Below are 72,089 nucleotides of genomic sequence, written 5' to 3'. Positions count from 1 at the left end.
CTCTTTCATCAAACCAAAGCTAGTCCTTTTCTTTTTTTAAATTTAATTTAATTTAATTTTTTTTTTCCCTCCAGGGTTATTGCTGGGCTCGGTGCCTGCACCATGAATCCACCGCTCCTGGAGGCCATTTTCCCCCCTTTTTGTTGCCCTAGTTGTTGCAGCCTCGTTGCGGTTATTATTGCCATTGTTGACGTTGCTTTGTTGTTGGATAGGACAGAGAGAAATGGAGAGAGGAGGGGAAGACAGAGAGAGAGGGGAGAGAAAGACAGACACCTGCAGACCTGCTTCACTGCCCGTGAAGCGACTCCCCTGCAGGTGGGGAGCCGGGGGCTCGAACCAGGATCCTTACGCCGGTCCCTGCGCTTTGCGCCACGTGCGCTTAACCCACTGCGACACCTCCTGACTCCCTAGCTACCCCTTTTCTAAGAACCTTTGAGTATTACTCCTCCCACCCCCAGACCATAGACACACTGAAATCTTCAGCAGTGAGTCTATGGCCAGACCACTCTGAATGCACCCACCCAGTTGGGTCTAAAGTCTTCAGCAACTAAGCCCAAATATAAACCTCATGCTTCTCCTCTTAACAAGTTGGTAGTGAGTTGTAGCTGCTCCACTTTCCCTTTATCCATCTACTATTGACCTAAACTAATCACTTAATTAGCCCAAACACAAAGTCTTTGGCAGTGTTAAATAACTCTAAAAACCTATGGGAGATGCTTAAGTGGTCCAGCTGGATTTAACTTGCAGTTCATTGCCTCTAGACTAACATGTGAAGTGTGGGGCCTGGAAACCAAGCTAGATCCTGCTTTGTACCAAGGTTAGCTGTGAGGATATCAGACCTCACATCCATCCTGCTGGGTTGAAAACATTGGGGGACTAGGGTTTTGTGACCAGTTTTAACAAGTCACCCCACTGAGACTGACTGAAGAGTTGTCTTGCAAGATTTTGTTTTTGTGGATTGACCTTGTGGCTGAGGGAAGGAAAAGAAAAAAAGGAGGGAAGAGAAAAAAAAAAAAAAAAGGAGGACCAAGAAAGAGACCTAGAAAAGTGATAATGAAGTGAGACTTAAGAAACCTGGGCAGGAAGTTAAATTCCTAACATGGAAGCTTTGACAAGCTGTGAGGTCTGGGGATGTATTTCAGACCCTTTCCTGGGACTAGCATGGGGAAGAGAGCTGCTTACCCCTATCTAGGGAGACTGAGCCAGATGTTCAGAGATGGCCAAACTGGTATTGAACAATAGTTCTTCTTAACTGGAGCCTGTCCAGGGCTTCACTAATCAGGCTTACAGTTACCTACAATCCACTCAGCCTGAAAACAGCACATACAATTCTTCTAGCGTTTGCCCTTCTTCCGTAGCCAGTCAACAGCATCAGGTTGAGCCTGATGTAAAGTATCGAGACCTCCTTTGAATCTGGAGAGGTGGCAGTCATTGACTATGTGGGTCATAGTCTGTCTGTAGCCGCAGGGGCAATTCGGGTCGTCTCTGGCTCCCCAGCGATGGAACATAGCAGCGCACCGGCCGTGGCCTGTTCGATAGTGATTGAGGAGGGCCCAATCATAACGTGCTAGGTCAAAGCCGGGTTGACGCTTGCAGGAGCCTGTGATGAGGTGTTTGTTCTTTACCTCAGCTGACTGCCAACTCTGTTTCCAAGAGACTGGAACAGAGAAGTTCAGTGTAGGCATAGGGGACCAGATTGGGTGACGAGACGTCAAGCGTTGGACAGGGTGGGCGAAGATATCCACGTATATTGGCAGGTCCGGTCGAGCGTAGATGTGGGAAATGAACTTAGATGATGCTGCATCCCGACGAATATCTGGCGGGGCAATGTTGCTAAGAACTGGCAGCCATGGAACCGGGGTGGAACGGATGGTTCCAGAAATTATCCTCATGGAGGAATATAATTTGGAATCGACCAAGTGGACATGGGGGCTACGGAACCATACTGGGGCACAGTATTCTGCAGTGGAATAGCATAATGCCAGAGATGATGATCGTAGTGTGGAAGTGCTCGCGCCCCATGAGGAGCTGGCCAGTCTTGCAATGATGTTATTCCTCGCGCCCACCTTTGCTGCAGTTTTTATGAGATGTTTGTGAAATGACAGAGTGCGATCGAGAATAATGCCAAGATAGACTGGCTGGGCTTCATGCCGGATTCTCGTACCACCAAGCTGCACATTAAGCTCACGCGAGGCCGAGGCATGGTGTAGATGGAAAACAGATGATACCGTTTTTGCAGTGCTAGGGATTAGTCACCATTTTTTACAGTAATCAGATATCAGAGACATGTCTTTCGTGAGTGTTTCCTCGAGGATGTCGAACTTGGATGCCTGAGTTGCACAGCAGATGTCATCGGCGTAGATGAACTTCCTTGAAGAAGTTTCTGGGAGGTCATTGAATGAGATATTTTGAGAGAAACCTTGACCATAACTTGTATGTTAGTATGCTGAGATTCCATTGGTTTGTATTGTTATTTTTAAGCTAGTCTCTTACTGTGCCTAATTAATAATTTAAACCTCCTCACAGGCACATGTCTATGTAAGTAGAAAACCATAGCATGGAAAGGATTTAGTGCTAAGCACTCAGTGTTAGACTGCTGCCAGTTGTCCTATAACATTCCTCCAAGAATTTCAAAAAGTTAAGAGAATGTGGGAGGCTTTTCCAGAGTAAAGGAAACTATAGAAAAAGAGATTGTGCTCAAAGGGCTCCCTCAGGATGGGAACACGAAACACTTAGTAGTACCCATTGAGTTGACAGCCTTCAACCTTAGTGGCCTAGATGTGGTTCCCTCAGTTAAATTTGATTTGGACACAGTAGGCCTGTTCTTCGGGCCATGTCTGTGGGGGAAAACAGGAGTGAACCACTGGGCACCTACTGTATACCCTCTTTCTACCTTCTGAGATGCAACTGGAAGAGTTGGGGGGAGGGCAAACTTTAGTACACAGACAGACTATCAACTTCAGGTTCCCTCTTTATAAAGGTAGGTTAATCAATTTTTCCAGGTATTTTTTTCTTAGCACTGTAGCACAGGCATCTAGAACATACAGCTCTTTGCACATGAGAGAGATGGAATAAATATTTGACAAAAGGAGACATGGATAAAGAACAGGGATAAGAAGAGTAAGGGGGCATTTGGTTTATTTATATTTATTTATTTGTTTGTTTATTTTTCCAAGAACACTGCTCAGCTTTGGTTTAGGGTAATTCTGGGGATTGTAGCTGGCTGGAACCTTTGATGCCCCAGGCATAAACCTTTTTGCATTCATAGTATTATGCTACCTCCCTGCTTTGGTTGATTTAATGAAGCATATCTAGAATAATGCTTTAAAAATGCCTAGTGCATGCCTGATGTGTAGATGTTTAGTAAGTAGTCTCTATGATGATGATAATGATGTTGAGGAATAAGCTAGTTATGGGAAAAAAATGAATTCAGAAAGAAATCTTGTGGGTGCCTAAAATTGGTCCTGGGTTCTTGCTGAAACTAGCCTAGTTTTCTCCAAGTGTCTTTTCTCTGAAATCCATGGTTTCTCTCCTTTCTAACTTTTCTTAAGAAACCTCCTCATTCTGACTACTGAATAGAGAGTCCCTGAATCTAGTGCACAGTAGGTGGCCAGAAATTTTCAGAACTGACACAAACTTTGTAGTTCTGACTATGTAGAGAGTATGTTGGTGACAGTGGTTCCAAATAGAACAGACTCATTTTTAATCTCTATAACTAAGTAATTACATGTTAATTATCTTACATTGTTTTATTTCTAGGATAGGTTATCATTAACCTTTTGGCTAGCACATTTGCCTTACAGTCATAGAAAGCAATTTTAGTAACAACCTTTCTGTGTGATATTAAGCTATAAAAGTGTCATTAGTGGTCTTCATTTACATGATTAAAAGGATGCTCTTATCTCAAGAATGTTTGGATGCTCCCTGCCTTCCCTTAACTTTCTCCTCTTCTTTCCCTTTGAATATCAGTACAGAGAACCAGCCTGCCAACTGAGTAAGACAGTTCAGGGGAAAAGCTAGATATGAATGTGTCAAATTTGCCAAGAACCCCTGTTTACTCCTCTTCTTTAAATGGTAAGAGTTTTGGAAATCAGAGCTGAATTTAAGTCCTAAATTCACTGTTAGTCTCCTCTGTGACTTTAAGTGACTACTTACCTTAATGATCCTAAATTTCCACATATATTATTGGGTGGTTGAAAAAGTCATAATGTATATTTGTTTCTCTGTGCAAAAATGCATCATGATTTTTCTGACAACCCAGCATATAGGGGTTTTATCAAGTGTTCAATAATGGTTCCTTTTCCTTCTTTCCCCAACATTTTGAGCAGGTTATGCCCCTACCAGTCTACCAGAGAAGTGGTTCTGTGTCCACTCTTTCGTTTGACATCTAGGTCATAGGGAAGAGTGGGTGGGAAAAGTTTCTACTGAATGAAACATGCATGCATTTCTTCCTTGATATCTGTAAGAACTGAGAAGGTTGAAGACATGTTGTGCTTAGAGTTTTTGCAACTCTGATGGAAACAATATCAGGACACATCCTTTCAAGTTCATTTCCAAAAAGTAGAGAATCAAATTTTTCTGCCCTTTGGGTTTGGATAGTAGGCATAGCCATATAGATAAGGAAAGAGCAGAGTAGGAAAAGTGAGTACATAGATATAAGCAGAATATTCCTTCAGAATATTGCCAGTTTAGAGTTACTGCTATGTTGTTTTTATATGACAGAAGTGAGCCCACCCCCAACCCCCATCCAGTTACTCTTTATTAGCCAGAAAACTAGAAAATCTATAGTTCTTGAGCAAAATAGTCTGATGACTATGTATAGCCAAGAGGAAATCAGACAGAAAAGGCTTACAGTAGGCCTGAGGAGGTAACAAAATTGTCATGCAAAAAGACTTTCATGTCTGAGGCTTTGAAGTTACCAGACTCATCCCCTAGAACCACCATAACCTAGAGCTGAGCAGGGCTTGGTTTAAAAAAAGAAAATGAAAAAGCTTACAATTAGTGTTCTTTTTTCTGACTGACATTGTCTACATTGCCTTTTGCATTTTCTTTAAAACAACCAAGGCCATTTTAAGTAAATGGAAGTAATTTATTTTTCTTCCTCACATTGGAAATAGTAAGCTTTGTTAGTTTTAAAAATTTCTATTGAAAAGTAAACACTCCTGTTTAGACTCATGAAGCTGGCAAGGAAAGAGCTCTGGGACAAGCCTTCCACACCCAGAACCCAGCCAGAGCAAAGCTACAGAGAAAGACTGAAATAACAAGATCATAGGCAGAGTGGCAGGGAATAAGGTCCTTATAGGCTTTTAACTGCATAGATGAAATGAAAGCAAACAAACTAGAGGCCAATTTGCAGCATGATTCAACTATTTCTTTATTGACTCTGTGCTTAGTCACTTCTCTGATTGAAAAGCAGTAAGTTAGATGTGGAATTAGCTGGAGGCAGAACCCAAGTATTATTAAGAAACCGAGGTCAATGTTACATCTGCATAGGGATAAGAAGAATTGTCATTTCAGGAATGTTCTCTGGGCTACAAATTTGTGAACTGGGAGCAAAGGCAGTGCTTCACATTTTGCTTCCTTGATAGTTTGCCTTCTGAGTAAGTCCTGTTCAGATCTCAGTGCTTCTGTCTTCAGCTGAGAAAGCACTCTAGACTGAACTAGGAAACCAGGGGGCTTCCCAAGCTCAAGAAGGCACTGTCGATCATTGTGAATGAATAGGCCTTCAGCAAAGACCTCAAAGAAATTGTGAGGTGTGATCCAGACAAACTCGGTTCGCTACCACATACTGGGAACATTCAAAGGCCAATGTCCTAAGCAGTGGATTGGATGCTGTTCTTCCTAAAGACATGTCCACTTCAAAATCCTAGAACCTGTGAATGCTGTGTACTTTTGGAAAAAAAGGGCTTTTGCTGATGTAATTAAGCTTAAGATGATGGCATCTTTGGGGTACCATCCTGGCTTATCTGAGGAGACCTTCACTCAGATGACAAGTGTTCTCGTGAGACAAGTACAGGGAAGGGGCACAGAAAGATGAGAAAGAATGTGACTTGGAAGGCAGAGGTTGGAATAATGCTGAGAGTCTTCATTGCCTTTGAAGTGAGTGGGGTGTTGTTGGAGTTTGGGATTTTGATCTCCAGACTGAGATATAGTAGGTTTCTGTTGTACTGAGCCTCTGGGTCCATGGACATTTGTTAATACTGAATTTAGGATTTTATTTTTTCCTCCAGGATTATCGCTGGGGCTCAGTGCTGGCACTATGAATCCACTGCTCCAGGTGGCCATTTTTTCCACTTTATTGGAAAGCATAGAGAGAAATTGAAACAAAAAGAGGTAGAGAGGGAGAAAGACAGACACCTGCAGACCTGCTTCACTGCTCATGAAGCAGACCCATTGCATGTGGGGAGCAGGACTTCAAACCCGGGTCCTTGTGAGGGTGCTTGTGCTTAGTACTATGTACACTTAACTGAGTGTACCACTCCTCCCACCCTCGGACATAAGAAATTAATCCACTCTATGTGGGGGTTGGTATGGAGGTCAAGGAGTAATCTATAAACCAAAAGAGAATCTCAAGGGGGCTTTTTTTCCTTGTGATTGTATTGGGGGGGTGTCAATGGTTTACAATACAACTATTGACAGATGGATACAGTTCACTGTATCATGATCAGTATCTATAAAACACTCTTACCTTCAACATTGGTCCTTTACCACCATCCTGCACCAGGACCTCAAAACCCCTAGTCTCCCAGCACCCTCCATGCTCAAGGAAGCTTTTTGTGGAAAACAACAATCCTGCGTCAGGTTCTTTGTAGCAATGCTATCTGCTACTGCTGTGTTTTATTTTTTTCTTCATAAACAATAATTCCTTCATTTATTAATACACCAGGGGAACAAAACAGTCAACTTCTCTCATCCTCCCTTGGAGAAATTGGCTATTATAGGAAGGGGTATGCTTCTGAAACCAATATTGACAGCTTTTATATTCTCTTTCCTCACATGCCTCCTGCTCAAATAGTCCTGTCTGGGGTATGTGATCATCCAATGACATGTTTATTAGGTTCCTGGATCTTATTTTACCATTTTAATTCTTTTCAGCTTTGTCTTTGTACCCATGCCAGGAGACTCTAACCAAGAGGCAGTTTATAGTTTTGTTATCTTACCTACCAAAATGGAAACACTAAATCTTAGCTCAGCCTTAACAAACCTTTAGTTTACAGGGAGCACAGCCATTCTAAGATATCAACTTCCTCATCTGTGCCTTTCAGAGGCCTCCAAATATCAATTTTTAAGTTAGCCAACACATGAGATAAATATTTTAACTACCATTTTATTTCCATCCACACCATGGGACAATTTAGAAAAGGTTCTATTCTAAGTGCGTAGCCAAGGAAGTGTGCAAGGGCTGTGGACGCCATTGTTTGAAGTTAGCCTGTCAGTCACTCTGATTGAAACATAACCCCAATGGCTTTCACAAGTGCAATAAAATGCTTTGCAAAAGGTTGCAGAATGGTAGGATGTAATAAAGTCCACTTAGTTTCATTACCTATGCCACAGAGTTTGAGAGAACGAGGCCCATTTCCTTATGCCTTGGGATTTGTCCAAGGTACTTTGCTGCCTAAAAATAACAGAATGTAAAAACAGACATTTAGTTGAAGTCAGTAGAATTTCTGAGGCCATGACAATAAAAAAAGTAAGATTGCTTACTGTTAATCTGTTTGATTACCATTAATACTTTCCCAAGAAGCTATACTTATGGGTAGATTACATGAGTAGGTGGGGTTCAGTGGTGCTGATGCCTGTATTTCCTGGGTCCCCATTTATATGTTGAGGCTTCTGCACAGAGACCATGTATAATCATTCTTGTGTGTTCTCAAGATTGTTTTTCCTTCTTTCTTTCCATATATATTTCCCTTCTTATAGCACTGCTTGGCTATGGTTTTTGGTGGTGCCAGAATTGAACCTGGGACTTCTGAAACTCCAGACATAAAAGTATTTTGCAAAATCCCTACGCTCTTAAGAAACTATTTTGTGGACACAGGACTAATACACACAAATGAAGCCAATTCAAACCTTTATTAAGTAAGATTAATTTCCCCAATAAGGTTCTTTATCAAAATGTTCTACTTTTGAAAAATACAGATTTCTTACATGTCCCTCACATTCTGATTTAGCAGATCTATAGAATAGTCCAGGATTCTACTTTTTTTTTTCCTCCAGGGTTATTGCTGGGGCTCAGTGCCTGTACTCTGAATCCACTGCTCCAGGAGGCCATTTTTCCATTTTGTTTCCCTTGTTGTTGTTGTTATTGGTTCAGTTGCTGTTGTTGAGGAAAGTCAAGAGAGGAGGGGAAAATAAAGGGAGAGAAAGACACACACTTGCAGACCTGTGAAGTGACCCCCCCCCCTGCAGGTGGAAAGCTGGGGACTCGAACTGGGATCTTTGCGCCAGTCCTTGTGCTTCATGCCGTGCGCGCTTATCTTACTGCACTACTGCCAGACCTCCCAAGGATTCTACTTTTTAATAACTCTGATGTAGCTTCTGGATTTGGAAAAGCACTCTAAAAAGATGTTATAGGCAAAGTCAGCTTTGCTCCAGAGTCATTCATTACCTTAAGGATTTAGGGTAGGCCTATATAGATTATTACTAAAAAAAAGAAAAAAATGAAAAATGATGGAGGACCCTTAGAACTCATTTGGTGAAAATATAAGAGAAAGAAAATCTAGGTCATAGCAATGCATTTCATAGCCCTGTCACCAACCTCTGCCTCATAGAGAACATGGTAGAGCTTTACTACAGGGGACTTAATTATTCATATCTGTGAAATGAGTGTGTGCAGGATGTATTCTTGGTGAAGGTTACTGGTTTGGAGGACATTAGAAAAAAAATAGCAGGAAAGAGAAAGCTATATAGGGAGGAGGGAAGGGAGGCATCTGAAAATATACCTGTTGTTACTTATGAGAAAAAGAAAACCTAGTCATTACTCCAGCACATACAATGCTGGGGATTAAATTCAGGACCTCATGCTTGAGAGTTTAATGCTTTACTCATGAAAGAGGAGGGTTTTATAGACCTAAATTACATCAAATCTGGAGAGGACTGAAAGGATGTCAGTAAGTATTGGGGGAAACAAACATGGGTGTGATATAAAAAGAGATTTCTAAGGAATATTATTTGAGAAACACACATGGATTGTCCATTTAGCGTTTTTCAAGATGTTATAGGGATTTTTAAAAATTATTTAGTTTTAGTAGAAGTTGAGAGGGAATGGGAAGAGAAAGAGAGCCACCTGAAACACAGCTCATGATGCACCTGTAGGTGGGGATTGGAGGTTTGAACTCCAGTACTTGCACCTGGTAATGTGCATGCTCTACTGGCTGTTCTACTGCCCAGCCCCTACATAAACATTTCTATTTCAGCCACTTGTAGCCTATATAAGACTGCGAGTGCAATGCTATGGGTATAAACTGGAGAAGCTCAAGGGAAAAGATTTAACTTCCAGCTGGTTGCAGTGTGAAGTTCAAGGGTAACTCTGAAATGTGACCCTTCAGCCACCTCCTTACTGAAGACACACAGATAAATGCTACAGTCCCAGTGACAGGGCAAACACTTGTAGGGAGCCTAGTACCCCATTTTTCCAATAAGCTCAGAACAGAGTTAAGGATCAAAGACTAGACAGGGCATGCCTTTAGAAGTATATCTTCTCTCTTGATTTCTCTCTGTCCTATCTAATGACAGCAACAACAATAATAATAATAATAACCACAACAATGATAAAACAACAAGGGCAACAAAAGGGGAAAAAATGGTCTCTAGGAGCAGTGGATTCATGGTACAGACACTGAGCCTTGGCAATAACCCTAGAGGCAAATAATAATAATAAATAAAAAAGTATATCTGGTCTCTTCCCGAATCTGGAACACAGAGTCCCAAATTACTCCTGATTTAGGTTTCACATTGCCCAGTTACACCAGCAACTGTATGGGGAGTGGGGTGGGACCACCAGTCATCCTGCCTTCCTGCAAGTCTGTCCCCAAGAGAAGGAGACCTAGATCATTCTTACATGACATGGGGATCATCCCTGTTATATCTGCACCACTCATCTTGTCTGAGGTTCAGGTCACCTCCTGCTCATTCATCATTGCCCCTGTCCTTGAACAGTTACTGACTTGGAGTCAGACACCTGTATAGGCTTGAAATGGATGTGCCTTTTCTTCTCTTCTGCCTGGCTGTCTAGAGCAGATTTATGTTCCCAGAGAAGTTCCCTTGGCTTTATTACCCATGTTTTGAACACTGTGGCCCTGTGTTATTCCCCACACCTGCCCTTCCTGACACCAGTCCTGCAATTTCTGAATCTCTGTGGAGGCCTCATTCCATGGCTGAGAAGACTTTCTGTCAGTCTATGTGTAATACTCAGCTTGGGCATCCAGACTGACTATCTTACTACTTAAGCCTCTGATTTCAGCAGTTTCTTTTCTCCAAAGCCAGAGTGAAACAGCATTTGTTTGTTTGTTTGTCTTTAATGTCATGAGTTTTATCACTAGAACTCAGTGCCTATACAGCAAGCCCCTACTCCCAGTGACTATATTTTTGCTTTCCTTTTTTTTTTTTCTTTTATAAAAACAGAAATTAAGAGGAGAAGACAGAAGGAGAGACAGCACTGATTCACTACTCATGAACCTTCCCTGCTGCAGGTGGGGACAGGGGGCTTGAATCTGTTTCCTTTTGCACGGTAATGTGTACATTTATTTTAGATGCACTATTACCTAGCCACCAGAATTTGCTTTTGGGGAGAAACAGTCTGAATCTAGCATCATCATTTACTACTATATCTCTGGGCAATGGAAAATGTATGTGGTTGGACTTTTGAAGATAATTGAGTGAAAGCACATATAGAACTTGCAGCAGGGAGTTAGGTGGTAGCGCAGTGGGTTAAGCGCATGTGGTGCGAAGCGCAGGGACCAGCATAAGGATCCTGGTTCGAGCCCCTGGCTCCCCACCTGCAGGGGAGTCACATTACAGGGGGTGAAGCAGGTCTGTAGGTGTCTATCTTTCTCTTCCGCTCTCTGTCTTCCCCTCCTCTCTCTATTTCTCTCTGTCCTATCTAACAATGATGACAACAATAATAACTACAACAACAATAAAAACAACAAGGGCAACAAAAGGGAAAATAAATAAAATTTAAAAAAAAGAACTTGCAGCAATGTGGAGCACATTCAAAAGACTCATTTCTGCTAGCCACTGTTATTGTGAGTATCATTATTTATATTTGCATTGCTGCTCAGGAACAAAACCAGCAGGCAATAGAGACTCCTGAGTGTGAGATCTCAGGGAAGAGCAGGAGAAATTCAGGCTCACTGCTGGAGGGGACACACCTGAATGTTTACCTCTCATTTTATGGGTGGATTTCATCTACTACACACCCCTTGCTTAGTTCTCTAGTCTCCATATCGCCATTTAGAGTGTGGGGTTGGCTATTTGGTTTGGGTATATCTGCCTAGGTGCAAAAGGGTGAGTGACTGTATCTTCCAGCACACTTGGGCAAGCACTTTGCACTGGCTGAGGCTGATCAGTGTTGGGTGAGAAGTTCAGAACATTTGAATCCTACATGTCTCAAGAACAACGAGTAGGAGGTCAGAATACCTTGAATTTGATTGAGTCTTGTGAACACTTTCTTCTCAAATGTTTGTATATGCCTGCTAAACATAATGACAGGCGAATTAAGTTAGACCTTCTTCCCCACAAGGCTACCCCTGAGACATAATGGAAGATTATGAGGCTCACTATCAGGGCTCTGTTTTATGGAATGGGAATAGAAGACAGAATAGAAACTACTTCACACATATGAGGCTGGGGTATGTGTATATGTTTTGATTTGTCTTCTCTAGAGGACACCTTTGAAATAAGATGGAAAATAAAAATGTGTGATGAAGGAAGTTTGAGTTCTTAGTAAGGCTTGCTTTGTGGTATGGGCTGTAATCACATCTACCTCTTTTAAGAAGCCTATGAAATATCAACTCCTTCCCCACACCATTCTAGAGACCCTGATCTAATGGGTCTGGAGGGCAGCTTGGGCTTCTAAAGGGTAGTTACTGGGTAAGGGTGAGGCATTCCCAGGCTGCCTCTTTCTTGACCAGATCCAAAGTCTTTATCCAGTAAAATGGCCCACATACCCCCACCCCCAAAACTATTTAGAGGATGGAGACAGGATTGAACTGCACACACTCAATTTCTGGCAAGGCCACCTGTTTTCTGCAGATCCACATACATAGGACAACTGCTGTCTACAGAGATAGGACTTACTGACCACAGAGTTGAAAAAAAATGACTACCTCCCTTTTATTTTTAATTCAAACCATGGCTGACATGGAAATGGTTTCTGAGTGAAGTAACCATAGTCCCCAACTAAACAGAATCTTGAAATAGAAATGAACACCTCCTCCTTTAAAAGGAACTTGCCATTTCTAGCAAGGTAATGGTATAGGCAGAACACCACAGAAAGTCATTCTGCTCACACCAAAAACAAGGTGAGCAATTTTCTCAGGGCAGGCACCCCTGAACTCTGCTTTTCACCTTTTTCTTAATAATCTGCTCTGAGAAATTGAAGCCCACAGACTGCTGGTGGCAATCTCTTATAGTGAGTGGGAGAAACTCCAGGATCAGAGAGGCACTTTGATCAGTATCTCTGAGGCAATGCAATTACACTTGCATCTAGAGATAGGGAAGGTTACCCCATGAGAAGACAGGCTCTACTGGGTTGTCAGAAAAGTCATGACATATTTTTTTTTGCCTAGAAAAACAGAAAAATATTCATGAATTTTCCAACAACCCAAATGGAAAACAGGACAACTTTTCAGCAAGGTTTCTAATTCAAAATTATTCCCATATGCTATGTCATAGACACATTGTTTTTCCTGTCCTGGGGTTTCACTACCCTGGGCCTGACTTTTTGGGAGGGTGGTGATGGAGGAAAAGACATCTCAGCTCTGAGGCATCTTCAGAGTGAGCACTAGGGGTCTCAAAGCTGGACTGTGTGCATGGCAAGCCAAACACCTTCCTCAGTGATCTATCTCACTAGACCTGTGCATGCTGATAAGTAACACAGCTTCCTGTGTGGAGAAAGTGCTCTGCATCTTTTGAAGCTGTGTCTTTATTGCAGTCCTCTGTAAATGTCACTTCAAGGGCACAAAAACTAGCTTTGGCCTCCAGTGGCCAGACCATCCTCATAAAGGGAGAAGCTGATCTCTGTGTCACCAGGCTGGGGCGCCTTGTAGAGGTGCTGTATAGAATGGCCATAGACTGGATCTCCTCAGTTTGTTCATGAAGGGAGAAGTCACCTGCTAAGAACAGCAAGCAACCAGTGCTTATAGCTGTGATTGAATTCAGGCAGCCCGGCAGGGTTCACTGCTCCCTGTTGCCCACCATGTGCTGGTGAATCACAGCATAGACTTTTGGGCCTTGGGGTTAGGAGTGTGCAGGCAAAACAGAGCAGCCTAGTCATGGACCATTCCCACTACTTGGAGGACATTTGGCAACCTTCCGGCTGAAGCCAGCAGGGCCTCTGCCTTCCCTGTGCCTCCACTTACAGTCAATTGCCTGCACATTGCCCAGCAAAGACTCTCCCTAAAAGGTTCAGTCCTGCTGCTGGAGCTTATGAAGAACAGGATTTATTTGTCTCTAAATCTTCAGCTGATATTACTTTTCCTGAGGATTCTGTTGAAATGAAAAAGGATTACTTTATATTTACTTGTGTCTTCTCTGAAAGAAACTAATTTTGAGAAAGCATAGTTCCTATGCTGTGAAACACTTTCCCTTCCTTCGTGCCCTCCAGAGGGGCGAGGGAAAGGTGAAGAGGCCCACCTGCTTTGTCTGACAGCTTCTTCTTATTCCTACCTCTGAGGGTGACCTTCCTTCACTCTACTTACACACCACCCCTTGCATAATAGAATTTCAGGGCCATGAGTGGAGCGGGCTACCTTCCATAATTAATGGCTCTGAGAGTTTGCTGAGTGTGTTATTTAATTAATGGGACTCATGTTTGGAGTGTGTACAACTCTGTAGCTGAATCAAAGGTGTGTTTGCTGAGGGATTATAGACAAATACTTAAAGATCGTCACATTGAGAGTTTGTCAGGTTTCAGCACATTTCACAGACCAATGGGATTATTATATAGCTTCTTCCTCACTATTATTTTTATTTTTGTTATTTTGTCATCAGGGGCTTGGTGACTACATAATACCACTATTCCCGGCAGCCAGTTTTTCCTTTTTACTTCTTTATTTTTAATAGAAGGTGACAGAGAAGGGCGGCAAGGGACCTGCAGCACTAATTCGCTGCTTGGAAAATTTCTCTGCAGGTAGGGACTAGAGATTTGAACTTGGGCATGGTGGTGTGTGCACTGTACCAGGTGAGCCACCATCTGACCTACTTCACCATTACTTACTTATTTATTTATTTTTATTTATTTATTCCCTTTTGTTGCCCTTGTTGTTTTATTGTTGTAGTTATTATTGTTGTTGTCGTTGTTGGATAGGACAGAGAGAAATGGAGAGAGGAGGGGAAGACAGAGAGGAGGAGAGAAAGATAGACACCTGCAGACCTGCTTCACCACTTGTGAAGCGACTCCCCTGCAGGTGGGGAGCAGGGGTTCGAACCGGGATCCTTATGCCGGTCCTTGTGCTTTACGCCACCTGCGCTTAACCCGCTGCGCTACAGCCCGACTCCCCACCATTACTTATTTATCTATCTAGTGTATATTTGAACTTCTTTTTTAAAAAAAGGCTTTATTTATTTTTTCATTTACATAAAGACAGGAAGAGCTATCACAGCACTGGATACAGGGCCTTGGCACCCCCCCTCCAACCCCAAGTAGGGATGGGAACTATTTCACTGGTCCTAAAAGCTACTGAAATTGATATAGCCCTTTTATTTTCGTCTTATATGGCATTTTGGATTATAATCCATACAGTCCTTAGGATAAAGATAAGTCTACCACACAGAGAAAGGTCTTTTGTCAAAGAATAAATTGAGGGGAACTAGGGCTATGTTCTTGAATATAAGCTGACGGTATAGTAATTGCCTACTTCAGTTACTGACAAAAAGGCTAACATAAATTTCACTCATGTTCTCCTTGGGGCCAAAAGATTGAGGGTAGACACATGAATAACAGGAAGTTGGGTGGTAGCGCAGTGGGTTAAGCACAGGTGGCGCAAAGCACAAGAACTAGCATAAGGATTCCGGTTTGAGCCCCTGGCTCCCCACCTGCAAGGGGGTCACTTCATAAGCGGTCAAGCAGGTCTGCAGGTGTCTATATTTCTCTCCCACTCTCTGTCTTATCCAACAATGACGACATCACAATAACAATAAATCAAGGGCAACAAAACAGAATAAATAAATATTAAGAAAAATTTTAAAAAGAAATATGAAAGGAAGCACACATGAAGGTTATGATATCAGATAGCATGTCCCACTGGCCTGCTTTTACTGTGGTCATCGTCATCTGTAGAAGGAGATGAAGAGTGTGTAAGGAAACCAATGGATGCATCCAGGAAAGAGATAGCAGTTCACTTAGCGACAGCTCTGCCACTGTATTTCTGGTGTATTCAGATAGAAGCTGCAAATGTAAATAGAAGATTCTAAGTCTTTAAGTGTCAATGTGTTTGTCTAACAAATTCTATCCCTTTCCTGGACAAGTTTCTTATTTTATAAAATAGCAGTCTGAACCACATACTCTTTAAATTCTCTCCCAATCCCAAAATGCTTAGTATCTCTCTACCTCGTCTTCCTCTTCCTGTTCCCTCTCTGGTAGGAACATCAGAGCTAATTGTGTATCGCCGACTGGAGAAAACTAATTGCTCACCTTAGAGACATCAGATTTCTTCTTTTTCCTCCAGAAAGGGAGCCTGATAATATTTTAAAAGAACACATATAAATATATCTTTCAAGAGAATTAAGACAGCAGCTAGATGGCACAGGAAGCGTTCAAGCCAAGGCCCTGGCTTCTTCAGCCCCTCCCACCAGGGAGCTCCCCATTTGAGCAGATGGTGGATACAGTCCTGGACTTAGAGAGCCCAGAGACTGAGTTCAGCATCTTCTTTTTCTTGGGTGGCAAAGTAAAGCCATCTGTCCCATGCATCTAGCAGCCCGTTTCAATTAAGGATTTAGTTATATGCCTGGAAACCTTGTCCCATGAGGTATATGTAATCACCCCAGTTACACAGTCTGCATGTCTTGATATGCTGCCTAGGTCCAGAAACAGACATCTTTCCACAATTGCAGTATCTAGTCTGGACTAGGAGTCACATCAGTGCTAAAGATTATGACTAATATATTGTCTATAAAGGGGCTAATACTAGTGCACATGACGTTGATTCAAGTCCCTGGTTTCTACCTAAGGGGTGAGGGGGGGGGGATGGAGGAAATCTACAGGTGGTGAAACGTGCTGCAGGTGCCTTTCTTTCTCCCTCCTACCTCTCTCACTTTCTCTCTGTTCTATCAAATAAAAAAGGAAAAATAGCCAATGGGAATGGTGAATTTATCATGCTGGCACCAAGCCCCAATGATAACGCTGGTGGTGGGAATAACAGAAAATAAAATAGAAATGTGTGGAGAATATAAAACAATCATATACTTGCTCTCAGAGGCTCTAAAATATGAATATCAAATATATCAATACATTTTATTGGTCTCTTATTTTATTTATTCCCTTTTGTTGCCCTTGTTGTTTTATTGTTGTAGTTATTATTGTTGTTGTCGTCGTTGTTGGATAAGACAGAGAGAAATGGAGAGAGGAGGGGAAGACAGAGAGGAGGAGAGAAAGACAGACACCTGCAGACCTGCTTCACCGCCTGTGAAGTGACTCCCCTGCAGGTGGGGAGCCGGGGCTCGAACCGGGATCCTTATGCCGGTCCTTGTGCTTTGCGCCACCTGCACTTAACCCGCTGCACTACAGCCCGACTCCCTATTGGTCTCTTTTTAATTTAAAGGTATTTTAGATGGAGATAGAGAGAAATTGAGATGTGTAAGGGATACAGAAAGGGAGAGAGAAAGAAAGACCTGTAGCACTGCTCAACCACTTGTGAAACTTCCTGCAGGTGGGGATTGGGGACTTGAAGCCAGGTCCTGGTGCACTCAACCAGGAGCATCACCACCTATCCCTAATCAATACATTTTATATAATATTTTCATCTTATAAAATATTAAGATGCTATCTAGATATACTGGCTTAACTATAACATATTATTAATAACAATTTATAGAATTTGTCCTGAATGTCGTTTTAGAAAATTTAGAATGATATGTGACTCCCTGTGACAGCAGCTGAAGCTCAGATGCTGGTGTGAGCAGAGGGGCTTCCAGGAGTGTGTAAGGGTACAGTGCACACAAGCAAGGTGTGTGAAAGTTGGCACCGATTTCTAAATGGCATCTGACTTGCTCTGGGCACTAGAGCAACCTTCATTGACAGGTACTGAGATCCCAGACTGATCACTATTTCAGCCCACAGCAAATATCCTCCACAGACGAGAAAAAGACTGGTTTCCTCCTGAAAGACACTGTTATACCAGGCTTGGAGCTTAGGCACTGGAGAAAGACTTGGGTTTCACATCTAGGACTTCCTGTGGCCTGGCCTTTGAGCAGAATGCAAGCTGAACAATTACATTATATGATCAGGACACAGGGTATGCATATGTATATATTTTTGCCACCACAGTTATTATTGTTGGGTCTCAGTGTCTACAAAACTCTATTTTCTTAATTTTTTATGATAGAGGATGAAAGACAAAGAAGTAGAGAAAGACAGAGACACCTGTCACACTACCCCACTGCTTCTGAAGCTTTTCACTTGCAGGGAGGTGCTGGTGGTTTGAACTTAGGTCCTTGCATGTGGTAAGGAGTGTGCTCTACCAGGTGAGTTATCACCTGGCCCATATTTAAGTCTACTTCTAAGGGCCAAGAAGCCCCATTGTACGACAGATGGCCATCTTCGATCTATTTATCTATCATCTTATCTATCTATCTATCTATCTATCTATCTATCTATCTATCTATGTAATAGATTATCTTGAATTACATCTCGGCTCTTATCATAAAAACAACATAACATTCTCAATATTTGAAGAGTTAGTATTTAATAGCATGGACTTTGAATTAGGTCTGCCACTTACTTGCTATGTAATTTGATTAAATTAATTTGCCTTTCTGTGCCTTGGTGTCAGCATAAAACAGAAAAAGAAAGTAGATATTATGAGGAGCAAGAAAGATAAAGTAAAGCATTTAGCATAGTACCTGACCCAGAGACAAGTCTGTATTCTGAAGAACTTCCAGTTGTTCTCCTTTTCTCATTCCTCAGCAAGCATTTGGAATAGCTGGCATGTGTTGGAACACAGCCAATGGGACACAATGCAGAACACATAGACAAACCAAGAAATCTATGCTATTAAGGCAGGAGATGGTGAGTGCTATGAAAAAAAGTACAGCTTATGGGGCAGAAGGGAACAGAAGCACTTGGGGAGGCTTTGCTGAAAAGGTGACTTGAGTCTAATCCAGGAGCAAGGAAGGGAGAGGGAATGCTTCAGGTATCAGGAAAAAGGAAATGTCAGGGTTTAGGGCCAGACTTTGTCCACTGTGATCCTCACTACAAGGAGGCTGTAAGACTAGCAGACTGTGGAGGGAAAAAAAATCATGGGAAATTCATTTGGATTCTGTTCTAAGTCCTAATGGAGGCCTCCAGGCCTCTTGTGACTGGGCCCTGTATGACTTTGCAAATTAGAGAGAAAAGGACATGATCTGGTTTCACATTTAAAATAATTTTTATAAGTAAAAAAAGAAAGAAAAAAAAAACAAAAAAAGAAAGTACCTTTCAGGGTGCCTACTTTTTCATTTTATTGAGTTTCATTTTTTTTTTCATTTATAAAAAGGAAACACTGACAAAACCATAGGATAAGAGAGGTACAACTCCACACAATTCCCACCACTAGAACTCAGTATCTCATCTCCTCCCTTGATAGTCTTCTATTCTTTAACCCTCTGGGAGTATGGACCCAGGGTCATTATGGGGTGCAGAAGGTGGAAGGTCTGGCTTCTGTAATTGCTTCCCCGCTGAACATGGGCACTGACAGGTCGATCCATATTCCCAGCCTGTGTCTCTCTTTCCCTAGTGGGGGAAATTTGGTGCTGGGTAATTGGTGCTCCAGGACACATTGGTAGAGTCTTCTGTCCAGGAAAGTCTGGTTGGCATCATGCTAACATCTGGAACCTGGTGGCTGAAAAGAGTTAACATATAAAGCCAAAGAGATTGTTGACTAATCATGAACCTAAAGGCTGGAATAGTGAAGATGAAGAGTTGGGGGACTCTCCCTTTTGTAGATAGCTAGTAGGCATATTTTAGTTATATTCCAAAGGGCCTGTGGCTATACTAGTCTTTTTTTTTTTTTTTTTTTTTTTAAGCAAGGACTGCAAAAGCTGAATAAGAGCAAGAGACTGGCATACTGTAATGATAACTCTTTAGTCACTATCAGGCCACCTCATCAGGGGGCCCCTATTCGGGGAGTCCTGAGATTCCCAAGCAGACATGATAGGCCTTGAATAAATCCCATTCTCCATTGTTACCAATCATCTGTATCAGGAAGAGCAAAACAGACCCCTTTGTGGACCCCCATAGGACCTTGCCCTCAACTTGGAACAACAACTGTAGAGAATGTTCCATCCTTTGAAGGGAGAATGGACAACATACTCTATGCTACACCTGAGGAAGATGGGCCCTGGTATTTGGGCAGCTTGGAAAGTTCCTACTCATGACCATAGAAGGTGAACTCGGATCTACAGGGATACAGAGGTCACACAGGCTCCTAAGCTGAATATGGGCCCCAAATCACATCAAATTGATGGTGTTTACAGTCAACAGTATTTATACACCTTTCCCATATTTGGGAGATACTTTCTTCCCTGATCTAGCTGTCTGGTCCTTTTTCCAGCCATGACATCATGTCTCCAGACAATAACTTGGATCCACCTGCATATCAGATTTCAGACTCAGGGAAAAAAAAAAAGAGTTTCATTATTTTAAAGAATTAAATATATCAGAACTGTCCACATTTAGTATCTTTTGCCTCAATAGATAACATATTATTGAAAGTAATAACAGATTTTGTAGAATGTCAAGGAAAATGTTGATTCACTACCTTGGGCACATTTTTTGTTCCAAACATCTAACTCCTGCATCAGAGTCTGAATAAGAGGGGGTGGCAGTCCTGAGCTCAGCATTGCCCAGGCTGGACCTTTTATTAGAAAGCTTCCTTTTTCATAGTTGTGATATGAGTATATCACTTCTAATTTTTTCAAAAGGAATTAAGCTTTCACATCTTTAGAGCAATAGCCAACCATCAGTTTATAGCTGAGAATATCAATAATTCTAAACTTTTTGTGGGTCCCCACTGGACAAAGACAGGGAGTTTAGCAAAGGTAAGAACAATCTAATTACATTCAAATCCATTTTTGCTTGTCTTTAAGGAATGAAAATGTTCTTCTGAGTTTTATAGACCTTCTTGACCTAAAGATATCTGCTGGCTGAAGTAGAATCCTCAATTGGGTTCTTTTAATGCTTTAATTATTATGTGATATATCATCTTATGCACTGACCTGCACACTTTGAAAAAATCTCTTAAATAGGCATTAAAAATTGATTGGCTAAGCCTAGACTGTGAGGTGACTCTTGGTGGGAATGTAATTGTGTGTGGGCATGGGAGGTTAGATACAATTGACACAAAGTCAACTACTTTATGGTGGGATAAGGCAGTGAAATCAATTTTGGTCATAGGTACTGTTGACTTTGGATTGCTGACTTGGGGCTTGCAGAGAACTCAGTTCCATGCAGGCTGCCTTATCATTAGTCCCACTGCCCCACACATACCCTCAGCTGCCTTCTGCATCCCAAACAGTGTTTGGCTCAGAGTGGAAGTTCAACTAATAGTCAGTGATTGAATTCTAAGGACTCCAAGATTTAAAAGATCCTTCAAAAGCCAAACAGCTTATGTTCATGTTATAACCAGGACTCTTGATCATAAGGACATCCTAATTCAAATGAACTTCTGGAGAAAATAACTCACTGTCTTTTTCTTTTTCTTTTTTACCAGGAATAGTGGGGTAGGTATAGGTATTGAGACATTTTAAAGATATTTTTAATTTATTTTTTGTTGGGGAGGGGAGACAGAGAAGGGAAGAGACACCTATAGATCTGCTTCACTACTCATGAAGCTTCCTCTTTTGCAGGTGTGGGCCAGATGCTTGAACCTGGGTCCTTGCACACAGTAATGTGTGTGCTTAACTAGGTGCACCACTGCGTGGCCCCAACACTTTTCTTTATTATTGAGGAGGTTAATGGGTTACAGTATAGTTATTGACAAAGGGGTACAGTTTCATGATGCACTAGGCCTCAAAATTTGTCTTCTGCCCCTCCTTCCCAGAATGTTTTGCTTTCATGTCATACACCATGCCCAGTCCACATTTCACTTTGTGTTCTCCCTCCCTGTTCCTATATATCAAGTCTTGTTTATAAGTGGCATAATTCTGTATCTCTCCTCTTTTTGGCTTATCTCACTTAACATGATGTCTTCAAGTTCTATCTATGATAAGTTCATAATTTTTTATATTTCATATTTTATTTATTTATTTTCACATTTATTGCCCTTGTTGTTTCTTATTGTTATTGTAGTTATTATTGTTGTTGTTGTAGATAGGGCAGAAATTTAGAGAGGAGGGGAAGACAGAGAGGGGGAACAAAAGATAGACACCTGCAGACCTGCTTCACCACCTGTGAAGTGACTCCCCTGCAGGTGAGGAGTCAGGGGCTCGAACCGGGATCCTTAAGTCAGTCCTTGTGCTTCACTCCATGTGTGCTTAACTCGCTGCGCTACCGCCTGACTCCCAGATGACTTCATAATTTTAACAGCTGAAAAGTATTCTGTCATGTATATATGCCACATTTTTTCCCCACTCATCTATCATTGCACATTTGGGTTGCTTCCTGGTTTCGGCTATTACAAATTGTGTTGCTATGAACATACTTATACATCAATCTTTCCTGATAGTTTTTTGTTTGTTTGTTTACTATGGGTAAATCCCCAGGAGAAATATTGCTAGGTTATAAGGTAGGGCCCTTTCTAGTGTTCTGAGAAATCTCCAAACTGTTTTCCATAAGAGTGCACCAATGTACATTGCCACCAGCAATGCTTTTTCCACACATCCTCTCCACATTTGTCGTCATTGTCCCTCCTAGTGTATGACATCCTCCTAGGTGTAAAGTGATATCTTATTGCTGTTAAGACACTTTCTTTGCCTCTTTCCCCTTTCACTCTGAGACCCCTCCTGGGTTGGGAGTTCTCCATGGATAGGCAAGATGACTCCCAAGGTTTCAAGTCTATATTAGCCTAATGTCCTTATACCTAGCCATAGGGGAAGATCTTTAATTTTCCATTTTGGGGTCACACTCCTAGAACTGGGGCATTTGGAAGAGATTGTCAGCTCCAAATTAAAATAGATGTTGCCTCCCATCCTATATTCTGTTCAAATCTTCCAGCAATCTTCTAAATGTTTTGGAATCCAAGAGCTAAGCTGCTAACTCTCAGAGAAAACCACCTATCTCTAGAAGAAATTTTAAGTGACCCCAAGAATGACCACCAAATGACCCAAGGTTGAGCAGCCCTGTTTTCCTCTGCTCTTCATCTAATGCAGTTTAGACAAACTGGGGGGAGCACTGTCCTGTTAGTAATGTGGTAATGACAATTGGATAAAGCAACTGGTGAAAGACAATTGCCAAATCCCTGTCTTCTTGAAATTGGGGAAAAGGGAGAATAAATTATATCTTGGTACTCTGAGTAACTGTGCAACTCTGATAGTCATGTGATTGTAAGTGCTTGCTAAAGCCCTTTAACTTAGCTAGGGTTAAAGTAAGGAAAAATCGTCTAGAAAGAGAATCACCCACTATAGTTCTAAGCTGAGTGCAGGCTTCAGAGCCACACTGCTTAGATTTGAAGTCTGATTCTCCACAAATAAGCTGGAAACATAGGAACCAAGACCCAAAGTGAGAAAAGAAATTTCACTGTGCTTGGTCCATAACAAGTCCTACAGATGCCTATGACACAGTTTCACCTCTGAAAATTGGGACAATACAGAAAGGTCTTGATAGGGTTTGGTCTGAAATCACTCCCGCAAAATACTTGAAATACTAACCATAGCAAGTGCTTCATAACTGGTGTGAATAAGATATACTAGTAGCAAGGTCCACTCTCTGTGCTCGTCTTATTTTCTCTGTTCCTGACATGATTTTATTGGCCAGAGTTACCTCTTAAAGTCAGGGAGGACAGCCAAAAGGAAAAGAATTAACTCTGATTCACTTGCTGAGTGTCTGTAAAGATTACATGCAGTAATTCTTTTTTGTTTAAGCCTATTATGGAATGATTGAATACCCACTCAGCAATTAGACCATACATTAAAACCAATCTCTTCCTTTATTCCTGCTTGGTTTAAATGTTTTCATTTATTCAATTTATTTGTAGTTCTTTTAATAGTGATATGTAACACATACCAAGAAAAGGTTTATAAATGTGTTTGAGTTACAGAACTGATACAGAGTATACATACATCTGACCACCACTTGCAATAAGAAACAAAACTACCAGCCTCCCTCACCCCTTCCACTTCACATCTGCTTTCATAATCATGATCCCTTTTACTGTCTCCTCATACAAAACTAACCATTGGACTGATTGTATGGTGATTGCTTCCTTGTTCTCCTTATAATTTTGCACTCTAAATGAACAATTTAGCTTTGCCTATTTTTGATCTTTGATACACAAAGGCAATCACAGTAGGTATGATTATGTATGCTTCTGTTGTTTCACATTCATGTAAATAGTTGATAAAATTTAACTTACAAAATTTAACATTTGTAGTGGGTATATTATGGAATTTCAGTGTGTTTTAAGTTTGTATTTCCCTGATGAATAAAAATTATTGTTCATTTTGACACCTATTTTATATGAAGTGTTTCTGCAAGCTCTTTTGTATTATCAACTTATGACTTTTACTTACTGCTATCTGAGTGATTTTGTCCTTCTTTATTTTTATTTTTATCACTGTTGCTGGATCTTCACCACTATACACTGACTTTTTTCCAGATAGAAAGAGACAGGCAGTCTGGGTGATGGCACAGTGGATATAGACTGTTGGACTCTCAAGAATGAGGGCCTACACTCTGTCCTTGGCATTGCATGTGTTAGAGTAATGCTCTGGTCTCTCTCTCTCTCATAAGAAATAAAGCAATTTAAAGGAAAAGAGGTGAGAAAAACTGGGAGTGCTGCGTAAAACACCAAAGCACTGAAATTTCCCCAAGTACAGTGGAGATCAGACTCAAACCTGGATGGCAGAATAGGCACCTTCCCAGGTGAGCTATCTGATCATCTCTGTGTGGTTACTGTGTGTGTGTGTGTGTGTGTGTGTGTGTGTGTGTGTGTGTGTGTGTGTGTGTGTATGTCATATTTTGTAAGAGAACCAAAATATCCCTGTGAAATATTACATGCTGGGGTTTAAAATTGAGGCCTCTTGTTTGAGAGGCCAAGAACTTATTCTACTTCACCAAATTTTATGTTTCACTTTGATTAAAGTAGTTTTTTTAATGTCAAAAAGTAGTTTTTTGGGGCTCATTTTTTTTATTAAATTGATTAAAACATTCTTTGTGTGCTCTTTTCCTTTTCAATAATTACAATCTCCAGAAAGCACATTAAAATAGTGTGATCTATATTTAAACAGTTAGATCATTCATATAATCAAAATATGTTTCACATATATTTGGTCTTCTTCCACAGTTCTGGATCATAGCCGTCAAAAATCTTGAAATTCTGTAATTAGAGCAATTGTAGTGTGTTTAAGTACAATACTTTCTCTCTTGTCCTCAGTTTCTAAGACCAATTCAGAGTTATAAAGGTAAAATGGGTGTCTTGTTGTAACACCTTTCCTCTTTAAGTAGGTTTACTTTAATGAGGTGATCTTTGGAAAGCATCTAGGAAAGGAGATGGTTGCTAGGATAATTCATCATGAATAGAGGCTGAAACTTTCGGTCTCATCACCTGATTATCTAAAAGGGAAAGACTGGAGTTTGAACCAATCACCAGTGGTCAATGATTTAATCATACCTGTCTACACAATAAAGCTTCCATAAAAACCCAAAGTGTGGTTCACAGAGTGGAGAGCCAGAACATTTCCAAATGCTACAATCAGAGACCCCAAACTCTATTAGGACAGAAGCCAGGTTGCTTGAGAGTTAATGGTCTGTATTTCTTCATTTGGCTTTTGATTTGTATACTTTGATATCCTTTGCAACAAATCATCCATTTAGTGAGTTAATAGGTTCCCTGAGTCTGTGATTCACTCTAGCAAACTAATCAAACTCAGGAGGAGTTAGTGGGAACTTCTGATTTTATAGTCAGTGGGTCAGTAGCACAGATAACAACCTGGTTTTACAATTGGTGTCTTAGGGGGAGGTGAACTTGTGGGTTTTAGCCTCTACCTTGTGGTATCTGATGTCATCTCTTACAAGATACTATGTGAAGTAAACTGAACTATAGGACACCAAACAGCTGCCACCAAATTGCTTATTGGTGTGGGAAACCACTCTTTTCCCTTTGAAGTTGACATTGGGTGCAGAATTGTTTTTGTGCACTTCTTTCAACTTGTATTTTCATCTAAAAATGTATGTAAGTCCTAATTAAAACTAATTTACTCTAGAAATAAAGCTCTAAGTGCATCCACAAGTTTTAGGTATTTTTTTTTCAGTTCAAAATAGTTTATACTGAACTTCCTGTAGTATGAATCTGCTGGGGATGAATTCTCTAATTTTGTGAGATGAAGTATGTAACTCATTTTGATAAGACTAGGTGAACTCTATATTTATAGTTGTTTTCTTTTAACCCTAAGGAGATGACATTCATGGTTCTGCTTTTCATTTATTTTATCCTCTTAAATCTAGCAACCTGCCCACACTCCCTTTGATTCTTTATAGTGTTATCATATGTCTACACCTAGATTCTATAACTTCTTATAGGTTTGGAGTTTTTATTGGTGACTTTTGGCAGTTTTGAAAAAAAAATCAGTCATTATCTCTTTAAATAGAATTTATACTTTTGGGATTGTGAATAAATATTACACTTTCTCATTATCTGACTTTACTTCTTTTGTCCATAGTTATCAATTTATGGCTTAGAGAACAAACCAAACTCTGTTATATGTGATTCTGGGGCTCAAACTCAGGACTTCACACAGACAAATCCTGAATATTTTCATCTGAATTATCTTCAATTAGTAATTTCTTTAAAAGTTAATTTTTATGAGGAGTAATGACTGAGATTAGAGTACATGAGGTAGCAGGGATTAAACGTGGAAATTTAGGCTTGCAAATTTTGTGATTTATGACTGAGTTATTCTCTGGCCCACTAATTTATGATTTTGAAAAGTGTGCTATTATTATAACTTATTTGACAGTCAAAGTTTCAACTTTAGAAATTTTATTTGCCCTTTTTTTAAATATCTCTATTTTTAGTTTAGGGTTTGTTACTGAAATTTAGGGGGAAAATCTTGTCTTTCTGTTAAGCAAAGTAAACACAATATGATAATAGTTTGAGGTTCCCTGTGACTTTAATATTATTGACATTTTTCATATATACAAATATGGTCTGTATATATGAATTGGGCATTCTATTTGGGAAAAAATAGGAATAATTTTAGATCCTAGATAGTATTTTGTTTTTCTAAAGATGAATTTTCTTTGCTCCTGCCAGAAGCCTAATGAGAATAACAATTCAATTTCTGGGACTGAGACTTTCTCCACTGCCCTAATGACTTGGAATTGGGCTGCAGTTGGTACCATGGCTAGTTTATAGCAGGCTGATGCTTTTTCCAAGGGAACTACTATCTCAGATGATTCAAATGCCAAAAAGCTATGTACATATAGAAATGATTGTATCACTAGCAACCTAGACATTTTGTTTTAGATCTATGTTCTTTTCCAAGACTCACAAATACTCTCCTGGAAAAAGACAACCTCAAATACCAGGGTTCTTTCGAATAGTTTTTGCCATCTCTTAAATATTTATCCTACAATATTTTATATCTGTTGTTGTCACCTTTAATGTGTATAGTTCTTATAATTCATCTAGTTGAATGCCATGGGAGGCCTAATTAATATGTTTAGTCTACTCTATATGAAGTCTGTCTCTTTTCTTCTTTTGATGATCTCAGAATACCCTGCCCTACATTTCTTTTGGATATTCAGAAAGCAGATGCAGAGTTTTTGTTTGTTTGTGTTTTTTTTTACTAGTATACTTCCTATTGTTATTGTATGTGTTATTCTTATAATTACCCTAGGATATTAGGAGAAAGGTTTAAACTATAGTAATTCAGATAGAGGAAAATGAGGTACCAAGGAGTGAATAGAGTTTAAAATGTTGTTATTGTTTATATGCCTAAAATTATTTAAAGACATTTCAATTTATGGTAAAATGCAAAATGACAAAATAGTCTGACACTGATTTGCAATTGGAAAATGTCTTTTTATACTTTTACAAAATGTTTTATTTGGTTATTTGACAGAGACATCCACAGCACTAACTACCATGTGTAAAGTTTTCCCTCTGCAGTTGGGGGGGGGGGCAAAGGGGATGGCTAGGAGCTTGAACTTGGGGCTTTGTTGCTTTTTTAAATATATATATACTTTCATTTGGTAGAGGATGTGTCCAGTGCTCATGACAAGTCATTTAAATCCTTGTTTCATTTTGGAATGGAGGCAGGCTGTGACATAGTTTTACAAAGCTATAATGTCCACTGTACCAGTCTTTTAAAATACATTATAGAAAGTTCTTTGTAGGGGGTTGGGCTGTAGTGCACTGGGTTAAGTGCACATAATACAAGCACAAGGACCCCAGTTTGATCCTCTCCCTGCCTCCCCACCTGTAGGGGGGTCGTTTCACAAGCAGGTCTACAGATGTCTATCTTTCTCTCTGTGTCCTATTCAACAATAGAAAAAAAGATGGCCACCAGGAGCACTGGATTAACAGTTCAGGTACCAAGCCCCAGTAACAATCTTGGAGGCAAAAAAAAAAAAAGTTCTGTGTAAAATTCAGGACAAGCATTTAAGCATTTGCTTTAGTTGAGGCCTTATGTGGTATGTCAATTGTTCTCTTGCTGAATAGCTTATGTGAGACTAATTGAAGAAGCAAGTTACAGGTGGCAAAATGGTAAATCTGAATTGGGACCTGGGGTGGGGGAGTGATAGGCACTTCCTAAAGCAAAGCACTCTCTCTTTATGGCTCAGGCTCTCCCCAAAGAGCTTCTTTTGCTTCACTTGCCCTTGAGAAAGAGTAGAAGAGCTGAGAGCACATTACATAGAGTCAGGGTGGCATCTAATTTTAGAAAAACTACTGGGATGAGCAGGGGGAGTCTAAGGTTTTAAATATTCTCATCTTAGTCCCAATTTAGTCTCTGTCATTTAAAAAAATATTTATTTATTTATTTATTCCGTTTTGTTGTCTTTGTTTTATTGTAGTATTTATCATTGTTACTGATGTCATTGTTGTTGGATATGACAGAGAGGGGGAGAGAGAGACACCTGCAGACCTGCTTCATGGCCTGTGAAGCGACTCCCCTGCAGGTGGGGAGCTGGGGCCTCAAACCGGGATGTTTACACCGGTCCTTGAGCTTTGTACCACCTGTGCTTAACCCACTATGCTACTGTCCAACTCCTCCAGTCTGTCATTTTTGAACTTTAATAAATAAGAAATTGTAGTTACTATTCATTGATAAATTAGAGGTTGTAGAACATACTGCAGTAGCTTTTGTATCATCAGAGAAATATTAAAAGCATCAGAGAGTATTAAAACCACAGGGACCACAAGTTAGAGCTTCTTTTCCCCCACTGTGTGCTGTATTGATTGGGGTAATGCCTATATAATAGCTTGATTGATGCTCCAGAATGTCACAATAATGGAGTAAAAGAGGTGACTAGGGGGGTATTATGGGCACTGAGTGAAGTGAATTACATGAATATTAGCTGTGATTAAATGATGGGTCAAGGAATATTCGAATGAATTTGTATTGCCTTTCATGGCCTCTATTAATCTTTTTCTCCAGTAGACACCAAGACAAAATGAAGACCACACAGAGTAGAAAGAGAATAAAAAAAGGTCTTGAGGGTAGGTTAAAAAAAAAAAAAATATATATATATATATATATATATATATATAATATCTTTGTCAGGTGAGACTATGCATATTGATGCAGTACCCAATTCTGAACATGAGATGAAGATGAATATTATAGGCTTCATTTCATTATCATTTTGTAAGACTCAAGTAGAATGTGAAAGTCCTAAAATCATTTCTGGCATATACTTTCATTAAAAGAAATGTGTGCTGACAGATGAAGTACTCTAAAGATTCATAAGGGTTAAAATTAACTTTGGGACACTAGTTATTTCTACCATAAACTAACTGAAATGAATTTTGGCAGTTCTGTAATTTTATTTTTTCTTTTCTTTTTTCTTTCTTTTTTTTTTTTTTGCTATCAATGGACTGTAAAAATCTTTTGCTTAAACAATCATTTTTTTATTGTTGAACTTTACTGCTTCAGGTCAGTTTTTCATATATATATATATATATATATATATATATATATATATAATATTACATAGGTACAGAATCTTTCTTCAGTGATATGGGACCAGGTTCAAAACTGGAGAGCGCACATGGTAAAGAAAGAACAATACATGAATTGTTTTTAAGGCCACATTTTAAAAATCAAACTAAACCATAAACCCACATTAGAACCACTGAGTGGACTGTCTCATGGAAACTTTTTAAAGTATGCCCCTTTTTATTAGTGATTTAATAATGATGAACAAGATTGTGATGTAAGAGGAGTATAATTCCCACACCAGAGTTACATATACCCCCCATTGGAAGTAAGAGTGCTTTTTTCTGAAGCACAGTTCTGCACTGCTTGAGAATGCATCATAAAAAATATGTCTTAGGTGCAGACATTACAGTGTGCAAGGACCCAGATTCAAGCCCCTGGCCCCCACCTGCAGGGGGAAAGCTTCATGAGTGGTGAATCAGGGCTGCAGGTATCTCTCCCTCTCTATTGCCCTTCCCTCTCAATTTCTGGCTGTCTCTATCTAATAAATACATAAATAAATAAAATAAATTTTAAAAGAAAAATAATAATATTAAAATGTCACAGAGTGCATAAACCAAGATGGTTTAGCTTACAACACACTTAGGCCTGTTGGGAACTCTGTGGTTTATGTGTTCATTTGTTGACTGCATCATTAATCCATACCTAATTCTGTAACTAGATGGTCATCCTTTTGGCTTATGACAAAACAAATCATTTAATGGGACATTAGTACTGATTATTTCTAATATCTCTGATTCTACAGCTTATCACTTCCAATTTGAGTCATAGTGACTTGATTTATATTTAGCTAGCCCATGTAATAGCCCTTACTTGCATACTATTAAATTCTGGCACTCTAAATGTCATCTGTACAGAGTAAGGGGAAGGAACAACATAGTTCAGCTCAAAGAAGAAATTGAGAGCAAACTGAAATAGTTTTGCTGTGGATGATGGGTTCTTTTCTGGAATAGAGCTTTTGAGCATAGAATATCGTTAACCAAGTGGTTTTCTCTTGTATCCACCCCCTTTCTTTTTTCAACTGTTTCATGTTAGGGATGATTAAAACTGGTTGACACACACTTTCATAGGTTTTGATGGTACCCCCACATGGTGAGTACCTTACCTTGTTAGTTTAGGATTCTACTGGCAAACTGGTCAAAGAACTACAATTAACCGTCTTCAAAAAAACATGAGGGCACTGTGATCTTTCTCATCTACCTTGACTGTCTCTGATTATAAGTATGGTCCAACAACTGAAGTTATGGCCATTTTGTTTGAAAATGCCACTGTTGGAATTTTGCTTGAACACTATATCTTTAACTACAACTAATTTTATTTTTAGGCTTATTTGGATGCTTTGTAATTGTATGGCTTCGTTATGAGTAAATGAGCGGCAACTGATTATCTAGGAAAGAATGACACATGGAAGTAAGTTTGATAATTTATAAATAAACCTTACTGACACAACAGGGGGTGGTGGTGGTAGCATGACCTGTTCTGAATTTCTTCTGAGTTAGGTGTGATATTTGCATGTTTCACAAACATACTCCTCAATTCCACTCTGTGATGGAATCAGGATGACAAAACCTCCCCTTACTAGTACACACAATAGTGCTTTTAAACTAAGTGGGAAACTTAACATGGGTATTTAGATGCATCAATGGCAATTGCTAAACATCAAAATATAGAATTAGTATATCCCAAGGGGCTTCAAGCTAGACAAGCAATACTGGGCAGTGGAGCACCTGGTTGATTGCACAAGGACCTGCCCCCAATTATAGGGGTAGGGGAGCTTCACAAGTGGTGAATCAGTGCTGCAGGCATCTCCCTATCCTATTACATTAAGATAAATGTGTCCTCACTGACAGCTAAAGTGATTTAGAGCATAGACTAAAAGAGTCATTGCAAAATCCCCATTCCAGAGTTCAATTCAGTAGAGTTGAATTCTGTAGAGAGTCAAAGAATAAATTAATCAAGCAGAAAGCAGATGTGAAATTCCTGGAACCAAAGGATTGCCAACCTCATCAGGGATCTGTCAGGTGGAGAGAAAGACAATTGCAGCTCATTCAGCAGCCCCCGGACTGCTGGTTTTATCCAAAGGCAATGTCTGGTCTTTCACTATTGCTTAAGAAACTGCACTTCAAAGTCATTTTCTGCTTGGCAAAGGCTACAGACAGAAGTCAAAATACCAAAGCCTTTTTCAGCGTTTTAAGAGATGAGAAAGGCACTTCTATATACCCAAATTAATGTTGGTATCCTGACAGCTGAGAAAACATTTTATAGTTTGCGGGGTGTTTATCTGGTGGTGTCATGACTACCTGTCATGCTGAGGATTAATCTGAGTCCAGATGTAAGACAGTAACAACTGAATGTTCTAATTGCTGAGGGTTTTTAAAAATGAGTATAGAAGGGGAGATAGAAGGAAAGGAAAACAGACAGCTGCAGCACTGCTTCACCCCTGCAGGTATGAGTGGCTGTATTGTCCCAAGGAAGCTGAGATTCAATAGCAGTGTTTCTGTGTCTTCATACTTAACTTCTGCTTACAAAGCAAGGGGCTGGAGAAATACTGAGTTGGAGGAAAAGTCATGATGTAATTTTCTAAATTTTTTCTATGAAGAAATGTACCAGGACTGTTCTGACATCCCAATAGCTCCTTGGGTAGGGCCATGTCTTATAAAGCACACAGCCCAGTTTCAAAACCCAGCACTATATGGAAATGTCTGTGGTACCGGAAGCTTCAGTGGTGTCGCTACCCTACCACATTCTCTATAGGAATGAAAATGTGGCCAAGGAGCAGTGAAATCACATATGCATGAAGACCTAATTCCATAAAAAAATGAATAAAATCATTTGAACATGGGAATGACAAAATATTGGTAATGCACTTGATCAGCTTGGTCTAGAATGACTTGTAAGTAGAGTGAAGTCAGTGCAAGTTCAGATGCATTTTGGTTCTGACTTTGACGATAACCAGAGAGGCAGGTGCTCAAGAGGGTTGCATTAACAAAGCTGATGAGGTAGGAAAACCGTATTGGCTGAGACTTGAGCTCTCTAACAAAATGGGTAGATCAAATCTATGCAAATGAGTTTGAATTCTCTGGCTTTACTCTCTGCTACTTGCTAACTACTTACCTTAAGATGGCATTTAACACCACTGGTCTCCCTTTTCTGATCACCTGAGAGGCAGGAAATGGCAGAACCCACTTCTAAATTTTCAGTAATATTCCTTGTTATCACTTCTGGCAGTAAAAGCCCATCATATCTGCCTGTGTGCATGTCGAAACTTGTCCAGCCTCTCAGACTGAGCACTCTAAATACTTAGACTGACCTATTGAGGGCATACAGGAAAACCCCAAGAGGTCAAATTTATATCCACTTCAGGAAAGCAATGTTCATTTTTTTTATAAGTATAGGTAAGTCCAACTACCACATAACAGCCTGTTTACAGCACATTTGAGGAGTTCCATGAATGCATGGGCATTGTAAACACATTTTATCTGTAGAGCAGACTTCTTAGAAAGAATGAATTTTTTCTCCTCTTTCCTTCAGAAATTATTTTTTAGTGCAACCATGATGATGCATTTTGAACACTTTCACCCTATTTTTAAATGTTACACCTTCAGATAAGGTCCACATGCTCCTGAGTGAGCTATTTCATGCTTCCCCCATTCCAAACCTGGTCCTAATTTCTATATCTATCCTTAGAAAAAGTGAAAAGGATGTCTGATCTATAAGCAAAAGCCCCTAGAGAGAAATGATTTTAAAAACACACACATGAATATAGACAATAAGTATGGCAAGAGTTTTTATCAATATTAAAAGGCAGGATGAGTATCCCTTATGCAATATGCATAAGGCAAATTGATTTTACCTGGAATTCAGGATATGGGAGGCCTCAGGGCAGGCCAGAGGTGAAAGGGGCAGTGGCACACCTGGTGGAGCATATAAATTGCCATGTACAAGGACCCAGATTGATGTCTTCCCACTTGCATGGGGGAAGCTTCATGAAATGTGAAGCAGAGCTGCAGGTAGCTCTCTATAAGTCAATAAATAAAATATAAAAAGAGGTGGCACAGTGGATAAAGCATTGTACTCTCAAGCATGAGATCCAGAGTTCAGTCCCTGGCAGTACATGTGCCAGAGATATGTCTGGTCCATTCTCTCTCTCATTAATAAGTAAATAAAATCTTTAATAAAATAAAGAGGTGAGAACTGACAAGAGAGCATAAAAGAGTATTTAAAATTACTTTCTAATTTTCTTATAAGTGTCCATAAAATACATTCAGAGTCAGTAATATATAACTCAGTAAGAATGAGGAAAAATGCATAGCCTTCTTCTCTTCACCTAAAAGTACCCATCACTCAAGAAACCCAGAAAGTGGAGAAATCAGCCTAAGAGACTGAGTCTAAATCACAGTGACCTTGTATGAAAGGGGCATTCCAAAATGACACAGTGGATTTCAGAGAAGGAATAGAAAGTGTGTAACCATGCCCATGGGCCTATGTTCTTAGATAAGCTAGTAAAAAATGTTAAAAATAAAATATCAAAGACAGCCTCTGCTAGCACCATACTACATCCCTTCAGGCAATTGAATGTAGAGCTGACAAACCAATGACAGCAGAGAAATGAGCTTTCTCAAATGCTGGGTCTAGAGCACAACATACTTGAACACTCATGAGAGAAGAATAGTCGATATTAATACTTTAGAATACTTTTAAAAGGTGATTATTGAGAGAAAGGGCAAGAAAGGAACAAATCTGAAATCAGACTACAGGACATGTGTTTTATAGCTAGAAATCATTATTACTTAAGTGGTTGGTACAATTTTATATAATTTAATTGCTACTACTATTTATTCACTAATTGTGGTTTCCATTTGTATCTGATCTACTTCAGCATGTTATAATAGAAACACATTTATATAACACCAAGCATATGAAGCAAGACATTTTAAAAAGGAAAGAGAAACTGTTCTTTATCTGGGAATATATATATATTATTATTTTTTTTCATCATTAGGGATTTACCACTCCAGGGTGACTTTTTAAGATGCAGAAACATACAGAAAGAGAAAGAAGTTGCAGAACTGGAGTTTACTATAATGTGCTAGGCATTGGACTTGAATCTGGATCACATACTATTCAAGTGAACTAATTCACTGGTCTTGGAAATCTATAATTATTTTATTTATTTATTTATTTATTTATTTATTTATTTATTTTGCCTCAAGATTTATCTCTGGAGCTCTGTGCACTATGAAGCCACAGCTTCTGGTGGCCATTTTCTTTCACATTTTATTTAATGGGGCAAACTTATTAATACTTTTTAGAAGATTCATAACCCCTTAACACTGAAGGAAAATTTGATGCATTTTGAAAAGGAGATGGGATTTGCTATATAGTTTTCTACCAGAATCTTGGATTTATGGCCTCCTAGTAGATATACTTCATAAATGAAACTACTTTATTGTACCTGAGCTTCCTAGAAGCAAATGCTAACAGGAAACTCAAAGGAGTGAGTTACTAGATAGCAGCTGACAAGAGGTTCTGGTGAAAGAGAATTGGCCTTCATGTGCTGGTGTGGTAGTTTCATGCTTTAAAATCATTCTCATCACTTAAATAGTCAGTCTAGAGTTACAATTTCAGGCTTCTTTCTGGATATTGCATTGGACAGGAGAGTGATAGAGATGAATGTTCTCTCCCCCACCCCATATCTCCCTTCTCTTTTAATATACAATACATTAATAAATAATATAAAATATTTTCCTGTTTTTATTTCTTTAAGAAAGGAGATATTAACAAAAACATAGGATAAGAGGGGTACAACTCCAAACAATTCCCAAAACCAGATGTCCATATCCCATCCCCTCCCCTGATAGCTTTCCTATTCTTTATCCTTCTGGGAGTATGGACCCAAGGTCATTGTGGGATGCAGAACGTTACCAGGCTAGCTTTGCAGGCAGGAGAGAGACGACCAGGGACTCATGGCTGAGCCGGGAACGCAGTTCAGTCTTTATTGAGTGGGAATACAGTTCGATCTATCTCTAATCACAATCCTGTCATATATCTCCTGAGGCGGAAGTGTCAGGTTGAAAGAGGATGTAAGTAGGATAAGGGGTGGGGAGAAGGAAAAAGCATGCTAACCAGTGGGGACTAAATCAGTGTGGACAAAACAGTGATTATGTAAATAGACCACAAGCAATACAACAGAAGGGGTCTTAGAAGCAGAATTTAGAAGCAGACCAACAGAAGGTGAAAGGTCTAGCTTCTGTAATTGCTTCCCCACTGAACATGGGTGTTGACAGGTTGATCCATACTCCTAGCCTGCCTCTCCCTTTCCCTAGTAGGGTGGGGCTCTGGGGAAGTGGAGCTCCAGGACACATTGTTGGGGTTGTCTGTCCAAGGAAGTCTGGTCCACATCATGCTGGTATCTGGAACCTGGTGGCTGAAAAACAAAGCCAAACAAACATTGAACAATCATGGACCTAAAGACTGGAATAGTGCAGATGAAGTGGTGAGGGGTACTCACTACAGACTATTCTGTGCTTTTGCTTTCAGGTATATAGTTTGCCCTAGTTTATGGATATGTGAGAACATATGCTCTTTCTCAGGGTACCTGGTCTATATTTAGGTTTTGGGACTTTGTTAGGAAGTGAACCACCTGGAATGGAATTAGAGAATACTATGAAAGGAAAGGTCTCACCTGAGTAATGAAGCTGAAGGAAGGGCTGTCATTCCACACCTGAAGTCTCTGGACATAGTCTGAGTGAAGCATGCTGAGGTGGCACTCGTTGGGTTGATTAGGTTGTGATCGATGGATGCAATATTATTTGATATGAATTGAGAGAAGCATGCAGGAAAGTGAGCCCCACTCTAAGGTTCCAGGTCTGGGGGAAATATAGGCTCTATAGTGGAAATGTGAGGTTATACTGTCTTCGGGTTCAAGAAGACAGTGGATAGTTATTGTTATCATCACATTATTTGGTAATTGGGTTAACTTTGAAAAGTCCCTTTGTTAGGATTTGCTGTATAATACCCAACATTTTTTATATAGCTGTGCCATTGGTTGCTTCTATTCTCCCTGGTCTAGGCTTTTGAGAGAGTCAACATATCAAAAACTCAGCCTATGTATTAAAAAGACTCAGTCTGTGCTTTAAAAAGTTTGAGATATACAATCACTTTTTCTCCTCTCATATTAATTAAATAGTGATTTATATGACTACAATTTAATAGAAGTGTACATAAAAACCATTCCCACCACCAAAAGACTGTGTCCCATTCCACCCCCCTCTTTTACCCCCCCCCACAACACCCCAGGAAGCCAAATGTCCACCCTTACCCTCACCCCAAGGTTTTTACTTTGGTGCTCTACTCCAGATTTAGTTAAGTCCTGCTTTTAGTTTCCCTTTCCATTTTTCTTTCACAACTTCTGTTGATGAGTGGGATCATCCCATACTCATATTTACCTTTCTAACTTAACTCACTTAACATAATTCCTTCTAGCTCCATCCAAGATGGGTCAGAGAAGGTGGGTTCATTGTTCTTAATAGTTGCGTAGTATTCCATTGTGTATATTTACCACAGCTTTCTCAACCTCTCATCTGTTGTTGGGCACCTGGATTTCTTCCAAGTTTTAGCTGTTATGAATTGTGCTGCTATGAACATAGGTGTATACATATCTTTTTGGTTGGGCATTATGGAATCCTTGGGTTATATCCCCAGGAGAGGAATTTCTGGGTCATATGCAAGGTCCATGTATAGTCTTGTGAGAGTTCTCTAGACTGCTCTCCAGAGAGGCTGGACCAATTTAGATTCCCACCAGCAGTGCAGAAGGGTTCCTCTGTCCCCACAGCCTCTTCAGCATTTGTTATTGCTGTCCTTTTTGATGTATGCCATTCTCACAGGGAAATAGAAATATTCTTAGAGTCATATTAATTGCCAACTTTGACACAAGAAGAAACAGATAAACTAAACAGGCCAATAACTAGTAAAGAAATTGAAACAGTATTCAAAAGCCTCCCTAAGAACAAAATCCCCGTTCCAGATGTTGATACTAATGAATTTTATAAAACATTCAGAGAAAAACTAACACACATCCTTCTTAAACTCAGAAAACAGAGAAAAGGAAACACTCCCAGTCACATTCTATGAGGCTAGCATCACTCTATCCCCAAAGCAGGAAAGGATTCCATCAAAAAAGAAAACTATAGACCTATATCCCTGGTGAACATTGATGTGAAATCCTCAACACAATCTTGGCTAATCAAATACAACAGCATATTAATAATAATCCACAAAGATCAAGTGGACTTATCCCTGGGAAACAGGGAAGGTTCATCATCTATAAGTCAATCAATGCAATCCACCATATCAACAAAAAGGAAGATAAAAAGATGATTATATCAAGTAACACAGAAAAAAACATGACAAAGTCATGGCTAACATCATACTCAAAAGGGAAAAACTGAAAACTTTTTCCACAAATAAGGAACTAGGCAACGATGCCCACTCTTACCACTTCTACTGAATACAGCCCAAGAAGTCTTCGCCACCAGAATCAGGCAAGAAAGAGAAATCAAAGGAATACAAATTGGAAACAACAATGTGAAATCATCATTATTTTCAAATGATATATATACTTTAGAGAACCCCAGAAACACTGCCCAAAAAACAAAACACCTGGGAATCATTAATAAATTCAGCACAGTAGCAGGTTACAAAATGAATACTCACAGATATGTGGCATTTCTTATATGAAAGATGGAGAAAGGGAACTGAAGTAAGCAATCCCATTTACAATCAAACCGGAAGAGATAAAATACCAAGAAATAAATCTAAGAAAGGAGGTGAAGGACCTTTTCAAGGAAACAATAAGACACTGTTAAAAGAAATAGAGGGGGAGTCGGGCTGTAGCTCAGCGGGTTAAGCGCAGGTGGCGCAAAGCACAAGGACCAGCATAAGGATCCCGGTTCTAAACCCGGCTCCCCACCTGCAGGGGAGTCACTTCACAGGTGGTGAAGCAGGTCTGCAGGTGTCTATCTTTCTCTCCTCCTCTCTGTCTTCCCCTCCTCTCTCCATTTCTCTCTGTCCTATCCAACAATGACAACAACAATAATAACTACAACAATAAAAAAAAACAAGGGCAACAAAAGGGAATAAATAAATAAAATAAATATTTAAAAAAAAAGAAATAGAGGATGACACAAATAAACAGAGAAGTGTTTCCTGTTCATGGATTAGAAGAATAAATATCATTAAAACAGCAACCCTTCCAAAAGCAATTTATAGATTCAATGCTATCCCAATGACATATTTTAAGAAAATTGACCAACTTATTAAAAATGTATAGAATTATAAATTCTTGAGGAAAAAAGAAAAAAATGGAAATATTATTCTTCAGGTTATACTACAAAGCAATAGTATTTAAAACAGAATGGTATTGGAATGAAAATGGACATATGGACCAATAGAATAAAATAGTGCAGAACTAAACCCATACATGTATAAGCACCTTATATATGACAAAGATGCCAAAACTTTTATGGGGGGGGGCTCTTTAATAAATTGTGCTGGGAGACCTGGACAACCACATGTAGAAAAATGAAATTAGGGGGTAGGTGATGGCAAACCAGGTTGCGTGTACATGTTACAATGTGCCAGGACACGGGTTTGAGCCCCAGGTCTTTACCTGCAAGGGGAAAGTATCATGAGTCATAAAACATTACTGCAGGTCTTTCTCTCCCTGCCTTTCTGGCTATCTCTATCCAATAAATAAATAAAAATAACTAAAAAAAATGAAACCAGACCAGCAGTTATCACTACACACCTATACCACTCAGGAAAGACAGTTACAAACTTGGGGTATATATCGATCTGCCAATATCCATATCCAGCAAAGAAACAATTCCCGAAGACAGAACTCCAATCTTCTATACCTCCCCCCAAATGGTCCAAGAGAGAGAGGATATTCATAAGTAGTAATAGTAGTAGGTATAGCAAAAGAAAGCAAGACCATAGGGGAAAAGGGTAATTATGTATACATATAGACAGACAGTTATAGAAATGATAGTTAACCCATATCTGAAACCTTGGGAGAACTTTGTAGCTTCCAATGGAAGAAATGAGAACACAGAACTCTGGTGGTGGAAATAGTACAGAATTATACACCTGTTATTTTATAATTTTGTAAATAAATATTAAGTAATTGACATTTTAGCAACCAGAAGGACAGAAATCACTAAAGTTCGAGCAGAAATAAACAACATCGAAAATAAAAGAACCATACAAAAGATCAATGAAGCCAAATGTTGGTTCTTTGAAAGATTAAACAAAATTGACAAACCCCTAGCCAGACTCACCAAACAAAAAAGAGAGAAGACTCAAATTAATAGAATTGTAAACGATGGAGGAGATATCACAACTGACACCACAGAAATCCAGAGAATCCTGCAAAACTTCTGTAAGGAACTATATGCCACCAAGCTAGAGAATCTGGAAGAAATGGAACAATTCCTAGAAACCTATGCACTTCCAAAACTGAACCAAGAAGAACTACAAAATCTAAATGCACCAATCACAGACAAAGAAATTGAAACCGTTATTAAGAATCTCCCCAACAACAAAAGTCCTGGACCAAATGGCTTCACAAACGAATTCTACAAAACTTTCAGGAAACAGTTAATACCCATACTTCTTAAGCTATTCCATAAGATTGAAGAAACAGGAATACTCCCTCCCACCTTCTATGAAGCCAACATCACCCTGATACCAAAAGCTGATAGGGACAGAACAAAAAAGGAAAACTACAGACCAATATTTCTGATGAACATAGATGCCAAAATATTAAACAAGATCTTGGCCAACCGGATACAGCAACATATCAAAAAGATTGTTCATCATGACCAAGTGGGATTCATCCCAGGAATGCAAGGCTGGTTCAACATCTGTAAGTCAATCAATGTCATTCACCACATCAATAAAAGCAAAGCCAAAAACCACATGATTATCTCAAGTAATTGACTTTTTTAAAAAAGTGTATATTCCTTACCTGCATCACAGAAAGCAGACTTGTAGCATAACACTTATCTTCTCTAATCAATACAAGTTTGAGGTACCTTCCTCTTCTTTGTCATATTAAAGGAGATTTGGGGAGAAAACAAAATGAGTATGATCAGTCACAGGTTCTTGGGGTATCCTTAAACAAACTTTGTGGGGATGGCTGAGTAGAGTTCAAAAACTGAAATCAGTATGTCCTTGAGTTTTAAAATTTTTAAAAGTATGTGGTTTCATATAAGAACCCACATTTATAACTACTGTTAAAAAAATAACTGGGATATTCCAAAGTGTAGCGTGCTTACTTGCAATTATTTGCTGAGGCTGTTAGAAGGGTCACAGATTATAATAAAAACCCTGCTTTCCCCATTCACCCACCACGCACTAACCTTGAACTTGGTAGGTATCATAGATTTATTTTACTTCCTAGACTCCAAGACACTGAGTTGTCACCTACCCCTGACCATTCCACCAAGCTGGCCCATGGCTTATATACTCTTCTCAGGGTTGGCCTCTCTTATGTAAGCAGTTTTGTTCAGTGAAACAAAGTAGTCCAAGTGACCAAATGGATAATTACATAAGGGACATCAATACTGTGTACAAAATGAGTTATTCATTAAAAAAGTCTTCAAACAAGTAAATATTAAAGAAATTAAATGAGGCATCTTAGGAAAGAAACATTAATAATTGGTCTTAGTTAAGTGAATTGCTTACAAATGCATTTTAGATACCATATCTATTTAAACATGTATCTTCTATATGTCTCAGATTTACCTATAGAGTGAATAAAATTTCAATTCTATCAGAGAAAGATGATGTTCTCAGAAGTCTTCATTAGGGAAGCTCAGTTTTTCCTGTTAATCTTCTAATGCACTTCAGCTTTATTAACTAAATTTGTTTTTCCTGTGTGTGGTACTGTACCTTGTAAAATGTATGTTACAAGGTATAAAGTATAGCATTTTATCTTAAGACTTGAAAGGATTAAGGTAATTAATTCAATTGCATGATGTTGGCTGCTATTTATGATGTCAAGGCCAGTTTCTTTTATGTGCATTATGTATGGATTTATGTTAACGTGAAATAAGGAAAGGCAGGTTCTACATAGTTGCTTTTATTTATTTATTTTTTTAACCAAAGAAGAAACTTGTATCTGAGGAAGTTATCAGTACCATCTGAAGATGGTTGTCCCTGATCTTTGCTTTTTTATTTCCAATTTTTATTAGTGATTTAATAATGATTAATAAGATCCCAAGATAACAGATATAATTCCACACAGTTCCTAACATCAGAGTTCCATGTCTCATCCCCCTCTACTGGAAGCTTCTCTTCCAGTAAAGCTACTCTTTATCCCTCTTTGGGAGTATGGGCCAAAATTCCTTATGGGGTGCAGAAGGTGGAAGGCCTGGCTAATCTTTGCTTTTTTATTTATGCTATGTCCCTCAGAACCGGTTCCACTCTCCTACGTGCATTCACCCCAACGTCAGAGCCTTGACTAAGCAAATGTTCTAGTAGCTAAAACAGTGGAATTTGAGATGTCAGGTCAAAACCACTGAACATTCAACCCAGAGAGCCCCCACCCTGACAGCTTGCAGTAGAAGGAGAAATTGTTTCAGAGCAACCTTTGATGCAGAAGGCAAAACAGTGAGAAAACAATAGCTTGGTTCTCCAGCTGAGCTACATTTCCAATGCGGGTAAGTTTAAGCCTAAATGAGGTTCATTAGCATATAACCAGGCCACAAATATGTTTATGAGGGTCATGGATCTTCCGTTCAGAATTTGGCTGCCAGCATGCTGGTTTTACACTTTACCACATAGATTTAATTCTCCTTAGTGGAAGAAAACCACATTAAGAAGTCATTTCCTCCCTCACAGAGGCAGATATGACGTAATTGCTACAGGCGAGTCAAATGGGATTGCTATTTTTCTACTCAAGAACTAATTTTCATTTTGATACTAGCTTTAGGTCTGTTATAAATCCATCTTGTAACAATTCAATAGGATGACAAAGAACAATGCAAAACCCAGAAAATATGGCCTTTCTACTTCTGGTACTGCTATAGGAAGACACAGAAATCAAGCATTAAGTGGCCTCATCAGTGCAAATCATACCAGATGAATCCAAATAATTTAGAGACTGTGAACGTTAATGCCTCCCTGGTTATTAGGGGGCCGTCTGTTATTGTCATATGCCTTACAGATGGCAACGTTGTGCTAACGCTTAGAAGTTGTTTACGGGAAATAGGAAATAAATAAAACAAAAGCTGATCATAGTCACAAAGCTCTGTTGAATCTGGTTTTGAAGGTGTCGAAGTTACCCTCCTAAAAGCTCCAGATGGAAGCATGTAGCTTTCTTTGAAAGAAGCTCAATCCTGGCTTCCCACTGGAGTCACCTTGGGTACTTTAGAAACTACTGAGCCCTGGTGTCCCCTTATTGGATGCACCTCCCCCTCCCCAAAATTCTGTTTTAACTGGTGTGAGGGTAGCTTGGAGTTGGGAAGCTTTTGAAACTTTTCAAGCAATTCTTTTTTAAAATTTTTTTGTTATTTATTTTCCCTTTTGTTGCCCTTGTTTTATTGTTGTTGATGATGGATAGGATAGAGAGAGGAGGGGAAGACAAAGGGGGCAGAGAGAGAGAAACACCTGTAGACCAGACTTACTTCCTGTGAAGCGACCCACCTGCAGGTGGGGATCCTTACCTGATCCTTGCGTTTCACAACACCTGTGCTTAATCCATTGCACTACCACCCGACCCCCCTTTTCAAGCAATTCTAATGTATATTTATTGTTGAGAAGCACTGCAGTCAGGAGATATGGTAGGGGTGTGTGCGCGTGTGTTTGTGTGTGTAGATAGAGCCCATCACACAGAGAAGCAGTATATTTGTTTTTAAGCCTACAGCATGCCACTCTATCAAGAGCTATCTTTTGTAAATCACACTGCTTTTCTTCTATTCACTGTCAAAGGCATGTCAGCCACAAACCTTGCCCCAGCAACACCAGCATGCTGGGTTGTCAGTCTCCGCAGGAATAGGGAGCTTCAAAAAGGCCTGTGAAGGGAAAAGGGAAGGCTTGTATTTTAAATAGGCTACCCAGGTGACTTGGAAATTAAACATGATATAGTATGAATTCAGCTTCCCTGGGGCAGTCCAAGAACCTAGTAGCTACAAGCCCTTGCTTGGGCTAACAGAGATAAGCCCTTCTGATTTTCAACAGTGATTTATCCAAAAGGCACTATTTGCCCTGGGCAAGATTTAATGGAGGAGTTTCGTTTTAGATGAAACTTGCAGACAACTTTAGGCTGCCTACAGGGAAAAGAACTACCTGTTTATTAATCCACCAGATATTTATGCTATCCTCAAAGTGTACCCAGGCAAACTGGTCAGACACATTTGGTTAAGTTCTGTGTGAATGTGATGGACATTTGGGAACAGGAAGGATGCTGGGATTGGCTAATATAGTCCAACCAGTTGCTGAGGATCAACTGAGTTAAATAGCATGCCATAACAGTGATGTAGGGGAGGGGAGTCATCAAAGGTAAATACAGCTGGAGCTCTCCTAGAAGGTGAGTTACACTCAGACTTTTAGGAACAGAAGAGGATCCCAGTCTGCTCGATTGCTGTGTTTCAGTCCCACCCCACCCCCCCTTCTCCCCTTCCCATGAAATGAGTTCTGAGTAGTTATGTGACTAACATATAATAAGTGGCGTTTGCCCTGTGTTTACTGCTGGTATTATATTCTTTAGACTTGATATACTGATTGTAATATAGCGACCACTGTACAACCCACAAAGGATTTGTCCCCAGAGTAAAAAAGTGTCTTTGCTATACTCATTGTCTCCCAGTAACAGCTTTTTAAAAGAGTTACAAAGTCATGATCAAAATTCAAACCCAAACTAATTCCATGAAACATTCAAGTCTGATAAGAAAGTTTAGCCTCTTCAGCTCTGAAATGACCTGTAGAAATCCCTCTCAAGGGTGTTTTAAGGCATGAATAGGATATTAATGGAGGATTCCCCATGGCAAAGGTTAAGTTTCTAGAGTGAAAGTATGTGGTGAGAATCAAATCAGACAACTGCCCTGGGAGCATGACTAATAGTTGCAGTATATCTCACATGATATTTGGGACATCATTATACAAAAATGTTTATCTAAAATTCAAACATTAATTAGACATTCTGCATTTTTTTCTGGCAACTCAGAGACCACATGAAATACTTCTGGCAGATTAGCAAATAATCTGAATGCCAGCAAAGTATGACTTCGGGATATATCCAGAGGAGACTGTCCAAAGGAAGAACAAATTCAAAGCTAGTATTTTATGTACTCTGGGATGTACTATTATTACTATATGAAATGAAGAATAGGATATACTTTTTCACACTTTAATTTTCAGAATCTGTCCTACTATCAATAGGGTGCCATTATTTATATGGCAGAATCTTTCTTTTTTTAATTGTAGCACAACAGATAACAGTGATTCCCTCAATTGACAGCATCTGGATTCAATGCATTATAGCCCTCACCTCTCCTTATGACAGCTATAGCACATAAGTTAAATGTGATTCAACCTTGTGAAAAGGTTCAGCACAGAGACTGATGCAAGGGGCCAGGCAGAGGTTAACTAAACCTGGTTAAGTACTCACATTATAGTGTGCAAGGACCCTCCCCCCTCAATTTCTCTCTTTTTTTAAAAAAATATTTATACATTTATTTCCTTTTTCTTGCCCTTGTTGTCAATTTCTCTTTTGAGTGTATCCAATAATAAACAAAATTTTAAAAAGCAACAAAAAGAGTCTTACGCAATAATACATATTCTGTTCCTTTCCCCAATGAAATAGTAACATTTGAAAACACTTTTACAGATACTTGGTTCTTTGGAAAGTGCACACCAAAGTGACAAAGTTTGCAAAATCTTGAACTAAAGTCTATATTCACATTCAACAGATCAAAGCCTGTGATGACTCCTTGAAGTGAATTCTGTTTCTATTCAGTTCTGAAAGAGATTTTTTTAAAAATGTATCTCCAGTCATCCCACTTTATCTCCCTGAAATGATTTTGGGGGAAGGTAGTGTTAACAGGATTTCTGATTGAAGTACTGATATGTGTTGATGTTGACATTGCATTCCTTCCTGTGTGCTGAGTGTGTTATCACGAGGTGAGTGGTGTAATGAGTGATTCCCTGATATAAAGCTCAGACTTCCTTGGCTGTTGATGTTCTCATAGCTCTGTAATGGAATACAGTAGGAGAAATAATCACAATAATTTAAATGGTTTCCAAAATTTTGAACTAACTTGAAGTAAAATGCCAAGTTTTCTCCAAAGGAGGAAAACACAATTTAATGCTACATATTACAGATGCAAATGGTTGACTACAAATTTGGGTAGCTTATAAAATATATTACTATATTTAAGTGTTACTGGTTTTATGAAAATTTAACTCCTTAAGGGCTGGTGGTTCTATTCAGACAGTTGTTTATATATGAAGTCTTGAAAAAAAAAAAAAAACAACAACAAGGAATGGGGAAATTCTTAATATTTTTAGATCTGCTCCTATTACTATCTTCAATTCAATCAACACACATTTTCAGACACTTTTCTAGGTGTCATGAAGGCAAAAAAGAAGAATATACCAGTAATCTTTGCCTTTTAGGAACTTATCATCCAATAGGAAAGACTATCTCTATCTTCATATATACATATGCATATACCAATCTAGCTTGTATAACTTAAAGTAGAAGCTAGGTTGGCATAGGCATAAAGTACCGGACTAAAATTCTATGTAAATACTTCCAGGCATGTTGGCAAAAAGAATAATTTCTTTTTAAATTTTTATTTATTATTGGATGGAGTCAGAGAAATTGAGAAGGTAGGGGAGATAGGGAAAGAGACAGAGACACCTGCAGCCCTGCTTCATCACTTGTGAAATTTCCCCTGCCTCTGCTGGTGGGGACCAGAGGCTTGAAACTTTATCCTTGTGCACTTAACCAGGTGTGCCACCACCTGGCCCCTTAAAGAACAATTTTTGAGAAGTTTTCAGTCTGATGTTAAAAAAAAAATCATAGACTTTTACTGGGTTTAAAAGGTGGTCATTTTAAGGATTTTAAGGACAGAGTTATCTGGGTCCCTGAAATCCACTTCAGCAAATGTCTGTGTGTGCGCCGCACCAGTTTTCAACTTGTATATATAACTGACCTCCTACTCATTGCCAGTTTCCTGGTGAATTCTGAAGTGGTGCTGTAGGCATACTTAGTCATCTATCAGTTATTTAAAAAGCTGAAATTCAATTGCCATTTGGAAGAATCTTAATATTCCATTGTTAAAAGATGGGCCACATAGCCGTGAAGATTCTAGTTCTGCAATTCAAAGCTTCAACAGCTGATGAGATATTTGGTACAGTCTGTGACAGGGACAATGTTCCCTTCCTAGATTAACCTTTGCCTCTGATGGCTTTTTTTCCTGGTCTTTCTTCAACCATGCATGTTCATCATTTAGACTGGTGTTGAGGGCTGTTGAAATAGCTTACTTTGATAGTATGTCACATAGGTTCAAGCCTCCTGCCCACTGCATTCCAGGAAGCCTCAGTGCTGTGGTCTCTATCTCTTCTTGACCTTCTCTTTTCTTGCCATACACTATGAGCACATTTTTCTCACCAAGTGAATATCCATTTTAAAAATGTATTTTGCTAGTGATTTAATAATGGTTTACAAGATCTTAAAATTACAGGGATATAGTTCCACATTGTACCCACCCCCACACCCAAGGATAACCACTATAATTTTCATAATGTCTTAGTTACAACTTGACATTTCTCTGATGAAATTAATTCAGTTATTTTGTTGAGATACTTATGTTCTGGTGGAGAGCCAAATTTCCATGGTCACAATTTTTCTTGGTCTTCTAATCAATCTTGTTTTCACTTGACCCCACCCCCCAAAATTAAAGGGTGGTGGTGGTTGTAGATGAATTACTGGACTACAAACCACTGGCCCTCACTTTTGTATGATACATATGAGGCTCTTTAAACATCTCCTAGCTATAAAAAAGTCATTAATAACTTCCCTTTTTACCATCAATGTGAACTCTGTGAGCTGGAACCCTGGACTGTTCTCAATTGTGAGTTCTGAGTAGAAATATATTGCCTCTGTTTCCCTCTCCCCTGTTGCCTTTAGTGAAGAGATATTCAGGTAATCAGCAGAACGTTTATTATTGGATTAGTTGCTAAAGCTTTGACTTGTGCCTAACTTGCAGGAGCAAAAGCAAAAGTTTTTTTTTTCTTTTTTTCTTCTTATGAAGCCAAAATGCTGAAATAAGCTCTTATATTAATTAATGACATCCTACTTTCAAGGAGTATAGAGTGTTGATGTTTAAGAATTTGTAACCCCCAAAGTATTTATTAACTAAAAAAATCACAGTACTGGAAAATAATTATGCCAAACCACCGTACTATAGCTTATCCAATTATATATTAAAGTATCACATTGTCAAACCAGTTGCTAAAGCAGCAAATGGGACAGTGCCAACATCACAATTTGCATCAGATATTACTTAATTCACTATGCGTTAAGGGGTCTTGAGAGTATCCTATGCACCATATAGTACTGTAATTTGGTGAGTAATTTGGGTTTGCTGGTGTGCACACTTGCCCTCAGAAAACTGCTTTGACTGGGTAGATACCAGAGTTTGCCATTTCTGGAAGTTTGGTAAGAACAGCTTAGGAAACAGAAACTGGTGGTCCTTGTTTTATACAGACTCGATTTCACTTAAAACATCAAAGAAGTCACTTCCTGTCAGCAGGATCATCTGTAATATGTACCTGAGAAAGGAAACCCCAGACAGGCTTTCCTGGGCCTGCCTCCTGAATAGCCATCATTAGATATTTCTTACAACTAGCAAAAATAGCTCACCTGGACAGTGTATTTGCTTCACCATGCAGCTAATTCCATTTGAAACCCCACTGCACTGGGAGAAACTCCAGTGCCCTACATAGTGAATTTCTCTCTCCATAGAGATAGAGATAAATCTACTCTCTGCCCCTGGCATTAAAACCCTGAACAGACAAAAATATAATATTAATAGATCTTCCTTGTTTGGCTTAACATTCTTGAAAATATGAGTGATAAAGTAGTAGAGAAAAAAGAAAAACAACATTTCAAATAGAGAAAGGCCCCCAAGTCAGGACTGGGGGCAGGTGGAGGCTGTAGTGGCAAGAAGGATGATTTGATTGTATCTCTGGCAGTTTTCAGTAAACAATAGCTGGGCATTGCACCTTGCCTCAGGCCCCATCATATCTGAGTTCTGCTGGTTTGCAAAGGTAGGAAATTAGTGAAGCAACAGGGACTAGCGATTTCTACCAGGTTGATTTCCTCAGGCCTCCTGTTCCTGAAAACATGCTCACTGAGAAATGAAACTCTATCTGAAAGGTAGGTTTGTGATGAAATAAACTTTGAGGAAGGAAACGTTTATTCAAAAAGCAATTTCCCTGGCCAGTCATGTTCTATAAGTCTTTTCCTCCCGTGTTTTAGATATTGGTGCTTGAACAAGAGTGTTCTCCTTTCTTCCTAGAGTGATGTCAAACTGTGGCAACTCAGAATGAAAAAAGGGAACAAGCTAGTGAAGGGCCAATTTCTGACTTCTTTTGGCTCTCCTGAACATTTTATTTTTATATTTGCTTCAATATGACTTTTTTTTCTACAAAAGTGAGTTGCAGAACCCTTAACAGCACAGTGCAGGCAAGGTAGTTACCCCAAAGAGGGGAAGTGTGTAGAAAGTCTGTAATGTTAGTGTTTAACCAGGTGCAATACCACCTGGCTGGGAGTATGGATTGAACTGCCAATGCCTATGTCAAGTGGAGAAGCAATTATACCTTCCACCTTCTGCATGCCATAATGATCCTGGGTCCATACTCCTAGAAGGGTAAAGAATAGGAAAGATTCCAATGGAGGGAATGGAATACAGAAGAACCATGCAGAATTGTACCCCTCTTATTTTACAGTCTTGTTGATCATTATCAAATCAATCAATAAAAAATTAAAAATTAAAAAAGAAAGACTGCACTATAAAAAGCTAACTATAGACACAACCAGGAAAAGGAGATGAACAAAGGGTAAATAACCAAATAAACACTACACTACTGAGGAAATGACCAAACAATCTTGCTCAACACAGCCTTTGGGCTGCTACCACCAGTCCTCTAGATAAAATGCATTTGGAGGAACCAAACTAGGTGACGGTACGCAATGCAGGTCCCCTAAGAACTGGGAAAGCATATCTCTGTAGAAGCCAGTCGATTATTCAACAAAGAGTAATCTGTCTATAGTGTGCTGGTAGCTGTATGAAACCTTCCAGTAACCAGCAAGCTGGAGATGAACTAGTGTCCTCAAGAGGGTTTAATTTCTAGACGGGAAGGCAAGCAATTAGTAAGTCATTAAATCTATTTCTAGCTTGAGAGAGAATACTAGGGCTACCACTAGATAAGACTTCTCAAAGGAGGTAGCAGTTAATCTGAGAGAGATTAGTAAATGTCCCCAGAAAGGACAGGAGTATTTGTTTGGAGGCTAGTAGTAGAAGCAGAGGTAGGAATAAATCAAAGATGTGGTGCAAGAGAAAAACATCCTAGGATTTGTTAGATCACATTACCTTTTCTGAGAACCTGTTTTGTACTAGGCTCAGAATATTAATCAGAAAGTCTAGTTAAGTCCAGACTCGGCATGTCCCAGGTGGAGAGGACACCTGGAACAGCTGGGTCTCTTTTTCCTTCTGCAATGCTGCTTCCTGGTTTGAATCTTTTGCTTACTGAGTATCTGCCTCGCCTCCACGTTAGGCTTTGCTAAGAGGAAACTTTTCTCAGAAAGGCAGGTATGCAGCAAGATGTTTGCACAAGCGATGGCCGGTGTGGAAGAGTGAGGACACAGGCCGACCTCACTAACTTTTTTTCGAATGCTCACCATATGTTTGGCACAGTTGCAAGAGCTGCCTAAGCACCATCCTGCCAGGTGCCTGGCACTGAGGCCCATGTGCTGGCAGATGAGAAAGGACCCAGATTACATTGGTATTCTAGGGTAGCTACCACTCTGCTGGATTGGTGACAATTACTTCTTTCTACAAGATGATCATTCTGCCTCTGGTTACTAACGCTCTGAAGCTGCTGTGCACTTACTCCCTGGAAACAGCATTGCTTCCATCCGTCACAAACCTAAGCCTTGCTGATAGAGCTATTCCAATGCCCTTCAAAGAACCTGGCCTACATGAGCTTCACAAACAAATTGGGAGCCAACCTTTCCCAAATGCCTTTCTCAATTTCACTTAAAAACCTCCCCTAATGAAGACATAAAGCCTTGGATGGGGCTGAAGTGCTAAGCTCACCAGGTGTGACAGCATAACTTTGCAACAGAGGATTTCAAATGTTTTTTTTTTTTTCTTCTTTTAATCAGGACACTTAAAAGAAGAAAAGGAAAAAGAAACTGAGATTTCCTTGTTATAGGCTCAACTACTCATTTTATATACCCTCTGACCATAATCCAGAAATCAGCACAGATAACAGAGATGTAAGCAAACTGCAAAGAGGCAATGAAGACACACAAACTCACCACAGCAAATGTTAACAAGCAATGCCAAGCTCATGACTGTTTTGAAGTACCAGACTAGAAGAGGATACACTCTCCTTTTTTCAGCTTCCTACTAAGCTCTAACCTTCCAAATATTTATTATTGGGATGCTCAGGAGGTAGCATAGAAAAGGCCAAGTTTGGGGTTTAAGTTAAATAAATTCAAAGGTTATATGCATATATTTATATGCATATGTCTCTCTATACACATACACACTATGGATAAAATATATAAACGTATATTTAAAACCCCATGTTGGATTCATATGTTTATATGGAGTAATTTGAATAAATTGGTCTCTTGATAATTTTATTATAGCTAAAATATTATTGTTAAGAGTTATAAGTTCATGAGTGAAAAATTCATAAAAACTTAATCTTTTAATTAATCTCACCTCAGTGCTGCTCTAGGGTTTAAAAGACTTTGGCTGGTTTTTAAAGGATAAGAGATCAAAATGTTTTTAAATAGCTTCTTATGATTTCAGGTCTTTAGCTAAAGGCCCAGAATCAATGTTTGAAAGATGCTTGCTCCTTGAATCTGAGGTTGATACAGATCTTTAGTTTCACATTCCATAATCTGTCTGACATTTGTATCCCTCCAACAGAACATCCCTACTCCAGTGATATGAATTTTATTTATTTATTTATTGATAACTGTATTTTTAATTTTGCTTGCCTCCTTTGCGCTTTTAAATCAGAAATGTCTGAGTGCTCATATCAGAAATTTTGTTTAATTTGTCTGTTTTTTTAAATTGATTTAATAATGATCAACAAGACTGTAGTATAAGAGGGACATAATTCCACAAAATTCCTGTTCTGTATCCCATCCCCCCCACTGGAAGCTTCTCTATTCTTTATCCCTCTGGGAACATGAATCCAGGATCATTATGGGGTGCAGAAGGTGGAAGGTCTTCTATAATTGCTTCTCTGCTGGACATGGACATCGTCAGGTTGATTCATACTCCCAGCCTGTCTCTCTGTTTTCCTAGTGGGAAAGGGCTCTAGGGAGCTGGGGTTCCAGGACATATTGGTAAGGTCGTCTGCCCAGGGAAGTCAGGTTGGTGTCATAGTAGCAAATTGGTGGCTGAAAAGCATCAAGATATAAAGCAGAACACATTGTTTAATAATAATGGACTTAAAAGTGAAAATATAGCAGATGAGATTTGGGGTCTCCATTTTGCAAAAAGCTAAGAAGTCTATTTTAGGTATATTAGGTATATTTCAAAGGACCCATGACAGCATTGTATAGAAATCATCTCCAGCTCCACTTCTTAAAGTTGCTTTTGACTTGGTGAATTTGAGCTATACCTGATTCTGGCAGGGCTATGGAATATGGGCCTGGAGAACTGCTCTGGTAGGATGGGAAAACAATTTGTCACTACCTCCTACTGTTGGCACTCATGATATGAAACATCCCAGAAATAGTCTTCCAAGTAAATTATATGATTATAATAATAAAGACCTGGCATTAATCACAATGATCAACATTTTCAGGTGAGCTAGTGAATAGACTGATATAGCCATGTAATGCAGTATTACTTGGCAAACAAAACAATTATTAGTGATATGCAGTCTGGATGAACAAATCTCAAAAAAATATATTCAGTATAAAATTAATTCCCAAAAGATTATATGCTATGAGCTGGTGAAATAGTACACTTGGATAGTACTCTTTTATCATGTGTACAAACCAGGTTCAAGCCCTGAGTATCTGCCTCACCTCCACATTAGGCCTTGCTAAGAGGAAACTTTTCTCGGAAAGGCAGGTGTGCAGCACTGAAGGAAGCTTTGGTGCTGTGGTTTCTTTGACATACCTCCCTCCCTCGCTATCTCTAACAAAAATAAAGATTATGTGCAGTATGATAATTCTATGAAGTCAAACTGCTCAAAACACTATACATACTAGGAATGCAGAGAGATATTTGTATCCTAAAGAGAATGAAGCAGTGGGGCCCAGGGATCCAGGAGATGATTAAATCAGCATGGGGACAGGCATGGCAAACAATGGTATATGGGTCTCCCATGGCCAAAATGATGATATTCTTGTTGAATGTCATGTTTGCAGATACCCATGAGCCATTAAATATGACTGCTTGACTCATCAGAGAAAATCAGGCCAGGAATCAAAAACGCACACCAAAGTGACCATTCTTGGGTCTTATGGAGGATTGTAACATAAAGGGACTGCAATTTCTCTCACTGTAGAAATCCGCTTTCTATGCCTTCAGAAGAACTGCGATACTGTAGTATTTGCCACATAAAGGCACTGCAGTTATTAAATTCCAAATTTCTGAAATTGGTGTATTATGTCACTGACCACTCTCCCCCACCCCATCTATTTGCACTTTATACAGGATGTTGCTTCTAATTAAAACTGTGCTGCCTTTAGAGCTTTATGTCTCTGTGATAGTCACCCAAATGTTCTCTTCTTTATAAATTTGTTCTCACATCATATTTCTGAGGCAAAAGTAATATTTGCCTGGATTTTAATAAGCACATCTGCAGTACTAATATAAATTTCACATGCTCTCTACATTCCATAATCTTTTAGTCCTTTTGTTTATGCTGACTCTCACATCAAGAGTTCATTTTAAGGATTTTGCAGCTCTGTTTCCATTTCTGCTACCCATAACTGGGACAGCAGTTTATTGCTTGCTATTTGGGTAGGAAAGATAGATAAGATGTTAAGAAATTTAATGATTTCCAACATATTTTTCTCCTCTCCCTTTTAAATTTCTTATTATTATTTTGGCAATATCTGACTCTAGTTGACTGAGAGTAGACTGAAGTCCTGTTGCTAATTTATCATTTCAAGAACTGCAAGTGTGACTAATTGGCTGAGTAGATTGCCTACCAGATGCCAAAACTAAACAGTTTGAAGATAAGATGTTTTTTATTGTCATTTGAGAGGCACAACAACATGCAGATTTGCTGTCCTTTCACTTTGCAAATGGTTACTTGGGGCTTGGATGGAGAGAATTCATTCATTTATGAAAAGCGTCAGATTCAAGAAGTAGTCCTTCAGTCAAAGGACTGATTAATCAGTAGGAACACATACTGTTCTGTGAGAGTGGGCCACTGTCCCTGGCCAAAGGAATTCTACTTTCTACTCACAGATACTGACCCCCTGCTTTAGGGGTGGGGTTCTACAATACGAACACTACAATATTCTGCTATTCTGTTACTATCAATGGGGTTCCTCTGAGTGCTTGCTAAATTCAAGTTTGACATGTTGCTCCAAAAATAATATTGTTAAATTCTTCTAATATTAATGATGTCATGGTGCTGCCATCTCCATTTGGGGAAGGTAGTTAAATCAAAGTTCAGAACTGTAATTTTACAGCTCAACCTGTATTCCCTCATATGACAGTATTGAATACCTTTCTGGGTAGCAGATTAAGTATCTAAGTTAAAGTACTTTTACATGTAGAATCTGATTGGATCAACTTTGAGGTAAGGAAGGGCACAGCATTGTCAAGAGTTGACAAGAGCAGGAAATAGATTTGCAAAAAGATTCAGTGAATTGCTTAAGTCTCCAACAGCCTTGGACTGAAAGCCTCAGCATGTTTCTCTTCTAAAAATTAGCCCACAATTAAATTTAATAGGAATATTCTGCACCTAGTTTCTATCAACACAGCTGAAGAAATATACATGGGGAGGTTCTATTATTTTAAAAGTAGAAGTTAGGTTCTAGGTAATGATCCAGGGCAGTTTCAGCTCAGTTTTCTGACACTTGCCATCCATAATAATACTCTGGTCCTGGGTTGATGGTGCTTGAACTAGTCTTCTTGGTTTGATAGATAAGGGTAATCGTACCTTTGTACTCATTTCATCCTATGTAAGCATAAGTATGGTAATTTGAATCAGCTTCCTTATCTCAGTGCTGACCCTTTGCACATACTGTTACCTCTGAATGGACTAAATTTCTTGTCTTTATTCCCCAGAACTAGATGCTCCTTTTATGTGGCTTCATTTTAGGACATTTATTGTGTCATAAATACCTTCAACTTTTTCTATCTTCTTCACATAATTGTAGGTTCTCTGAGGGCAAAACTGCCTTGCAGTGATATTCAGTCTCCCTATTATCTCCAAAATATCAGTGTCCTATACTTAAATCTAATACCTCAGATACAGACATAAAACTAGGCACATAGCAGTTGTTGGCTAAGTTCTTTTTTTCTCAATTAAACAAAATAGAATACACTCAGAAGGTAGGCAGTTTTGTTTTTGTCATCACCTAGGCTTCACTTCTCCAAGAAGTGACTTTTCTTTTTTTTTTTTTTATATTTTATTTTATTTATTTATTCCCTTTTGTTGCCCTTGTTGTTTTTTTATTGTTGTAGTTATTATTGTTGTTGTCATCATTGTTGGATAGGACAGAGAGAAATGGAGAGAGGAGGGGAAGACAGAGAGGAGGAGAGAAAGATAGAAACCTGCAGACCTGCTTCACCGCCTGTGAAGTGACTCCCCTGCAGGTGGGGAGCCGGGGTTTGAACCGGGATCCTCATGCCGGTCCTTGTGCTTTGCGCCACCTGCGCTTAACCCACTGTGCTACAGCCCGATTCCCAAGAAGTGACTTTTCTTGAGAGAGAGAGAGAGAGAAGGAAAGACACCACTGTACCAACACTTTCTCCAATGTGGTGAGGGATAGCTCCAAACCTAAGTTGTACACAAGACAAAGCAGGCATGTCATCTAGATGCGCTATTTTACTGACCCAAATGATAGAGTTATAGCCATTTAGGATACTAAATGAAAAGCTAGGCCACTAATGCAGAGACAGAGAACTATAGGACAAAGTAAGATTTCTTTGTAGCTCTCATCAACTCAATTTAACAATCTTTACTTAATCAAAAGGTTGTGGTAAGGGGCTGGGCCGTGGCACCCCAGGTTGAGCACATATGGAGGACCCAGGTTCAAGCTCCTACTCCCCATCTGCAGGGAGGTATGCTTCACAAGTAGTGAAGGAGGTATGCAGGTATCTCTGTCTATCTTATTTTCCTTTCTGTCTTATCAAATTAAGTAAAGGGAAATGTTATGGTGAAATAAAGTCATGAAGCAGCTAAGTAAGGATGTAAACACCAAGCATTCTCAGTATAAAAGCTCAAACGTAAGTTGTCTTTTTTAAGTAAGTAGGGAGAAAGCCTCACAGCAAGCAGAACAGTATATTTAATTTATGTTTGCACCTGCTCATAGGTTAGCATCCTATCTTTATTTGTGGCCCACAATTAATAATAATTTCTATAGTTCTACAAGCTGGAAAATCAATGAGGAGGCTCATCTCAGTTGCCCCAGAGCCAACTGACCTTTAACGGAGATGCTTAAGAGTAGATGGAACTAGCAGGCTACTCTCAGGACTGTGGCCCTGATGGTCTGAGAGTTCCCTTTCCTGAGTCAGCCCTGCACAGACACCCACACACTGGGTGAGGCGAACATCTGTACCCTACCCTGCAGAAGACTCGGAAGGATGCTGACTGGTGTCTACAAAGTCTCTTCTCATCATGGACATTCTTCTACATATTACTTGATTGTCCATGTATACAGGCTGTGTCAAATAGAGTCCCCTTTGCTTTTGCTCCCTGCTTATTACATTTTTAATCAGTATATATAATTACTTACCTCAAGCTGCCAGACCAGATTTTCAGAGCATTAGTCTAATTAACTTAAGCTTGATAATTATGTTTTAGATACCATAGCTGTATGCATGGAGTTTTCAGATTATGCTGCCAGCTTATTTGATTCCAATAACATGTTTTCTCAGACAGTGGGTTAGCTGTATTTTTTTTAAATGACCATCTGATAATTATTTAGCTTTTAGAAATTTCTCTCAGATAAGGTCCTTCTGGTATTTAAGATAGTTTCTCATATAATTAACATAGGAGGAATGAAATAGTAGGTTTCTATGTATTTGCACACATCCAAATCTGTTTTTTTCTAATCAGCTCAGGCTAAGAAATATTAAAATGTACTATTTTCTGATCTTGAACGACAACTTTTGTGCATATATATTTTGAGTACCCTTTGGTGAGCTTTTACATTTAGTTTTAGGTAAATGAAAAATAAAAAAGGGAAAGAAAAGAAAGACCTTTTTTTTTCCAAAACATGTTTTTATTCCATGCCTGTGGAACCTCTGCTATAGATTGAATTATGATTTCCCTGGTGGGGGTAGATAGCATAATGGCTATGCAAACAGACTCCCAAGCCTGAGGCTCCAAAGTCCCAGGTTCCATCCCCTGTACCACTATAAACCAGAACTAAGCAGTGTTCTGGTAAAAAAAAAAAAAAAAATATATATATATATATATATATATATATATATATATATATAGTTTCATCCCTGAAAAAATAAGTTTCAAACCTAGTTCCCATTTCTTTAGAATATAACCTTATTTGTAAATATAATATAATTAAATATAAAGTTATTAGGAAGACCAGTGCTCTCAAAGAAAGGAGAATTTTGGTTATGTATGCTATCCAGGTTTGAGATCAGCCTCCACTATACTGAAGGAAGCTTTGGTGCTAGAGTCTCTTTCACTCTATTTGAAAACGGGAAGGAAAAAACAGGTGGATTTTGGACAGAGACACAGCCATGCACATAGAGTGAGAATGTCTTCTGAAGATAAAGGAAGACACAAGGGGGAAAGCTTCACAAGTGAAGTAGGGCTGCAGGTATCTCCCTCTGCTTCTAATTATGTATATGTATATATGTATATGTATGTGTATGTGTATGTGTATGTGTATGTATATGTATATGACAACAACAAAGATAGATGTTGGGATAGATTATCTACAAAACCAGGAATGCCAGAGGGCAGCACAGACTGAGGAAAGGCATAGAAAATTTTTTCTGGGATCCAGGCGGTGGCGCAGCAGGTTAAGTGCACGTGGCACAAAGCATAAGGACTGGTGTAAGAATTCTGGTTGGAGCCCACAGCTGCCCACCTGCAGGGGAGTTGCTTCACAAGCGGTGAAGCAGGTCTGCAGGTGTCTCCCCACCTCTGTCTTCCCCTCTTCTCTCTGTCTTATCCAACAATGGTGACATCAACAACAACAACAACAATAATAACTACAACAATATAAAAACAAGGGCAACAAAAGGGAATAAATAAATATTTTTTTAAAAAGGAAATTTTTCCTTTGAAATCCCCAAAAGGAACCCACTCTGCTGAAACTTAATCTCAGACTTTTAAACTTCAGAGCTGTGAAACAACAAATTTCCAATGTTTACGCTTCTCCATTTTTGGCACTGTGTGATGACAGTCTTGGTAAACTAATAAGGTATGTGTCCCCCTTGTCCTTATTTTATAAGGCTCAGAAGTGCTAGGTTTATGTGACCCAACTATCATATAACAGGCTTGACATTTCTGGTGCCTATGTCCTTGACTTCTCTCAGATTTCTTGATCTACACTATTTCTGTCTAGGAAGACTGAGATAATCAATACAATAAATTCCAGAAATGACTCTAGTACTACATTGTGTTAATGCTTCTAAGTTATGAGAAAGACTGAAGTGCTAGTAGTCTCCAGGTTTATTTGCAAATATATCTAAAAAAGGAAAACTGAGGGCTAGCTCAGGTAGAACATAGGATTTCCATGCATGTTGTCTCAGGTGCACACTGTGCATAAAGAAGAAATATAATCCTTTAAAGATCCAGAAAATGGCTGTTGAATATCTGTCTCCTAGTTTCTGTAAGCTATAAAACAGACTTTCCCCCATTTCTTTCTTTATTTTTTTTTTTGAAACAATGAGAGCAGCAGTGTTATTTGTTCTCTTCTCACCCTTAACAAAAGAGAATAATGAGCCAGAATATCACTTGCCAATTATGAATGACTTATGGGTGAAAACAACAAATAAAATGGCACAATTCAATGAATGGAGTAAAAAAAAAGTAGACTTTCTTAAGATGTCAGAATACTTGTAAAGAGCATGTGTGTGAGAGAACAAATATTCTCTGAAAAACACAAGCATGGAATGAGAATACTTCATATGAAAAGAGGCAGCCTTTGTTCAGGTAAGGAAATAGTAGAAATAGAAAGAAAACATAATGAAATTGTCCAAGTATATCCACTGGAATGAGGATAGTGCAAAGTTTGACACCTGCAAAGGGAGGAAAAAAAAACACCTCTTTTATTAAGAATTGTGTCCCATCTGGTATGTCTAAGTCAGTGAAGTCATTCAATTCCCCCACAAATATTGTGATTTACCACTCACACTGTATAGGCAATGAGGGTTTTGAATAGTGGGATAATTAGATCAAAATCAACTAGCTCTGGCCCAGCAAATCAATGGCAATGCTTATGTAGAAGAACAATGTGAAAGACATTCTTGGGACACAAAGAAATTTGAGGAAAGTGCCTTGCCCTGCTAGAACAGTGTTCCCAATACGCCTATGAGTATCTGGACACGTTCATGTTGAAAACATGAACTTTTCATATTTGAAATGTTTCACAAAATTATACCAAGTTCCCTCTGGAACATAGTTTTCTATCATTTTGAGCCATGTCAGTACATATGAAAAACTAAAACTGTTTTCTCTAGAGAACTGTGTGCATTTTAATGCACTTTAAATGAAACTTATTAAGTGGAAGGGACTGTCTAAGGGCCACAGTTTGAAAAGCCACTAAGTATATCTCTAAGAAGCCCAGAGCACTAGTAAAACATGACATATGCTACTGCACAACCTGGCCAGGAAAGTTCCTGTCTCCACCACTGCTGAGCCCTCTTCCTGCACAGAGGGCTTGTTTTGCTATAAGGTTTGGCAGTCAGAAGACTAGGAATTGAGCTTCAGTCCTTCTTCTTGGCCATGTTGCTTCTTTTTCATCACTTATACTATGCATGCAAAACCATGCCATGGCTCACACTGCTTTCCCTGAGGATTATGGAAGAAGTATGTGCACCAAATGTAAACAAAATAGTTTCTAATAGTAACGATGAGCACTTATTCTGTACACTGTTTTAAGAGCTTTACATATTTGAATTTATGAATCATCTCACTGCCTTTGAAGGTACCACTGCTTTTATCCTCATTGAGTATATGAAGATAAATAGGCTGAAAACTGGGGGGGAAAGCACAGAGCTGTGCAAACACAGACAGGTAGGTATTAGCATGCATATAGAGAGCTGACACTGTTAAAACATGAAGGCACAAGAGTCTCATAGGTCCCCTAGTAACACAGTGAAGTTTTGGGGACTTTGGAACAAGATTCTTAGAAGGGCCCATTATTCAAACTGCAACCAGCTAAACAAACTTCATCATCCCTGGGAGAGCCAGGCTCATCTACTATAGAACCTTTCTGAGTAGGTGACTGTCACTTATCATCTTCTCTTCCTCCTCATACACTCCTAGTATCCTATACATACAATTCAACCCTTCAGAGTCAAGCAGTTATCAGGTGAGGGAAGCAACAGCCTCATGTGTGGGCTTAGGCATAATGGAAGTGGGTGGCCAAGGGTTTTAGACTCCAGTCTACATGTACTTACTGAGCCAATATGAGACACTGGGAGACTTTTGGGGATGTGGCTTGCCTGCCTGTGACCACTACACACATGGGACACCACTACTTGTCTCTTCTTTTCTTTTTTATTATTTTAAAATAATTTATTCTTTGTTTTTTTAAATATTTATTTATCTATTCCCTTTGTAGCCCTTGTTGTTTTATTGATGTTGTCATTGTTGGATAGGACAGAGAGAAATGGAGAGATCAGAAGAAAACAGAGAGGGGGAGAGAAAGGGAGACACCTGAAGACCTGCCTCACCGCCTGTGAAGCGACTCCCCTGCAGGTGGGGAGAAGGGGGCTCGAACTAGGATCCTTACGCCAGTCCTTGTGCTTGGCACCACGTGAATTTATTTCTTGTTGACAGAGAGAAGTCTTTATGGAAGGGAAAATGAGACAGATACCTACAACACAACTTTGACACTTATGAAGCTTTCCCCCCTCCATGTGTGGACTAGGGGCTTGAACCCTGGTCTTTGGACACTACTGGATGTGCAACCCCCTTGCCGGAGCTCACGTAGGTTGGCTCTCAGCCAGGAAGGTAAACGACCGGTTCTCCCTCATTCGTTCAAGGGACAATGCGAAATAGAAACAAGAGACACTCTCATTTAATGGCAGACAGACATGGGTTTAAATAGGAATTCAGACAAAGAACATATTTCAAACATGTCAGAAATTACAGGTTTCTTAAAAGTCATCTTGCCTCTATGGTAGGGGGCTGGTATGACAGGAATTGATGAGATACATAAAGGTCAAGACAATTATTCTCCATAATGCAAGCAACTTAATTATCCAAAGGTATTTGAGAGAAACATAGGGGTTAAACAAGCAGGGTGAGGTAGAGAGAAGATAAACAAGCTTGATAGATATCAGAAGGCTATAAGGAAATAAAGTTTGGAGTTTCACTGACTGAAGTCAAGGAGGTCTTTGATGGAGTATGCTTTCTCTAGTGATCAAAAATGAGGTGATTGTGTGAACTCTGGGTGACTATGTGAACTTTGAATGAATCTTAAGGCAGGCAGCCATGTGACCTGCAGTTAATGGGGAGAGGCATTGAGGTCTCTGTGGGCTTGAGAGTCTGAAAGGGAAGAACTAAGTCTGAGAGAGTGTTTTTCCCCTTTGCTCATCTCGGTTGAGAGAAAGTAGCAAGGGGGTGTCTTTCCCAGACCTCCATCCAAGGATGGGGGGAGTTTTCTCTAAGCTCTATCAAGCTTACACATAGCCCCACAGCCCCTGTCCTCTCTTTTCTACTTCATGAAAACTCAACCCTTAGCTGCTATTCTTTCATCTGTGCATTCAAGGAGTCTGTGATCAAGGTGCATGTTGGATGATATTACAAATATTTTGCAAGGCTCTGTCTATTCCTAAGCATCAGTAGCAGAAGCTGATGTCCAGGGCTGGGGAAGACAAGTGGCCAAGCCCCCCAACCTTTTTTTTAATAAGACAGAGAGAGGAGGGGGAGAGGTTGAGAGGAAGAGAGATACAGAAACAGAGAGACAGCTGCAGACCTGATTCACAGCTTGTGAAACAACCTCCCTTCCTGCAGGTGGGGAGCTGGGGACTTGATACAGGATCCTTGGGCAGGTCCTTTCAATTTGTACTATGTGCACTTAACCCTGTGTACCACCAGCCACTTGCCCCCCCCCTTTGATGGGCATGTTTGAGTAGAGTGCTCTGGGCTCTAATTCCCACTTAAGACTCAACTGCTAATTCATAAATAATGAGTGCAACAATCAGTCTTTCCACAGAGCACCTTGTGCAGACTCCCTACTAGCAGAGCTGATTATTTCTATTCACCTACAAAGGACCCAGGGCTGTTCAGATTTCACAGAAAATGTCACTGTACTGTGCCAGAAAGTGCTCTTTCACCAACCAGGTGCAAACCACCACAGCACCAGGTGACCTCTCTGCACAGAAGCCAGCTTAGCATTCTGCATGTGGCCTTGGAAAGCTGGCCGCTGGCTCTAGCAAAAGCAAAGAGCTTGCAATTCTACTCCTAAATAATTGCCCTCTGGGAACCCACCTCTGTGGACTGGCTCTCCTCTGCATTTTATACTCCATGATATGCCAGCCATTCTCATATCTAGCAGCTCAGACTTCTCCCCAATTGATTCTATAGATGAAAATATTGACAGGAAACCACTTCTTGCTGATATTACAGAGCAATTAAGATTCTGCCCACACTGACTGTTTTTCTTACTTGTTGCTTGCTTCCGAAGCTCAGACACTCTATTTAACTCTCTTTCTTAGGAAACGGTGCTGCTCTGTGGCACTTTAGAGGAGGAGGGTGTTTAAAATAAGCACTGACTCTTACAATAGATTCCCATTTGTCACAGCAAGAAGTTTCAAATTGTGGTCATCAGACGAACACTTTAAATTAGAAAAAGACTGATTAGCATAATTCTTAAAGGTCTGAACTCTAAACTCACAGATGGCCTCTGAGAGGATTGATGGTGCATAAAGGAGATTAGGATAAATCCAATTAGTTCAGGGGTGTTCCTGTTCCTCCAGTCAAGTGGCAGGTGATGAAGAAGAAGTGATGGATGGACAGATGGATCTAATGAAGCCTTATTAAAGTCTTTTCGATTCCCATTCACAGTAATGGCACAACATTAGCCCATTAATGGTTCTGAGAGCTAACATAGCCACAGGATGTAGATGAGCCTGGAAGTGCTATGTGCCTGCTGTGTGCCTCCCAGGACTGGACCTTCCTCCAGGCTGCATCATAAAGGCTCTCAGGCCCCTGCAGTGTTTCTCTTCCTGCTTTCTACATGGGGAATTGCCTGGGAGATGTGCAGTGGTTTGCCTAAGTTTCCAACATGCTGACATCAATTGTCACTCTCTTTATTTGAAGTGATGGCTATACATTATCATTATTACATGCAGATTAGGGACCCAAAGAGTAGATCTTGAGAGGAAAAGTAGCAAGACTTAAAGGCTTACACTTAGTCATAGAGGTGTATGTGAGATGCGCAGTAATATGGGATAGTTCACAGGATATGTGCCAAATGAAGGCCTGAGTGGCTCCAACAGCTTAGAGCAGAGTAGAAATGGGGCTGGTCCACGGGAAAAACATGGAGATAGAAATATCCCTATTGAAGAAACACCCATTTCTCTCCTGCCTCTCCAACAACCTCCTGAATAATTTTCTTGAACCCCTTCAGTCCAGCATTATTTAAAAGGGTTCATTAGATCTTGTGACTTCCCTTTGCTATAAAAACCCTTGTTGTCATTTACTTGAACACTTTCTGTATGCTTAGCATTGCTTTATACACATTGTATATCTATACACATATCTCACTAAGTCACAACAGTCCTTTATATTGTATCATCCGTTCCTATACCAGCATCTCCCTGTGTCACAGAAGAGGAAACTAAGATACAAAGAGATTGCCTGGCCCAGTAAATAGCAGACTAAGTAGATTAGCTCAGAAACTTCAACCCTGTGCCTCCTAAAATCTTCCCTGTATTCTCATCCATCACACATGGAATAATCTAATTGGCCTCTACAATCTCTCCCTTGTTCAGGTTTGGTTCACTTTATTCCCTTTACATTTAGGCACCCACTGCAAAGACATATTCTGCTCTTCCCACATTCAACTTGGAAATATCAGAGTGACAGAGTGACCTTGATTCTGATCTCTTTGCTCTTTACTTTCTCCCATTGAGTGAATATTACCCATGAGACCTAGGGATACATAGGATACATATGACAATTATGGCCCCTGCCCTCACGAAGCCTGAACTATTGATAGATGTTGTTTTTTTTTTTTTTTTCCTGTAAATGGTGAGTACATATTTTAGGCTCTTTAAGTGATATAGACTATGCATCACAAATACTGATCTCTGCTCTTAAAGTACAAGGTAGCCAAAGAGAATACCCAAGGATGATTATGTTACAATAAACCTTTACTTATAGAAACTGTAGGTATAATTTGCCATAAGGGTTTTAACAAGCGTTGGGTAGGCCTCATATTTTGCAGAAAGTTCTGTAGACCTATGTCATAGAAAAGTAGACTTTGGCACTAGGACCCAGTTTCAAGCAGCTGCTACCCAACTGTGTGAAAAAACTTCACTAGCAGTGAAGCAGTACTGAAAGTGGCTCTCTCTCTTCCTTCCTCTTCTCAATTTCTCTTTGTCCTATCAAATAATATGGAAAAATGAAAGGAAAATAGTGGCTACCAGGAATTCTGTATTTATAGTGCCATCACCAAGCTACAGTGATAATCTTGGTGGCAAAAGAGAGAGAAAGACAGACAAAAGAGAGAGAGAAAAAAAGAAAAAAAGAAAAGTAGACCTTGGCTGAATCATAAGGGTTTGTGTAGTGAATATATGTTTATTATTTATTCAGTGTTTTCTTGTTTGCTCAAAAGCTCTTGAAGGCAATAAAAAAAGACTTGAGCTATAGTTAAAAGGTTCCTGTTAGTCTTTTTGTTAAATCTTCTTTATTAACCAACTAGCTTTTATATAAAAAACAAACAAAAATTATGCATGGACTTGAATGTGCTTACCCTAATGAGGAATAATTGGAAATGACTAATACTTAATGGATGATGGAACTGAAAGAAGAAAATATGGACTATTGATTAGTGATACTGAGAGGTCTTTAAGTTAATAGCTTGGCATCACCATGGCTTCAGCCAGAGAGGGCAGTGATGCCCAGGTTTTCAGACCTTCAGGAAGCATTTGTCATTTAGTTGTTGGCTCATTAGTTTGGAATAAAAAAGGATTTCTAGAAAAAAGATGGCATCATTGTGTGCCATTCTTACTCTGAGGTGCTTTTGGAGGGAACTGCTGTGATCAGAAAAGTAAATATTGTTAAGAGAAGAGGGGTGGGTAGTCATTCTGGATAGATACCAGGAGTCAGGCTCTGGGAAGCTGGAGCTTACAGAATCAAACCTTCACAAACATGAGTCATTCTTGGGATTTCTCCATTTGTTGCCTTTATGTTGGTTGCTTGCCTAGTTTCCAGGGTGCCTTCAATTAGGATATTGAGTTGTGATGATTTATCTATCCTATGCATTAGTTCCATTACTATTAACATAAATATGTATTTTTTGTATGAGTAAGTCATAGGGACTGTGCAAGGTGTCATTTCATAAAAACCTCAGTTTTTCAAAATACTACACACACACACACACACACACACACACATACACACATATATATATATAGTATCCAAATATACATACATGCTAATACAGAACAGTAATAAGCTTTGACATATTGAGCTGTGTGTAGTGACTTAAGGTTGCTTCCACAGCAAGAAATTCCCAGACCAGTGCTCTTCCCACAGAGCTTTCTTCTGCCCCATTTTTCCTTTATTTCCCTTTCAGCCAAACCTCTTAAGCAGCAGGGCCTGTGTCTGTTAGTTCAGCATGCAGAGAACACATCTGTTTAGTTCCTTACTGTGATCTCAGAATCCAGAAAAAATCAAAGAAGATAGACAAAGATAGAGAAACTCTTGCCTCATCAAAGTACGGGAATTCTGAAATGCATAGTCCCAGAGACACATAGCACCCATCTCTACGGGAAGAAGAACAAAAATGCCCCCTGTGGAACTTGTGCAAGGCAGCACACAGGCTGCATTGTGACTTTCATCTGCCCTATTGCTGAATAGACTCTACTTCCCTGCAAATTCTGCATTTTTGGTCAATATGCATAGTAATTCTCATTTCTGCAAGTGGAGATAGCATCATTCACATTGAAAAGTAATAAATGGGTTCCTTAAGATGTTCTGGATGTAAAATCACAGTATGTGACACATAGGGTTCAATAAGTGAAATCTGTTAATATTACTGCTTTTGTCTTGATTCCAGATGAAGAAACAGAAGCTCAGTAGTTTAAAGTGACCAGTCCAAGCTACAGATGCATCATTATTGGAATTTGATCACAAGGTGTCTCATTTTTTTTCTTTGTTTATATAGAGGAATAAGGAAATTTTATTACACTGTTTCCATCTTTCCCTACTTTTTGTTCTTTAGCTTCTCTCTTCAGAATTATCTCACTATGGTTATAAACTCTCTTCTAAGATTTTCTCTCATAGGATATGAAAATATATCATATATATCTATACATGTATATATAGATAGAAATTAATGCATATATTATTTTCCATGATAGGCCTCTATGATAGATTCAATATACTTAATTGTATAATGGACTAGAAGAAAGAGACCCCCCCATTTAAAAATTCCTTTCTACAATTAATGAAGATTCTGATGTTATTAAAGCAAATCTTTCTCTCCCTAGGTAGGCACTGGAAGACTAAAGTGATTTGCCCCCCACCCTACCCCAGTGACCTGAAATGGGCTGTAATTTTATATAACATCACTCCTACCCTCAGTCCCAAACATGCAGCCAAAGGGCTTCAAAACCTGTATGCATTCTTGGAGAATACTAACACTTCCAGCCATATAATAAACATGCCAGAGAAACCATGCCACTTGACACATGGGATGAGGCATTTCAGGAAGATAAGTCAAGATGCACTTATAAGCTAAATGCATCCATCAGCCTGCTTAGATGTACCCTTGGGTTCATAAACCAGGGATTAAGTCAGTTTTCATTTCAGCTTTTTATTTCACCTTTAAGCTACCTCTAAGGTTTCCAGAAGAATTGGGTTTGACCTTTAGCTAAAGTTCGACTTCGACTAAGTTACCAGAGTTGGAGGGTCCCTGGATGATCACTTAAGACACATTTCACTATAATTCACCAGAAAGGATAATCCCTGGCCCAAGAATTCACAAAGGATACATTCCCAGTGGTTTCAGGGATGAAAAAAATAAGTTATAGGTTTATTCCTGCTAATGAATTTTAGCGAGATTTTCATTTTGCAACATTGATCACTGAAGTCAGTGGGGATGAACTTGCTAGATATTAAGCTCAGGGTGTTTCATTACCTCCACTTGATCCCAGATGAGAATTATCTCCTGGCCCTTTTGACTGTACATGCAGAAAAAATATAAAATCCACAGAGGGGACCTTGGCAGTTGACATTTATTTCCAAAGTGAAGACAGGAATGTTAAGCTTCTCACTGATTTTAATGTGCAAGCTAAGTTGGATGTCTTTCTTATAAATATATTTTGGTTGAGGCCTGTGTTTATCTAACTTGGAGCTTTCAGAGACAGGAAATGTAGAGGGGACCAATGGATAGAATAGCAGGTTTTCCAACTGTTAGTCATGAGTAAGCCTTTGAAGGTGCTTACTTCTTTTTTTTAAATTTATTTTTTATTTAAGAAAGGATAAATTAACAAAACCACAGGGTAGGAGGGGTACAACTCCACACAATTACCACCACCCAATCTCCATATCCCATCCCCTCCCCTGATAGCTTTCCCATTCTCTATCCCTCTGGGAGCAGGGACCCAGGGTGCTTGTGGATTACAGAAGGTGGAAGGTCTGGCTTCTGTAATTGCTTCCCCGCTGAACATGGTGGTGCATACTTCTTATACACCCTGACTTTTTACCTACTAGAGCTACCTGATTTTTAAATTATTGTTATTATTTTGTGTGGTAGTGGTGTACGTACAAGGTCATCTCCAGTGCTTCATTGCTCCTAGTTGACTTGGTTTTCATATAAAGATAGAGAAAACAAAGAGGGGGTCAGGTGGTAGCGCAGGTGGCATAAAGCACAAGGACCTGCATAAGGATCCCAATTCGAGCCCCCAGCTCCCCACCTGTAGGGGAATCGCTGCATAAGCAATGAAGGAGGTCTGCAGGTGTCTATCTTTATCTACCCCTCTCTGTCTTCCCCTCCTCTCTCCATTTCTCTGTCCTATCCAACAACAATGGAATAAATCACAACAGCAATAATAAGTACAACAATAAAACAAGGGCAACAAAAGGGAATTAAAAAAAGAAGAAACAAAGGGGTAGAGACAGGGGAAGAAACCACAGCACTGGCGCTTCCTCCAGTTTGGAGGGTAGGGCTCAAACCTGGGTTATGTATATGACAAAGCAGTGCATTACCCAAGTCAGCTAGTATGCCTGGACTCAGTCCTTCTGATTCTGACTTCAATACACATCTCTTAATGTGTGCATATATTGAAGCAGAGGTTATTTTCTTCAATTTCTGATTATGCTGTTAACTCCCATGTTGTGGTGTGGCCACCATGAAGACAGAGCTGCTCTTATGCACAGAAGTAGAAGGACTTCCAGGTGAGATGCTGTGCTTACCTCACTCATGACACAGAGTAGTGATCTATATCTGGCATCTTTTAGAACACCCAGAGTGCTCTCTCTCTCTTAGCTTGAAGCATGCTCATTTCAGAAGAGGGACTCATAACTTTCTTCAGACAGTCCAGTATCATGATGAGTCAGATAGGACTTCGTGCATTCTCTTTCTTATTGATTGGTGAACCTCAGGCTATTAGGTTTATTAATTAAATGATAATTTGGGGTGGGTGAATATACAAGGAGATAAATATCTCAAAAATAAACTCAAAACTTGCAGGCAGGAGGCAGACACTGATTTAAAGAGTGTTTATTTTTCTGGCACCCCCACACCCCCAGCCCACTAAGGTAAAGTAACCACTGCTATCATCTTCTGGAAACACAGATGCTTGTTTTCTGAGGAGACAGAAAGACAAGTCAAGACAGTTATGAAAGTTTCAACACACCTGTGGAGGTACCACACTTAATGATCCCCCCCACCCCCTGTAGATTCTCTTTATCTGACTATGAGGAATCATCCCAAAGCCTCTTCTGTCCTTAGGAGTCATTACTCCAAGTCCTGGGCATCTGAGGACACAGGGGCTTGTTCTTAGCTCCTACACCTTCTCACTGGATGCCTGGCTGGTCCAAGTTTCAACCCTGGAATACCTAGCAGAGGCTGTTCTCCTCCTTTTCTTTGCTCCTCCCTCCACACACCTGTAAAGATGAATAGATTTTTCTTTCTAGTGTGAATAACAGTTTGGAATGAAAGTGCCTGTCTCACCATAGTCTGCTTTCTCTGCCTTTTCCCCACTGTCCTGCCATGTGAGCAGATGACATTTTGGTTGAGGGGCAATCTCATGGATTGTAGGATGTTGAGTAGCATCATTTGTCTCTACTCTTGTGATATTATCAGCACAAACACCATCAATTTGTGACATCCATAATGTCTCCAGGAACTTTCTAAATCACTCTAAATGAAAAACAAACAACAACAAAAACAACTTTCCCCACATTAAAAAAAAAAGTAGTGTCTTTAAAGAGAAATGGGAAACTGGACCAGGCAGTGGCACACCTGGTTAAGCACACACATGACAATGCACAAGGACCCAGGTTCAAGCCCTTCAAGTCCCCGGTCCCCACCTGCAGAGGGAGAGCTTCAGGGGTGATGAAGCATGGCTGCAGCTGTCTCTCTGTCTTTCCCTCCCATTCTCTCAATTTCTCTCTATCCAATAAAAATAAAAGAAAAATATTTTGAAGAGAAATGATGGTAACTATGAGATCTTTCTGGATCCCCTGAGGAACTGAAGGGTTTCCATCATTATCAGCTCACAGACCTGGTTCTCTGGTCTCACTTCTGAGGAATCCTTGTGAAGAGAAAGTGGGGAGGGGAGTAGGGATGAGCCAGAGCTGGATTCTTGATCCAAAGGCTGGACTAGGACTGAAGAGATAGCATGGTGACTATGCAAACAAAGAACAACAAATGAAAAAAAAAAGAACCACTCATGTTTGAGGCTCTTAGGTTTTCAAGTTCAATCCCTAGCATCACCATAAGTTATATCTGAACAGTACTCTGTTCAAAATGAATATATTATTACTAATAATAATAAATCTGGACTGAACTGGCTCTCTTACAGTGAAAGCAGTCTACTTTTCCTGATCCATTGAATCAATAATTTTATTTTCTTCTCTCTGCACACAGTCTTCCTTCTGTACACAGTCTTTCTTCTAAATTTTGTCACTATCCAGAGGTCCCTTGTATCTCTCTTCTTCTGTTTGATGCTCATAATCCACTTCTCTTCCCCCAGTCCTTCAGAAGTTGTGAAATGTAAACTTGGTCATGGCAGTGAGCTATTTACTTGCTGCCATCCTTTCAGGATAAAATCCAGCGTACTCAGGAAGGCCTCCTTAGCTAAACATTACCTTTCTCCCTCCTTTATTTAGAGCTTTATGTCCCCACTCAATTCTTATTTATCCCAGAATGTGAGACACACAATTAGGGAAGCATAAAAGGTGGGCTTAGAAAGTATAGAGTCAAAGAAAAAGGACCCACACAAGAAGCATCTAGTTTCAACATCTTTTCTCTTTCTTGAAGTCTCTGCTAGAGAATACTGTTCTCTGTCTTTGTCTTTTCCACATTCTGAGGCCTGATGAGGCTCTCATTTTGCATCAGAAAAGAACAGGTCTCAGGCTCACACAGAGGAATCCACATACAATTTAATAACTCCATTTTATTTTTCCTGTATTTACTTTTGTAGTTGCCTTCCACTTGTGGTATGCTATATTACTTTTCTATTACAAGAGTGTTGCAGCCTTCCCCTTCTCAATAAATGCATTCAGCTAAATAAAAACACCGTTTTCAGCCGATCTTGGATGGACCTTGAAAAAATCATGTTGAGTGTAATAAGTCAGAAACAGAAGAATGAATATGGGATGATCTCACTCTCAGGCAGAAGTTGAAAAACAAGATCAGAAATGAAAATGCAAGTAGAACCTGAAATGTAATTGGCATATCGCACCAAAGTAAAAGACTCTGGGGTGGGTGGGTGGGGAGAATACAGGTCCATGAAGGATGATAAATGACATAGTGGAGGTTGTATTGTTAAATGGGAAACTGGGGAATGTTATCCATGTACAAACTATTGTATTTACTACTGAATGTAAAACATTAATTCCCCAATAAAGAAATAAATTAAAAATAATAATAATAAATAAATAAAAATTATTGGAAGAATGACAACTTAGTTCCTAGACATGTCAGAGTCAGTGATAAACAATTGTAATTCTGGAAATATTCACTTGAGCACGTACCACAGTCTTACCTGTCCATGAGAGAAACTAAAAGGTGGAGGGACTGGGGTGGTAAGGACTAAACTAATTTTTGTGGCAGGCTCATACACTGTCTAGAGGTTGACATAGATGTCACCCCATGAAAGTCTGAGTTCCCCATATGGGTGCTCCTCTCACACCCAGAACATAGGCCCTGCCATGCCTCCTCTGAGTCTGGTTTTATATCTATTGTGTTCACCGTGGTTTCTTTAAATATTTGTTTTTTTTTAATTGGATAGAGAAAT

The sequence above is a fragment of the Erinaceus europaeus genome, chromosome 12 (genome assembly GCF_950295315.1).
Source record: "Erinaceus europaeus chromosome 12, mEriEur2.1, whole genome shotgun sequence".
NCBI classification, from domain to species: Eukaryota; Metazoa; Chordata; class Mammalia; order Eulipotyphla; family Erinaceidae; genus Erinaceus; species Erinaceus europaeus.
The sequence above is the reverse complement of the archived record's forward strand: the minus strand, read 5'-3'. Positions refer to the sequence as shown.